At 34.7% G+C, this 53,649-nt stretch overlaps 2 protein-coding genes across 3 annotated transcripts; both read left to right on the top strand.

Moving 5' to 3' along the window:
* Positions 1–18,270: 18,270 nt before the first annotated feature.
* On the top strand, positions 18,271–29,519 carry LOC123523536 (uncharacterized). The gene is made up of 2 exons (XM_053538354.1): positions 18,271–18,650; positions 25,885–29,519. Exon 2 carries the CDS (start codon positions 26,174–26,176, stop codon positions 27,671–27,673), a length of 1,500 nt encoding a protein of 499 aa, XP_053394329.1. The 5' UTR covers positions 18,271–18,650; positions 25,885–26,173; the 3' UTR covers positions 27,674–29,519.
* Positions 29,520–40,043: 10,524 nt separating this feature from the next.
* Positions 40,044–43,514, top strand: LOC123524942 (glucose dehydrogenase [FAD, quinone]-like). Of its 2 annotated transcripts, none has more exons than XM_045303571.2 (2): positions 40,044–40,174; positions 40,419–43,514. In XM_045303571.2, exons 1-2 carry the CDS (start codon positions 40,149–40,151, stop codon positions 42,253–42,255), a joined length of 1,863 nt encoding a protein of 620 aa, XP_045159506.2. In that variant the 5' UTR covers positions 40,044–40,148; the 3' UTR covers positions 42,256–43,514. The 2 variants fall into 2 exon arrangements, with proteins under 2 accessions (XP_045159506.2, XP_045159508.2); XM_045303573.2 differs by having other exon boundaries at positions 40,058–40,210.
* The last annotated feature ends 10,135 nt before the right edge of the window (positions 43,515–53,649 follow it).

Raw genomic sequence — 53,649 nt, 5'->3', positions numbered from 1 at the left:
TGAAAACAAAGAAACCGTTGACATTGCATGAAAAACATAATTTCTACTATGATAGAATGTGTACTAGTGTTTCCATGATGGTCATGAGTATCTACACCGTTAGAAAAATCAACACCATTGCACTTGTTACCTATGAGCTTAGTAGGAAAAATGTAGCGTTTCAAATAGTTTATTTCATGGCCAACAAAATGACTTAAATAAGTAATTGAGACATTCACCTGACAAAAACTCGTGGTTTAGTTGTATTATAAACGAACGGTTTCGTGTGAAAAGATATCTTAAAAGTCATTTATTCCATACTTACTAGACCTTTTGTCATTATCTTCTGAACGGTTTTAGAATATCATCGTATTTGAATGTTAGCGTCGCCGTGTGAAAAGCACGTGCAAAATGTTAGGAGTATTAAAATTTTCACTTGTCATTGTCTAAATTTGATGTATTATACTTCAAACAATATAATTTTCAAACAAAATTTGTATGTTCATTGTCCGATACCATCATAAAAGCGTATATGTACCGCTTTTGTCCCTGCACTTCACAATTACTGATGCATTGCAACGCCAATGCTTTCATTCTTTAAGTACAAGATTACCTGAGGGGAAATGCTTATGACAGACTTTTCTTATATGACAAATAAAATATAAAAAAACCGTTTAATAAATATATATAATTTAAGATAGAAACAGGCGTATTTCAGAAAACAGATCAACTAGTTAAACACGAAAATCTGTTTTCTAAAAAAAATCGTTATCATTTCTCTGCATTAGGGTTTTGCGATGATAAGAAATGAGACAAATTGTCCAATAAAATGACTTAAGAATTGTCTGCTATAGTCTGTGAAAAATATGGAAAGCCACTTTGAAGCGATGATGACAGATAGTTACTAGTGCTTACATAAGCTCCATAATGAGGCGTACACCTTATGTAAGCTTTTTAATGCTGATTACAGAAGACGAAGACAAACTGGGTCAGACTCTGTTGCAAAGAGACAATATCGTTTATGAGTTTAATATGATTTAACACCAGCTGTTGTATTAATCGAAGTAACGGATAATATCTTAATTTGCTTACTCGTACTCAAAGAATCACTTGCGAAATAATTGCAGCGTGCATTGATGTTTTAAAGACGCTCGCTACAGTTTCGTAATTTTTTTCTCAATAATAGATTTTGATGAAATGTTTTGTATTCAAAGATCATGTTATGATGTATTGAAAAATGAAATAAAAATACTAGGTCACCAGCTTTGTTTCAATTTAATTTGCCCCTAGATATGGTGGTATTTTAAACATTTTTCAAAATTTCTGTAATCCTAAAATATATTTCAGTTAAGTACAATAATCAGCATAAATTTGATTATCTAAGCATTTTTATAACGGAAAACAATATATCTATTTGAAACATGCTCAGAGAAATCAAAAGAACATGATTTTGTAAAGAAAGGAATACTTGTTCAGCAGACCCAAGGGCTATTTTGCATATTTTTGTCAATTTTAAGTTGGTACTTCTGCTATTTTATCGAGTTTCACATAATAGAATTTAATCAAACTCTGCACATACCTTTGGTTATGTCTACCTAATCTAAAACAAAAAGAAAATTGATAGGTCACCGTATTAGATTTCGCTTAAATCAAATTACAACGAGGTGGGGTGTGACGGGCATTTATGCAACGCAGGTTGGTACGAAATACTCATTCAGTGTTTGAGCAAATGACTTAGAAATACATATATAAAATTATCAAACGGCAGATTTCTTAATAAGCGGATTTTAAGGTGTTTCTGAAGCATTTTGATGGCATAGAACGATGAAAGTTTCCGCCCTTTTTTTTAACAAAACCTATAGTTTACGAATGTACGGTACGGGTACGGTACGGGATTAGAAACAGCTGTGACTCAATGCAGAGTTTGAGCGCTGGTATAAATAACAGACTCCAGTATAGGTCGGACTGAAGCAATTTGAACTAAAAGTACTTGAAATGTATATATTTTGTAACCATGGTGATACTTACCCTTACCTTTAGTCAGTATATTATACATTTTGTACATTAAATGCATGCGAACATACAATTGCCGTACGCGACATTAGATAATCTCTTCCGGGCATGCGCAGAAGACCGCACCAAGTCTGCAGTGAGCTACATCGAAGCCAAATTGGCACGGTGTTGGGGTAAATATCGACCCGTCCGGAAAAACTGTAGCGAGTGCCTTTAAATGTCTGACTGACAGGAATACCAAGCTGACAAATTACTCATGTTACAATAATGTATGTAAAGTAATGAAAAAAAAAACAACACTTTTCTTTTCAAATGATAGCATTACTAAATGTTGCACTTGTAATTAATAATGATGTATTATATATTGTTTCACTTGTAATTAATAATGAGTATTAATAATTAATAAAAACACAATAATAAATGCAAACTAATATTAGTTGAGCCATGTTTTTTTTGGGTAAAATATTAAAGTGTTCTTGAAAAATACGAGTTCGAAATAGATTATTTCCTAATTCTGTGTAAGTGGTGTTAGATATATTAGTATACATAATATCCTGGTACTATCAAATGCTTAATTTGAACTTCGAATGTAGTATAAAAGTGATAAAAAAGGAAATGTAGATTCTGAGGTTTGGTGCACCATTAGCCAGTTTAAAAGCCCAGGTGGTGTTGTTGCCACCAATGCCCAACTACGTTCCTTTGCTTGTTCGTTTCGTCATCACTCATTGTCTATATGTTTTATTGTTTATATGTGTTTATCATGTACACACCTATACATATACTGCTGTTGGTTTGTGGGAGCTGCGTTCTAGGATAGTTATCCTTGTTTTGTTTTTGTCTGTCAAAACAGCAGACCCAATTAGACGGCTATGTCTGAAATACACTATTAAATCATTATCTGTAAAGACTTGCTAAAAATCAGACATTTAAATCTGAGAAAATGAAAAGTGCTCCGAAAATGGAAAAAAGATATATATAATCAGTGTGTAATATTGATATTGAAAAAATAAGATAATATAATAAAAGTCAAAATTAAATTTAGAATAGTATAAATGCTTATGGGTATATAAACACTTTAAATAAAATTTCATCAGAGTAATTACTAATGTACGTGCTTAAGATAATGCAAATACAAATGAAAAATATCATTTCTTTAATAAGCAATAGAAATTCAATATTTGTTTATGATTTCACCTTCCTTCAAAGACGTTGCAGCTATACCGTTTGTAATCCCGCCCGAAAATAATTGAGAAATATAGCCACATATACCAAATTATTTCTAAGACAAAATCAGTATAAATATATCTCTTCTTGCGGCCGCGACTGGATCCGTAAATGACGTCATCAATATGGCGTTTGATTTTGAAAGTAATACTGCTAAATAATGTCTGAATGATTCAGAAGAAAGGCTTATGATATCAGATATAATGCGACGAAACAAGCTAATTTGGTATTTTAAATATTCATATTTCCAATTATAAGAAAAAATATATTAAATCCCTTTTACCGGTTTTCTTTGTACCATATCGACTCAATTTACAATATATTTTTACATGTCGCTATTACCTCTTGATATTCATTATGTTCGAAAGTTCTTGCCGAGTTTAATTTGAAATACGATTATTTCCGAAAGTTACAAGAAATATAACATAAAATAAGCGAATACACATTACAGAAATCTGCTTTAAATCAGTACCTAGAATGAAAGAAAATTGTGAAAATTCTGTACAAATCAATGTAGGCACAAGGAACTTTTTTTATCTATTATAATTAGATTATATGCAATCTGCATGTATTGTTTCGCTAACATTATAAGTTGTTCAGATGTAAATATAATCAACAATTATGTCTGGAGAAGTTTTATAGAAACTAGATATTTGCATTTCAATGCAAATGATATATAAAGATACTTGCATTTCAATGCAAATGTTCGTAATAGTTTCTTAACTATTGGAAATTACTGATAAACTATTTTCATTCAAACTTGACTTCCAACACTCAGTCTACCTCAGCCCCGCAATAACACAGCTATTCACACAAGAGAGTATTTATAAATATATTCATTCATACTTGGCCCTAACACCAAGTGTGTTTTACCAAATTCGTCCTCAACCTAGCCAAACACAGCTATTTACACATAAAATCATGTATTACCCCCGCATATACAATATACTGAGTTTAACATGGATTTTCCTAATTACATTCAGCTATGATGCAGAAGGGCATCATGGGCAGGTGAAACAAAGCAGTCATATCATATCCTTTCTTCCATCTTTTTTCTGCAAATGAGGGCGAACCTCCACACATCCCATACGTTATTGTGATACTTTGCAATTTTCACGTTAATGCAACGTTTCAAGAACGATGACTCTCAACAATACAGCAACGTTTGTATAGTTTAGAGCATGGTAAAAACATGGACAGTTTAAATCATACAATCAACAAGCTCAAAACGTACAAATAAAGGAACATAGTGCAACAACGCCTACAAATACAACGTTGGTGTGTTTACAACAGTTTATTCAGCAAAAATTCTCAAATTCTTAATGCCTTCCGTGTTACAAGGTTATATAACAGCATTCATAAAAGTAACCTCGACAGCTGATTTAATACCTTATACACACATTGGTAACTAAAGACATGTTATAGTATGTCAAACACAAAACTGCTGGTGTATATACTTCTGATCCTTCAAGATTATGGAATCCATTCAATATGATCAATATAAAATTCCGCTCAAGCTTGTGCTAGGGGATGTGAAAATTGTTTCACATTTCTTTACCTGTCATGAACAAACACAGTCTAACCTAGTCCTATCAATTTGCTAAGTTACGTTCTTTACGTCCAAAATATCTTCTCAAAGTCTTTATTAACGAATCATTTACGAATATTTTATTATTTTACCAAATACATTAATAGGGAAAATTGTCATGGAAGCTGTTACGTAACTACTCATAATGGCCATGTTTTCCTATACCTTGTCACAGATGTGACTTTAAACTGCGTAATATGAATAACGATAGTGACATTTGGTAGAATATTCCCGCTGTTGATTATAACGGTAGTCCTGCTAATGCATTATGTAATTCATATGGAAGCGTCCTGGTGCCAGCAGAGAGATTTAAATTTGTTTTACGTACGACTTGCTATCTCCTACGTAGGAGTTAGTATCTCCTACGTAGGACTTAGTATCTCCTACGTAGGACATAGTATCTCCTACGTAGTACTTAATATCTCCTACGTAGGACATAGTATCTCCTACGTAGGACTTAGTATCTCCTACGTAGGACATAGTATCTCCTACGTAGGAGATATTAAGTACTACGTAGGAGTTAGTATCTCCTACGTAGGACTTAGTATCTCCTACGTAGTACTTAATATCTCCTACGTAGGACATAGTATCTCCTACGTAGGACTTAGTATCTCCTACGTAGGAGTTAGTATCTCCTACGTAGGACATAATATCTCCTACGTAGGACTTAGTATCTCCTACGTAGGAGTTAGTATCTCCTACGTAGGACACAGAATCTCCTACGTAGGACTTAGTAACTCATACGTATGGGTTCCCATTTTGCGGCGCTGCAACGTTCTGTGGTCCTACTTGCGTTTCCGGTACATGTGCTAATTGAACATTGCTGGTTGACTTTTTAATTGCGTGCTGATAAAAGGCATTTATTGCAATATTTCATTTATTTTCTAAACTATTTATATTCTTGTATTTTATGTGTTGTCTCGAGAAGGGGCTTAAATGAATAACTTTTCATTGAATTCCGTGAAATAATCTCTTAACCACTGTTTCTAACCAATAACAAAGAACGAATTTATATAGACCTGATTGCATTATACGATTATCAATGTTCTATAAGATTTAGTAAGTTTCAACTAGTCAATTATTCTTTTATCTAGTCACTCTGATCAAACAAAATTGTAAAGGTTATTTCTCATGAAATTAGCTCTAATAAAAAAATAGCCCCTACCGTGAAGAGCGATAAAGGGGAAAAAATCATGTTTACCAAGTTACTCGTCATTAATTTCTTCTCTCTAGGCATAAACTTAACAAAACAAAGGATAACCAGATTTAATGACTGGAATCTACAAATTCGCCGTGATATTCGTTAATTAAAAGATGTTACTGTCAAAAAAAATGCTTCACTTTATTTAAATACTATTCTATTCTTCCTCTTTTTCACAACATATACAAGATATAGAAGAAGCAAAACCGTCGGACCACAAGTTGATATGACATTAGTTTTTCGGAACACTATTATTGAGTGTATTCTCGGGAATAGATCACAAAATTCAGTAGGAAAAAATATATAAAGTGGGCTAAATATAGTACTGTAATTAAGAGAAAATATACAGTAATTAAGACTCTGAGAGAGAGAGAGAGAGAGAGAGAGAGACGAATATTTGAATTTTATATGAATAATGAGACATGTGCAAGATTCACATCCCTAGCTGAAAGGTCAAGGTCACTTTCGGCCGAGACGGAACTATTTTTGTTTGTTCTAGATCGGTATTTAACCAGTCGGGCGTTCAATTCATACGCATCTGAACTCTGTCAGGGTTCCCACGGTCAGGGAAAGTCGGTGAATTTTGTAATTAGTCAGGGAAATTTGGACTTTGGGCAAAAGTCAGGGAAAAGTCAGGGAAATTTTGAGTTGTACATGCGCGAATCCAGCTTATTTTCTCAGAGGGGGTCCGACCCCCTCCCCCACCCGGAAAATTTTGAAATTTAGCGCTTTCAGCATTCTGGGCATTTTAGGAGCATTTAAGAACACTTTCCCACTGCAAGTTTATATATAATATACCCCTTATTTTCACAGTTTTATGTGCTAACTTGTTAAATTCGGGGAAAATGATAAAATCAAGTTTTCTTCAAGGTAGAATTCTTAGTTTCTTTTAGATAATTGATATAAATATGAATTATGTCGGGATCGTATGAAGCAGCAGCCGCATATACTTTTGAATGCGGTCCTAATATTGCCTTTTTCGAAAAAACAAACATTTTTTTTCCTTCTTCTCTTCTTTCCTTTTTCATGGATTTTCCAGAGGGGGTCCGGACCCCCGGTCCCCCACCCCCTCTGGAACCGCGCATGTTGTAGGTCGAAGGTTTTAGGAATCAGTTTTAACATTAGCTAAAAAGATAACATTAGCTTAAAAGATCTAGCAGTGTTTTAAAGCTACCTCTATAGGCAAAATTATTAAGGCACCTTATTTGAAAGATTTAGCTTGTAAACCTTAACCCTAAGACTGCACTGCCTGGTGACCACTTTTGTGGCCCGACTTATTAGTGTACTAAAATTGACAGAGGTCCACTTTTCGAAACCTGCTCATTTTAAGACCGATGTCAAATGTTTTACTCATTATTTAATTGCTCAAAAGAGTTTTGATGAAATTGAAATAGTTGTTATTTTGTGCACATATAGACGTCAGTTCCACCATGACTTCGTCTACGTGATATTTCGCGCCATACATTTTAAATGTACAAAGTAACTCTGACTTTCTTTTTTTTTTCAAGGAAAGTTAAGCATTTGTTTTTCATAAGAATAAAGGATGAATAGCTCAGTAAAATATAATTTCTAAAACACTCGCCTTTAAATATAATTACAGACTCCCAATTACTACTCAGTCATTCAGTTTTTCATATTTTATTGTACATATATACGGAAACATAAACAACAATCACATACATCATATATGTCATATATACAAATGGGTTGGGCTAAAAGTTATTGAAACGTTATGTCGTGCTAATATTAGAAACATCAACGTTCGTAAAGCGACGGTTGTATTTGGATGTCGTCGTGAACGTCGTTAGCAATTTTGAATTTATAGTGTGGCAGCTTTTTTCGCAAGATAGACAAGAAATAAAGAAATGTTTAAGAAAAACCAACTTTTTGACCAACCTAAAAACGCTCAATGTAATTGCTTACAACAGTAAGCTAAGAGCTCTTTTGGTTTAAAGGCAAGCAGCAAGCATTTTCGTGAAACAAGATATATCATAAATTTTATTTGATTTCTCTTAGAGAGAGAGAGAGAGAGAGAGAGAGAGAGAGAGAGAGAGTATACTTTTGTTGATAATTGTATCTTAATTAAAGAGTTATCTGTATAATTAATTTCCTTACCTTAAAAGATATTTCAAAAGAAGACATCTCTCTTGGAGAAGATCTTTCAGTCACAGACAAGAGACAGGTTTAAATATAGCTTTCTCTCAATTAAACTTCTATCCCATCATAATGCAGATATTGAATTGAAACTTCACATGTGTCTTTGTGGTTATAAAACAAGTTGACAGCATCAAGTCCCATAACTCTGACCTGCATTTTAGCCAAATCATGCCCCCTTTGGACTTAGAAAATCCTGGTTAAAGTTTTGCGTGCAAGTACATACAGTACATGGTGCATCTTTGATGAGTATAGGTCACTTCTCAGCCAACTTGGGACGGGGGCCCATCTGCCCGTCCCTGGATCCGGGCATGTTCAGAGATGATTTTAATAAACCTTTCAAAAGGAGAAACAGTTATATGCGAAGAAACAGTTCTATCATATTTGAATGAAATTTTACAATAGACATATTAGAATTAAAATAGTTCATAGCAAAGCTGTGTTTGAACACTATACACTCCGCAGATTATACGTCGTATGAAATATTTTCTCGGTATACGCCCTCGTAAAATTATTACGCTCGGCGTATATAAATAGTGTTGAAACACGGTTTTGCTATAAATCATTTCTTAAATATAACCCGCGACGGCTACATCGACGCCAGGATTATAGTCTAGTTAAAATGTTTATATTGGCGTCTGTTAATATTAAATATATAACTAATATCCATGAACTTTTGGATCAATTCTCGCACATGAACAAAGGGTTACAATAGATGCGTTTACTGGTTCTTTAAATTGTTAAACATTGAAATTGTTCCTGCTTTGCTAATACTGAGATTAACAATGAATTGATTTAAGGACACTATTTAATATGTTTACAAAAATCAGTTAACAGTTATACGTCATTTTCATGTTTTACAAATGAACATGGTCAACTTGTTTAAAATAACTTGTAAATAATGGAGTAGCCTGTGCGTCGACAGACTTCGCCTTATATTGGTTGGTCTTGCATTTAGGCTTAGTACTGGTGAAGTTCATTTAATATTTCCCGTCGGAGAAATTGGTAAAGCAGTGCAGCATCGTCTGCTGTTTTGGCAGGCATCATATTATGGTCCGACATGATGATGGTACACAGTTCAAACACCGTTTCGTCACATGTAACATTTCCCTTTTGAAGATTTTCCTCAAGACACAAGTTCACCTGTGCTTCAGATGTACGACAAAGATAATCCTGACAGCCGAACATTCCAGGACAATGATACATCAAAAATGGTCTTCCGTATGGCTGGTTTGGATTGCTTGATGGTCTTATACGATGGTTATTCCACAGTTTAACTACAGAGTTAAGTTCTTCCTGAAAAAATGTATAGATAAAAGTATAATGGCGAAAGAAAGTAATTACGATGCACGCTATATATAGGCCTGTATTTACACTTTTTAAGACATCGCACACACTTTTAAATGTATTTGTTAACACTCCTTTTAAAACTCTATTAAATTTCAATGGAATCTGAAATGTTATTTTTTTATGTTCAAATTTCATACCGGGTGTGTGACGTCAGTTTCAGGTATATCGTCACGTTTAAAAGTTCTTCAGCGACGATAATTTCAACTTCACTCACGCTTCATAAAAAGATGTGTACCATTTATATAATAATTAAAAGTGAGGTATGCGTAAGTTATAAAAAGAGTACTGTATTAGATTTACATTGGAAAATATGAATTCGTTCTTTTGCGCTCCAAAAGTCGACCAATATTTCCGTTGCAGAACTCGTGCATTGAGAACTTTTTATTTCATACATACCGGTATCTACACGTATAATGTATGTATGCAAAGATAATAACCTTTTTATCACATGCATATCTGCATGTATAAACGAAATGTGAATATTATAAATTTGTTTAATAGTCTGATTAAGACTAACGATACTGAAATAAATAAAATAATTAATGCAACGACAAGCAGTAAATTACGTTACGCACCCGATATGAAATTCAGGCGTCCGTGTATTGAAAAATATTGACGTTTCTGGTACCATTGTAACTTACCACAGGCACGAGTATCGGTCCTGGGACAAAACATATGGCCTTGTTTACATCCTGAATGAGTCCAAAATGAAAACTATGTAGTGAAATATTGGCCCCTTCAAAAGTTACATATATCTACTGAAGGCCAGAATCTCGAGAATCGAGCCTGCGAGCGATGGGTTCACTTCCCGAGCCGTTGTGAAATAAAGTCTCTAGACAATTGAACAAACTACCTATCACAATTTCGCATGTACAATTAGCTACAAATTGAGACCAACCCCAAGTTTCTAGCCCTCCCCGTTCATGAAATATCTATCAGAATGCTGCAAGTTCCAGGTAGATAGAAGTGTGGCACAACGGAACGGTACGAAATTACGGACTAAAAGATGTCTGTCAGCCTAGAACGGGTCAAATTCATTTGCCATGAATAACAAGTATTACTAAATATGTAAATTATGGCCACTCACCACCGTCAGTAGCATCTGCTACACGCGATATTTACTTTTTTATTTTTCCGTCGGTCTTTCGATTGTATTGTCCGCCACTGAAACAGAAATGATAATATCCGAGTAATTTTGTACGAAACGTTGCGGTTCTGTCGGAGGTCTGTCGCTATTGGCCAATCAGAAATTGATAAAAATACTTAATGAATTCTGTTCAATGGCGTAGCATGTGGAAAAAATTTGAAACGCAAATATCGCGTGTTTTGAGTGGCCCTAGTTTATGTATTTAGTTATACTTTTTAGTAATTTTTTTATTGAATTTGAGCCGTAATCGGCAGACAGCTATACTTTAGTCTATGTTTACGTACCGATTCTTTGTGCCGCATCTTTATCTACCAGGGACTTTCAGACGGAAGGCATTCGTTTCCTGATAGATATTTCATGAACGGGAAGGGCTAGAGACTTGGGGTCGGTCTCATTTTGTAGCTAAATGTATACGGGAAACAGTGATAGGTTGTTTGTCTAGAGAATTTATTTCACAACGGCCCGGAACACATTGCTCGCAGGCTCGATTCTCGAGATTCTGGCCTTCAGTAGATATATGTATCTTTTGAAGGGGGCTCATATTTCACTACATATTTTTCATTTTGAACACATTTAGGATGAAAATAAGGCCATATTTTTGTCCCAGGTCCGATACTGGTGCCTGTGCCTGGTCACTAAATTATATATTTTAACACGACCAGCAAATAATTAACCTACATACATGTAGAGCAAAATCTGTTTCTATATAAAGTAACATCATTATACGATGAACGATATAATCGAAAATCCGTGTAGAAAGGTCAGAAATCTGTCATATGTTTTATAAAAAAAAATATAGACGTACCTGAATTAAGTCCATGAAACAAAACTGCAGAACAGCCTTATCAAGGAAGCTTCCGTTGAAATCACCAGTACTTTTCAGCATTGTGAAAAAATCTATCCAGTACTGAACATTTTCATTTCGAAGTATACCCCACCAACGCTCAATTATTTGATTATGGTTACTTGATCCTTGTAAAAAACAGCTGTTTGTTAACTGTTCGTCTCTCTGACCCCTAAGGAAAATGACCATCTGTCGAATGTAAACATTCTCGGTGCCATAATCTGACCTAGCACGCGTTGGACAGCCTTGCAAATGTTTCACAGCATTCATAAAATAACCAGCAATTATCTTAGGATCGCTGTTTGTTTTGTGCACCTCAAGCCATATTATGAAACGAGAAAATCCTTCGATAGCTCCGTTGATACACAGCCCGTACGGTTTCAATTTATCATACCCGTCGATATGCCATAAATAATTAGGTCCAAGATTCAGGTACATCCGACGTTGAAGACGAGTTCTCCTTCTCTGTTCAATACCTTCTTTGTCACAAATATGCATCATCAGGCGAACTGTTTCTTGTGTAACAACATATCTCTCTTGAAGGAGTTTCTGATGCATCATCTTGTATCCAAGTTGTTTGCTGGATTTCATTACATTTTCCATGACATAGAGACCAACACTAAGCTCATCACTTTTATTTATGCGTCTAAATAACTTCATACGTGACAATATCCGTTTAAGGCTTCGTAAAGAAACTTTAAACCCATTTATTTTTTCAAGACAAAGTAATATTTCACGGTATTTCATACCAGATGCAAAATATGTTTTTATAAAGTCATCCATGCCGTGTAGTTTTAAATTACACACGTTTCATTACTAAATAATAGTACACACGAGTATATTGTTCCACTACGCATGCTGGAGAGTTTTTTAGTCAGTGACATACGTACGAGTTACTAAGTCCTACGTAGGAGATACTAACTCCTACGTAGGAGATACTATGTCCTACGTAGGAGATACTAAGTCCTACGTAGGAGATACTATCTCCTACATAGGAGATACAAACTCCTACGTAGTACTTAATATGTCCTACGTAGGAGATAGTAAGTCCTACGTAGGAGATATTATGTCCTACGTAGGAGATACTATGTCCTGCGTAGGAGATACTCTGTCCTACGTAGGAGATACTAAGTCCTACGTAGGAGATAGTAAGTCCTACGTAGGAGATATTATGTCCTACGTAGGAGATACTATGTCCTGCGTAGGAGATACTATGTCCTACGTAGGAGATACTATGTCCTACGTAGGAGATACTAAGTCCTACGTAGGAGATACTAACTCCTACGTAGGAGATAGTAAGTCGTACGTAAGACAAATTTAAATCTCTCTGCTGGCACCAGGACGCTTCCATAATTTCATTAGATTGCATTGAGGACATTTCCATCTAGATACTGAAAGTTTTCAAACTGAAGTAAATCTGTTTACTTCAATCAGTCTTAAATACGGAGATATGTCATTCCAAAGCGATTTAGAAGCGTCCGAATTATAAGTTTTATTTAACTGCATCTCCCAGCATAAAAATCATCAAATATTCGAGCAACAACTGATTATTGAGATTGCATGAATCATTCTAGATTTAGTAACCACATCTGACTGTGTAAATAGTTTAAGCCTTTCTTAACCATAAAAATACTCTGCGACAAGTTAGGTACAAATAGTTCCCACCGAAATACAAATTACCTGTCAGGAAAATTTCACGTCATATCTGGACATAAATGATGTCCAAACGAAAGGAGAGGGTTCTACAAACTGTGTCAAAGGTTAACATGGTAAAATGTTTAACAATGTTGCAAGCAGAAAATCTGTATTAAATTTAAATTCCCGAAATGTAATATTTTTTTCCAGGCAAAATGTGCCTTTAATTAAATCGGCCAGTTTGACATTTATTACATAATGCGGTAAAGTGATATATAGACTATAGAAATCTTATGTATTGACTGTATTTTTATAGGATTTCGCCAGATTCTTTAAAGGTATTTTTTTTCAGAGTTTGGAAATACATTATCGCAGTATCTTTTCAAGTTGTGTTTAATAGCCAATAAGTAGTGGCATAGGATGTTAAATTAGCAATGTAACTTTTTATACAATTTAGGAATTCAATACATATCGGAAAATCGAATATTGCTGAACATAAAACTTTGAAAGAGCAAACTTCAGCGATGTGATTAGAGACCGAATTCTGTTCAGTGTAAGAACAAAAGGTGAAGGTTTTAATAATTTGATGTTCCTTACGTAAAGCATAAATACAGCGCAGGCGTCAATCGATGATGACATTTATTGACCATCTAGTCTGCTGGTACAAAAACATATGTAGAGAATAATTCTTGCGGTTCCTTCTTCAGTTGTCTTAAAGTAAACTCAGGTCTTTACGGAAATATGTATTCTTTGGAATATTTGAATTTAATTGATTCTAATAGGAGAATCGACATTATGTAAATATATTTTTCGTTTCCAAGCTGTTTATGTTTCAGAAACAGCATTCTCTCGGCTTTAATATTTTAAGTGTTTTTTTCTCGATGGATTTCGCATATGGACCACAGTGTCGCCACGTTAGCCTGAACTAACACAAGGTATATAAATATACATGAATATGTTATTTGACGATAGAAGTGATAGATAATCAAACTATTTCTATCTTAATGAAACATGCTGCACCATGAAATAAAAATTTGTTGACTTATTTTCGTTATTTGGTCATTTTGTGACAATTATTTATATTTTTTTCATTGTAAACATAATCAATTGCATCTATCTTTTTTTTTTCTCAAAAAGTGCTTTTATCTGCTAGATCCATTGCTAATATTTTAAGCCAAAAATGACAAAGTTCAGCAAATGTTCCCGACGGCGTGCCTGTCGGGGAAGAACATTGTTTTTAATATTCGGTTAGGCAATACTACTTATTAAAAGAAATTTCACTTTGATACCTTACTTTTAACGCTTTTAATAATAAAATAAAATTGATGAATTGTTCGAAAAAATGCGACCAAGATTAGCCGGTATTTATTAAAATGAACTCCGGTCGATGCATGACAATGCGATACGACATTATGAAAATGTCACTTTGTATTGTCGAGTGTCACTTGCGTGTCGTGTATCGTTTGGAATTGTCGCGCGTCGACCCTCACCCAAACCCGCGACACGCGACATACGATACGACATTTGGAAAATGTCGCTTCGCGTTGTCGAGCGTCGTTTGTGATTATCGCATGTCGTTTGATAATGTCGCCGTCGCGTTTGCAGGGTCGAAACACGACAACGCGAAGTGACATCGCGACATTACGAAGTGACATAGCGACAATGCGATACGACGCTCGACAACGCGAAGTGACATCGCGATACATCGTGCTTTTGAAAGCCGACATTTCAAAGTGGATATCGCGACATTGTCGTTTGGGATTGTCGCCGTCGTTTGCGATTGTCGGGTGTCACTTCGTAATGTCGCTATATCACTTCGCGTTGTCGTGTGTCGATCCCACAAACGCGACGGCGACATTATAAATGGCCCCAACAGGATTCCGTAAAATGAGCAGCCAGCTGTCTGCTCGTGCATACAGTGTACATGTATATAACTATGAGTCATTAATCTTAAACCGACATTGTAATATTATTGCCGGTAATTATTTCTGAATTTGATCTTAGTTCTGTCTGAAACGGCAATCAGTGAGCAAGAAATACGTTTCCGTTTCGTATCAACATACATGTATAAATACATTGTTTTACATGTATAACAAAGGGGTTGAGTATTCAACATGTTAGACACCGGTTTCGATCACCCTAATTGGCTTCGTTGTGTGATACAGCGTGCCTGATTTTGTACAAATGATTCTAACCTTCTCATTTTCAGCTTTTTCAAAGCTCGCCATGCCAATAAAATGAAATCAATATCTATTTACCGAATAGCGTTGAAATGAAATGTTTCTTTTTATTTACAGATGAATATTGATTGCGAAAATGCATTCCTGTACACGCGATTCCTAGCGTTAGGCGTAATTAAGTCTAGAGTCAAAAACAGACGGACAGCGGCAAATTTCTCAATGAAAATTTATACCTTCTGTATAAATTATATAATTCCTGTCCAATTTATAGCTCAATTTCTAAAATAATTCACGGTTTGTCATACATCCGTCTAGAGTACTTAAAGGCACTGACCTCCAGATTTGGCTAAAAGTAATCTTTCTCTCAAATTGAAGTTTGGTCATATTATGAACATTAGAATATGAATCTAAAATATTGTAAAAATTCCAAATCAAGAAAAAAAAAAATGACCGCGTCGGGAATCGAACCCCGGACCACCGCGGCAATAAAGACTTTTACGTCGTCGTAACCAATAGCGCTATAGCGGAATTAGTGAATTATGACTTCAAAATATAGATATTTAAAATCGAACCTTCTTAAGAAATAGAGCATTTATTTTCAGATATTTAAAAAAAAAATTTTTTTGTTGTCGAACGATCTGGAGGCTAGTCCCTTTAAGTGGCAGTTCTTTAATATATTTTGGTTTCACACAAAACTTCAAGTGAATCAAAAATGTCTGCAACTGAAAGATACGGTAGAGTATTGATAGACTGTTGAATCTTTAGCTCTAACAGATTTTGCACATTAACATATATCCTTTTTGTTGTTTTTTGTTCAGTTAAATGTCTTACCGACTTAGTCATAGGTCATATTACGACCTCAAGCTTTTTATGGTGAAGAAAGACCACAGGTGCCACTCCGGGAATTTTTGGCGGGTACCTGGGTAGAACCATTGACCTTCCGTAGGTCAGCTGATCATCAATAAAATGTCAGTTTAATTAGCGAATAAATTACCTTTAATAGAGAGGATTTGCTCTACAGAGATGCCGTTAACAGAGATAAGACTGTGATAAATAATTCTCAGCTAATCAACGACTTCATTTTTTTTTCAAACGCAAAATTTCCGCTAACGCTAATAATAAAGGAATTCTATTATTACTCTTATGTTAAATATGACACCGATGATTGAGACTTTCTTATGACGACAGCATTACTGAGTCATCAATAAAATTGTCGTGAGTGATCACGCCACTCAATATTGTATTCGTTCACCTTTGTAAAGCTTTGTAAATAATTTCCCTTGTTAATAATCCAATAAACGTTTATTGTTTGATTAAAAACATACATGATAAGGATGTCAAATGTTTCTTTTTGCAACTTATACGCGCTTTACACAAATGAAAAGTATTTTAAATTGTTTATTTACTAACCTGCTTCAAAGTCAGTATGAATTACATGTATATTCATTTCAGTACTCGTGTATGCAAAGATTGCATTTTGGCAAATTTGCCATGGCAAAACGCATTGCCTACGTAGGAGATACTAAGTCCTACGTAGGAAATAGTATGTCCTACGTAGGAGATAGTATGTCCTACGTAGGAGATACTAAGTATACGTAGGAGATAGTTTGTACTACGTAGGACATACTATGTCCTACGTAGAAGGTACTATGTCCTGCGTTAGAGATACTATATCCTACGTAGGAAGTACTAAGTCCTACGTAGGAGATAGTATGTCCTACGTAGGAGATAATATGCCCTACGTAGGAGATACTAAGTCCTACGTAGGAGATACTTAGTCCTACGTGGGAGGAACTAAGTCCTACGTAGGAGATAGTAAATCGTACGGAAGACAAATTTAAATCTCTCTGCTGGCACCTGGATGCAGCAATATTTATCAGATTACTGAATCATTTAGATACCTTTGTTGTTAAATACATGATAAAAATTCAACGAAAAGGCATTGTCTTATTCATTTAGCGATTCTACTTATTTTGAAATACAGAGAAATATTTGTTCTTATGCAAGGAGCATACATCATCTATAAGTTTACAAAAGTATAGACATTAAATGTTGAAATACACATAATTAATTATACGCACCAAAATTTATTCAAGAGCAAATCATTGTTTGAGATATATTATTTTAATTCTAACACGTCACCAGGAATTATTATGCACATCCTTGACGACATCCACCAAAGTTTTGCATGTTTTTTTGTGGGTTTCTTTTCCAGCGCGCCGCTATGATGTGTGGCACTACGGCGTAATAATTGTGACGTACGAACAGTGAATTATTGCATAATAACACACAATTTTCAGTCTTCTATGTTTAATAGGAAAACTAATCGGATCGTGTTTGAATGTTCCTTTTTAAATAAATAAATAAATAAATAAATAAATAAATAAAATAAAGTTGAATATAGAGTGGTGCCATCAAAACGTGTAAGTAATTCTGACGTAAAAAATTTAGTTAGACAATAGCTTTAAACGAACATACAGAATATAAACTGTTAGGCTGGATCTTTTCAATCTCTCGCGTCAATGGTGTCATGGGATTGATGTAAAAATAGTCGAGCCGCGCGCGTAGTTAAACAATTTCAATTCCCACAACAATTACACAAAAAGCATTGTTGTTAGATATCAACGGCAAAACAAAAGCGGTCTTATATAAACACTAAGCAATTATGTGTTTTTATTTTATCCAAGAAGAGAAGAACAATTTTGAATACTTTTTATTTCAGATTACAATATCTATAATATTTGTCTGTAAATGATTCACATTAAAAGGACACGTTCATATAAACATAAATCGTGGGTTGTTTCAATTACTGTTGGTCTGATGATTTATAGAAATATCTAGAATTTGTATGGATAAACATTATTCATAATTTGAAGGTCTATATCATCAATATGTTTTCGATGTAATAATTGTTTTGATATTCTGAATATTGAAGATTATTGATAGCATACCTTAAGAGGTCATAAGTCGTCAACGTGCCGATCACGCCATGAACCACTTATTCTATTCATGATTCCACGATACCGTGCTGTAATTGCTGTGGCTTCCGTTCATCTATATATATTTAGTCTCCTGTATCTACTGAGTGCTGCCGCATGAAAATCAATAAAAGTGTATTGTTAAAGAATGACAATATATTTTACATCTTGCGGAAAACACAAATTAAGCACGCGAGTGTAAAGTCATGACGGATACTTGTTTTTTAAATAATTTATTGCAAACTGTAAACATGTATATTTTTGTCGACTTCTTATGTGTTAACATTGAGACGGATGGAAAACATGTCTTTGGTTAGGACTGAAGACTATTTTGCGAGTGATAGGAATATTTATCAGGTATGTAAATCAGTCTGTAAGATCTCTTGGAAGCATAGCACGCTGACGGGCAAAATAAACTATTTCGATACTGTTTCAATTAAAATACTATATTTATTTATTTATTATTATTATTATTATTATTATAATATAAATATATATAAGTTTATAATAATATATTTTAATGATACGAAATAGTGCATGCATTTAATTTTCTGGTGTAAATTGGTGTTCAAAAGTTGTTTGAGTTGAGTTTGAGTTGTTGAGTACATTGGTGTAATTATACCTTAGATTTACCATAATTGTATGCTTTACTTAATATGATCTGGTATTTTTTCACTAATGTTAGAGCCTTTCCCAGTGGGGAATGATTTTATTTACATTGTGTTGTCTAACTTTTTGGAAATAGGGTAAGTGCGAGGTTGGCATGCCCTAAACGCGTTTAAACTCCCACTTTCCCCTATAGGTTACTGACCGTTCCAAGGCGGTGCCCCTATTTTCAACTTGTTTTCTGCCTGTCTTGTACTTTGTGTTGCGTATGTTGTCTTGTTTGTTGTTAGCGTTTCTTTCCTCTTTCTCCTCACTCCCCCTGTCGTCTCCCATCCTTTCCCCTTGCATTTGCGCTCCCTTACTTTGGCATCCCCTCCCCTTTTACTATGAGTAAGTTATCGTGCCCACCTTAATTTTGGCTAACGGAGTCCTAAGGCGTTGTCCGATTATTGTTTTTTCCTGCTTATGTGTGTGCGTTTGTGTGCGTTTGTGTGCTTGTATGTCTGTATGTCTTGGGCGGTGCCCTACAGTGTTTTTATATCTTACTTGTCTGTTTATCTATGTAAGTTAGTTATGTATGTGTGTTTGTCTTTTGTACATGAGTGTCTGCGCTGCTGTGGTTTACGTTGTAGGGTAACTGTGATTAAGGAACGTAGCATTCCCTTTTGAATATTCATCCTTGTTCCACTTTCCCCTTCACCCCCCCCCCCCCCTACCCCTTCCTTCCCCCTTTTTCTATATTTTGCATAAAATTAATATGTACTTGTTGGATTTAAAAGCAACCCGTCTATAATGTTTTCCGTTAAAGATTCTTTTTGTTGTGGGCCTACTTAGCAAATGCATGGCTCTGAGGCTGTGTTTATGGTGCTCTGTGCTTCCGAGAAATCTACCCTTACCTATTATCTTTTGTCCCTACATAAGAGCTGCTTATTGTCTCAGCTATGTTACCACTGGCGGCGTTTCAGTCCCGTTTCGCTTAAAATATCGCACAAAAAATAATTTTTAATAATTTTAGAGAAATAAAGCACTGGGGATGTAGTCTATAAAACATCAGGAACTAAGACCGAAGTACTCCAGTATTTGAAATTAATGAAAGGCAAGTGGTCTACTACATAATTCATTCAAGGGCCATTGGTGTTTTGCATGTAGAATTACATATGGTTACCTGTAACAAAGTATTCTATAAAAGTGTAAAACAAGACAGTAGCCAGTGTTTTCATACCAGGCACAGATTTCCTTCAGAATAATGTAAATAATTTTCATATTGGCCAGTGATCCGCCTCTGACTTTCTCAAGCTAGTTACCTAGGATTTCCTGGTTAGACAGGAGTCAGAGCTACTTAAAAATACATCCTGTCAAATAGTGCAAGGCTTACACATACATTTTACAAGTGGCAATAGTAAGTGGTGCACTACCAAGTTTGTTCAGATCAAATTTAGTATCACAACAGCAGTCATTGTTTTATAACGAGCTATGTATATTTTTTTTCATTTTTCGCCAGATGTATATTCACCAAACTTAGAGAGAAACATCCTTGCTTAAACCGATTTGAATGTTTTTATTTCTTAAAGGGTTATCTTGACAACCAGAGCTAAAATATATGAAAAACTTCTTGCCGCTTTGATTGATACTGCCAAACATGATTTGAAAGAGCACCACAAATGCACCTTTCTCGTGTCTGAAAGGTCATGTTAACGCTCGAGTGAGGGCCATCAAGGTCCTTGGTTTATGGTCGATTCTTGATGCAAAATGTATGACTGTTGGGCCTTTCATTTGACATTACAAACGATTCCGTACACGAACAAATACGGACAAGTGTTGGATTTAATTCTTTAATATAAGCGTTTAAGGGGACCAATTTCAGCAAATATTATTTTAATACAGTTAACATATCCATGTTCCAGATACATTTAAACTAATGTCTGAAAATTTAATCATATCAAAGAACACAATTAGATTCGGACAACTTTTAGCAGATGTTATTACTCTGTATAACAGTTTCCTACACGTGTCCTGAATCTCAGCCGCTCTAATGTCTTCATTGAAACATATCCTCAATAGAATAAAAAAACTAAAGATCAATATGGTTAAGTATCTTACATAATTATCTATCAATAATTAAACTGCTGGTATTCTTCGCACAAAGTGTGAGATCAATAGAACATAATTTACAAGCAGTAAATCATCTTTTAGAAATATTTTTTATATTCATTGCTGGAAAGAAGGAAACTAATGCTAGCTCACGTCAAAATTTTACATAAGAAAAGCTCCGAACATTTCCAATAACAAACAAACAAACAAACAAAAACACAAAACAAGAGGGTCATGATGACCTTATATCGCTCACCTGTTAAACTTGGCCTTGGAATCATCAAGATAAACATTAATCAAGTTTCTTGAAGATAGGGGCATAAACATGGCCACAAGTGTGATAGCAAGCTTTTACTTTGATTTGACCAGGTGACCTCACATAACCTAGTTTCAAACTTGGCATAGGAATCATCAAGATAAACATTCTGATCAAGTTTCATGAAGATAGGGTCATAAAAAAAGGCAGCAAGAGTGTTTACAAACATTTCTTTTGATTTGAGTGGTGACCTAGTTTTTAATCCCACATGGCCCAGTTTCAAACTTGGCCTATGAATCATCAAGATAAATATTCTTACCAAGTTTCATGAAGATAGGGTCATAAATATGACCTCTAGAGTGTTAACAAGCTTTTCCTTGATTTGAACAGGTGACCTAGCTTTTGACCCCACATGACCCAGTTTCAAACCTGGCCTAGGAATCATCAAGATAAACATTCTGACTAAGTTTCATGAAGATACAGTCATAAATGTGACCTATAGGATGTTAACAAGCGTTTCCTTTCATTTGACCTGGTGACCTAGTTGTTGACCCCATATGACCCAGTTGCAAACTTGACCTAGAGATCATCAAGATAAACATTCTGTGCAAGTTTGTGTCAAATCAAAGCATAAATGAAACCTCTATATTGCTGAAAGGGCCAAAATAGAAAAGTGTGCCCCTTTCAGGGGCAGTAACTCTAGAACTCATGATGGAATCTAGCCGGTTTTCGAAAGGAACCGAGATCCTATTGTGACTTAAGTTGTGTGTAATTGTGGGTAAAATCAAATATAAAATGTCACTTCTATCGTGTTCACAAGGTAAACATTAACAAATTTTGGCTCTTTCAGGGGTCAATCAGGGGTCGTAAGTCCGGAACCTATGATTGGATCTGACAGATTCATCATAGAATCCAAGATTGCCAATGCAAAATGTGGTCTCTATCGTGTTCACAAGCCAAAAATAGCAAACTTTGGCCCTTTAAGGGGCCATAACTCTGGAACCCATGACGGAATCTGGCCAGTTTTCGAAAGGAATCGAGATAGTATACCAATACAAGTTGTGTGCAAGTTTGATAAAAATTGTTTGCAAAATGTGGTCTCTATCGTGTTCACAAGAAATTATGGACGGACGACGGACGGACGGACGACGGGCGATCACAAAAGCTCACCCTGTCACTACGTGACAGGTGAGCTAAAAACAACAGCAACAACAACAAAAACCAGGAAGTTCATTGCTTCCAGCTTTTCCTTTCAGTATCAGTATGTAGCCGGCTATCGACAATGAAGCATAAAAGACGACTGACTTATCAAAAAGTGACCAATAGAAGCGGGAAAGACTTAGATATAGCACAAAATGTGCACCCCTGCACAAGTGAGTCCATTTGTAACCTACTATATACATTTGATTACTGGGGTTACTTACTCTATTGCTTTGTTTACTCTGTTTTTTAAAGGTGCAGTAATACACAAAGCCAATGACTATAATAAGTTTTGTTGAGGAAAAGTTGTCTCTATTTCTGGTTACATTGTTAGCCTTCTTTTCTTTGGTTACTCAGGGTTACTTTTGGTTACTAGAGCAAATACCTATGAAACATGCATTGCAAATAATTTGAGAATAAAAAACATGTCTCTTTTTCTGGTAACTAGGTTACCCTTCTTTTCTTTGGCTACTCCTGGTTAGTTACTTTTGGTTTCTTTAGCATATACATGTACCGAAGATATTTTGAGGAAAAAAACATGTCTCTTTTTCTGGTTACTGGGTTACCCTTCTTTTCGTTTGTGTTTCCTGGTTACTTTTGGTTACAGTACTTTAGCATATACCTATAAAACATGTATTGAAAATAATTTGAGAAAAAAAAAAACATGTCCCTTTTCCTGGTAACTGGGTTACCATTCTTTTCTTTGGTTACTCCTGGTTACTTTTGGTTATTTTAGCATATACCTATGAAATATATGTTGAAAATAATTGGAGAAAAAGTGTCTCTTTTTCTGGTTACTGGGGTACCCTTCTTTTCTTTGGTTTCTCCTGGTTACTTTTGGTAACTAGAGCATATATCTTTGAAACATGTATTAAAATAATTTGAGAACAAATATGTCTCTTTTTCTGGTTACTGTTTTACCCTACTTTTCTTTGGTTGCTCTTGGTTACTTTTGGTTACTTTAGCATATACCTATGAAACGTGTATTGAAAATAATTTGAGAAAAAAGCATGTCACTTTTTCTGGTTACTGGGTTACCCATCTTTTTTTGTTGCTCCTGGTTACTTTTGGTTATTTTAGCATATACCTATAAAACACGTATTGAAAATAATTTGAGAAATAAATGTCTCTTTTTCTGGTTATTGGGTTACCCTTCTTTTGGTTCCGATTGGTTGACCAATTTACTTTTGTTAATAACCGTTCGCATTTATAGTTGCAAGCACTGTAAATGAGCCTTTATAATATTTGTTTAATCCATATGATCGTCGATGTTAATATAACGGTACATTGGTGAAGAAGGGATTATATGACCGCAAATAATGGAGTAGACCGAAAACTGCCGAACAGTCTCGACGGCCGATTAACCTGGCCAGATTTTATTATCATCGCAATAGGGGTAAAATGACCTCAAGGGGAGGGGTGCAGTCATGACTGTTTGTTACAATAAGGCTGTTATTATTATTATTGTCATTATTAATATTGTTATAATAATTATTATTATTATTGTGTACAACGCCATTGAATATATCATTGTATAAAAATAGGCGTTTAATCAAATTATTCAGTTTCAGTTTCATTTATTATCGGCTTTTGCGATGACTTTCACGATGGGTCTAATGTACCCATATGATACACGCAACATAATTTGTAAGCTCTTTATGCGTACTTGTGATTTAATCAAGGAACATGACTCTTTAGCCCGAACAAAACCCAAGGAACACAGCTTCACATGCTCAGCTGAATAATATTCCTTTTATGATTCATGATCCTAGGTAAAAAAAAGTTTTAAGATACGTGCGATACAAACTTTGATGCTCCGTAATGCATATTTTTGACCAAGTTGAGGGCCATAACTCTGGTCTTGCTGAACCAATTTCTAACGAAACCCAATATGCTGAATAATATTCGATAATCCTAGATAAAATACTTTTTACGATACATGTGACATAAAGTTATAGGCCCTTTTATGGATATTTTTGACTAAGTCAAGGGCCATAGCTCTGATATATCTGTGTGAGATCCCATTTAAAACACCTTGTGCACAACTTTACATACTCAATAACAATCCTGTGAGGTTTGATGTCTATCGATCAAATATTTTTTTATGATATACACGACAAAAACTCGGACGGACAAGGGCAACTGTACCCCCTTTGTTGGCGGGTGGGGGTTGGGGTGGGTACAAATACATTGAAACAACGTGTTCTTATGAACCAAATGAGGAATCTTTACCAGACGTGATCCCTAGCATCATTTTCAGCATTTCAAAGAGTTCGGCTTATTACAGCTAGAAATAAAAAATCTTCTTATGAAATATTATGCTGACCTTTATTGCATGGAGTCATAGACCTTTCTAAATAAACTTTAATGATTCGACTTTACTGTGGGATGACGTTGTCAGAGCTGAACAGTTTTTAAACAACTTCTCATTATATGGACTATACCCTTTCATTGTGCTATTAATTAGTAACATGGTAGGAAAAAGCTTTATATAACTTATAATAATCTACTTTATTGATGTTGACCACTCGACAAAAACTAAAAAGGTCCTCCTCAGGTGAAACATTGAGGCTAAGTCGGTCCTTTTGTTGTTACTGCATTCCTTTCTGTCCATGCCATGTTGAACGAAATCTTAGCAGTGAATCCTCCCTACAAATGGTTATTCATTATTTATATTGAAAAGAGCATTCCAGTATCATTGCACTAACACTTTCTGCAATGTATAACGAAACAAAACAAAACAAAACCGGGTGACAAGGATTGATACATAAAATCAAATGTACGATTTATTCATTAAATTGTCTAAAAGAAATATCTTTAAAAAAATATTATTTCATCTCATGTCATTGAAAAACATACATGCCCTTTAAAATATCAACCAACATTACTCCTATAATGATATCTATTAAAACATGTATGGACATTTTATGGAAAACATTTGAAACCGTTTTCTCAGTCATCGTTTCCTAAATCATATAATTTGCTCTTTTTTGATTACCCATATATATTTATGATGCATGATTAATAATATTTTTCTATGTTAAAGCATCTCAGCACTTCTGAAAAAGAATCTAGTACTATCATAATACATGTATTTCACTGACTACTCTAAGAAACAGCAGTTATAAAAGTGCCATTGCATATTACAGTTATTCACTACAATCCCGATTTTACCTGCGATTTAAAACAAATAGCCAAGAATGCATACATTCTATGAAATATGTAAGAGCTGGGGCATATTCCTTGCCGTTGACTGATGAATATCTGTATTTTAGCATTTTAAGAAATTTTAAAGTAAATTATAACTGAGAGAAATGATAGATTTCTAATGTCTTTCTACATTAGCACATATACAAATGAATAGAATAATTTTATGCAAATGTAAATATCTCTGTATGGAGTTCAATTAACATGTTTTATTTTATTTCTGTTTTTCAGACTCACGTTATGGGTTAAGAATTTTGTTTCTTCATATATATGCCTGAAGAATTTTGACGTATTTAGGCATGAGAAGGTGATAAATCAACACTTCGGCTATGTGAGACAAGATTGTAATCATTTACAAATCGACGGCTTGTCAGGAATAAAACTGTTACAAAGAAGCTGATACACTGATATTACATAATGAAATTAACAACTAAAAAGAATATGCCTTTGGTTATTTTGTGTATGTTCAATATTAACAGCATTTATAGTCTGTTTTGTATTCATCGTGCCAGATCATCACATGGTACAAATTATTTCTCAAAGGGATCATGTTGAAATAGTGGTAACTAGAAACCATAGTAGCTTAGAAACGAGAAAACAAAGCAGTAGTTCAGATTCTCTATTCGAGAATCCTTCAAATCATTTACAATCGTACAGATTTGATTTAATGTTCAAAATGGTTTATGCATATTTCTATGTTTACAAGAAACGAGTTCCAAGCGTAGTACAAGATGCATATACAGAACATATTCGAGTGTGGAACCATTTCAAAGAATACTGTAGCAGCAATAAAAAGTCCTGGTTCGATGGAAAAATACCATGCAGAAATAAGAACAATCAGTCCGATTTCATTTTATCATTTCATAAAACAATAGAAGCGATAAAAACGAGTGGATTTAATTCTAGCAGATCGAGGATTCCGTTGGACAAAATAGGATTTCTTCTTAATGGTGCACATAGAATATCGGCTTCAATAATATTATCAAAGAATGCATCTTTTGAACATCACAGTTATAAACAGCGTTCCTTTAGTTGGGGATATAAGTTCTTTAAAGGCAGAGGACTTTTGGAGAAGACGTCGGATATGGTCATGTTGGAATGGATGAAAATCCAGTCGAAGCTTCCGTCCTTGAACACATTGGTTTTTATTGTTTCCGTATTTTCAAATAATCGCGGCAAAGATGACGCTATGCGTAAAATTGTGAAAGAACGATGCTCAAAAGATAATGGTATTTTATATGAAAGAAAAATCAACTTCACTAAAAGTGGAATGCGGCAATTAATCACTCATATGTATGGGCAACAAGCTTGGCTGCAGACAAAAATTCAACATATGCTTTCAAAATTCAATTCAACATACAGTGCCATATTTTTATTTGTCTATGCAAAAAGCAACAGAGATTTAGTTCAGTGTAAAAATAAAGTAAGAAAGCTTTACAATGATAATATCTTTAAATCCACTGTTCACATTCCAGATACTGCAGAAGAGAATTTAATTCTAGCAGAAATGATACTTAATCCAAATTCCATACAATTCATGAACTACGCTAAGAATGCGTCTGATTGCAAAGTAATTGCAAAAGAAGTTGCCAGTCGTTCATCTATTGCATCGATAAAGACACTGCCAGGTATCTGCATGGGAAGAGATGACGTCATGATTGACTCGGGAACAGTGCTTGGATTTTTTGGCCTGCGCAAACGAACAGATGTTGACCTTTTATTTTTACACGAAGTTGATAAAGCTTTACTTGGAAATGGTCATGGAATTTCTATTCAAGCTCATGCTTTTAAAAACAATTCCATTTCAAAGGGACGCGCATGGGGAGAAGACCATTTTACTGACAATGGGGCAACGGACAAATGGGATTTGTTTTATAATCCAAAAAATTATGGTTATTGTTATGGTATCAAATTCGTATCATTGAAACAATTGGTTAGATACAAAATGAAGCGAAATGAGCCGAAAAAAGATTCATTCGATGTAGAGCTCATTAACAAATTTCTTGAGACCATTACTTAAAATCTATCTATCTATCTACTACCTACCTACCTACCTATCGGTCTGTCCGTCCGTCTGCCTGTTTATCTGTCTTTCCTATATACAGACTTTCCTACGTACTACCTACTAACTGCTTCAGATCTGTTTAAAATTTATTTTTGAAAGCTGGTTGCGTAATCTATTGTACTTTTTGATACAGGTATCATTGGAATATCAGACTAATTCTTAAAAGTTTTGTCATACAATTACATTAAATTTGAAAATTTCATGTACATAAAATCTAAAAGAAGATCATTTGGAAGCAAAGAAAGCCATCACGCAAAATAATGGCAGACCATACTTGATTGGTTCTGTCCTTCGGACTGTAAACGTTCAAAAGTACCGGAACCAAATTACCAGAAGATATAATTACAGTCCAAGAGTCCAAGTACTTAGTGATAGTTTACGTTTATCAGACGGTACTTTAATATTGCTGTTGTGATAGTGAATAATCTATAAGAATGTTCTTTAGAAGCACGGAATACGATTTAGCAACATAAAAACAAAATCGTTTTGATTCACTCTGTGCTTGAAAGGTGATGAGTTATCATGTAACCTGCCTTACGCGAATTACCATCGGCCTGTGCGGAACTAATTTATACACATACAGTCAGTGAATGTACTTAGGCTAGAAAAAATCACAGAACTGAGTTAAAATACTTGACGGCATTCACGATTAATACAACAATTAAATTATAATAAAAGTTCGTATAAATTATTACATCTGTTTTGTCTGACTGGGTGGCAAACAAAATAGATTAAATTTTAAGTGGTGAAATAGTTTTAAAAATTCTTTTGAAATATACCAGTTATTTTTAATTACATCAGCTTGGTACATTTTATTTAGTCTATTTGACAATTTTATGATATGTATATAATTAATATTAATGTATGTGTAAATATGTATATAATACAAATATGATTAGCTTTGCATCGGGAGATATGCACTCGTTGTTCAGCGGAATTATATTGTACTCCTAAAATCGCGCATTATTTTCGCTAAAGAACTCGAATATATTTCCCGAATGTTAATGCGAGAGGTCATTTTTATTTGAATTATATGTACAGCCAGAATATCAAACAATAAGAATATGGTGACGATTACCATTGACTGAGTGCAGCAATTCCTTTTCCTGTGTATGCTCTTATTTCATGAGTCATTTAGAAAATGTCAACCCATTTGATTGTTACGGTTTGTTTAACAGAAAAGTTAATTAAGCTGAAAATGTAAAATATTGAAAATCAATATTTGGTACTTACAAACGCAGCAAGGAATGTTTATGGACGCTCGCTACAGTTTCGTAATTTTTTTCTCAATATTAGGTTTTGATGAAATGTTTTGTATTAAAAGATCATGTTATGATGTATTGAAAAATGAAATAAAAATACTAGGTCACCAGCTTTGTTTAAATTTAATTTGCCCCTAGATATGGTGCTATTTTAAACATTTTTCAAAATTTTTGAAATCCTAAAATATATTTCAGTTAAGTACAATAATCAGCATAAATTTGATTATCTAAGCATTTTTATAACGGAAAACAATATACTTTGTATGTATTTGAAACATGCTCAGAGAAACCAAAAGAACATGATTTTGTAAAGAAAGGAATTCTTGTTCATCAGACCCAAGGGCTATTTTTGCATATTTTTGTCAGTTTTAAGTTGGTACTTCTGCTATTTTGTCGAGTTTCACATAACAGAATTTAATCAAACTCTGCACATACCTTTGGTTCTGTCTACCTAATCTAAAACAAAAAGAAAATTGATAGGTCATCATATAAGATTTCGCTTAAATCAAATTACAACGAGGTAGGGTGTGGCGGGCATTTATACAACGCAGGCTGGTACTAAATACTCTTTCAGTGTTTGAGCAAATGACTTAGAAATATATATATAAAATTATCAAACGGCAGATTTCTTAATAAGCGGATTTTAAGGTGTTTCTGAAGCATTTTGATGGCATAAAAAGATGAAAGTTTCCGCCTTTTTTTTAACAAAACCTATAGTTTACGAATGTACGGTACGGGTGTAGAAACAGCTGTGACTCAATACAGAGTTTAAGCGCTGGTATAAATAACAGACTCCAGTATATGTCGGATTGAAGCAATTTGAACTGAAAGTACTTTAAATGTATATATTTTGTAACCATGGTGATACTTACCCTAACCTTTAGTCAGTATATTATACATTTTGTACATTAAATGCATGCGAACATACAATAATTTGTGAATTTTTGCCGTACGCGACATTAGATAATCACTTCCGGGCATGCGCAGAAGACCGCACCAACTCTGCAGTGAGCTACATCGATTAGAAACACAACCAAATTGGCACGGTGTTGGGGTAAATATCGACCCGTACGGAAGAACTGTAGCGAGTGCCTTTAAACAGCATCATCTCATTCAAATATATATAACATTATTTCAGGTGGATAAGTTGACATGAAAACCACTTTTATTATTAATGTTTGTAAAAGTTCATTCTATGTTCTCGTGGTAAATTTATTATTCATTTTCTTTGTGAAGTTTTGTGAAGCCGTTATACATGAGGAGTAATAACTCGGTTTTATGTATATTTGTTATCTGATTTCATGCAGTAGCTATTAAAATCTTATAATTCTGATTACAGTTTTCTCGTATTGTTTATTCTGTTGACAATGCCGCTTTATGACTACTACCAGCTTTGAAATTGCATATGAGCAGCGGTTAGAAATATTATACAGGACACTAATATGGAATACATCTATCGTAAACAACGATCTTATGGAGTCTACTGTGGTACACATTTATCGTAAACAGCGATCTAAAGTATTATACATTTATCGTCGGAAACAACGATCTTCAGGAGACTAATGTGGTATACATTTATCGTAAACAAAGATTTTTGTAATAATTCTACTTTTAATTGTCAAACATGTATTTAAGATCTTATTTTTTATGCATTTTGCTGGGTATTTATTGCTGTTTTTATTTCATTTAAATTTTTATTATTGCTAAAGAAAATGATTACCATTTGTTGCTTCCGCTTTACTTCCTGTATTGAATATTCTTACGACGTACCGTTTAGGTCAAAAGTCTGAAAATTGCTCGAGCGGTACCATAAATTAACACGTTGCGCGTGTAATTTACACGCTGATCTTATAATTTACAAGCTAAGCATGCATTATTGTGCCGCTCAAGCGTTTCTCAGACTTTCGATCCAAACAGTACGTCATACATTCGAACTTTACCGTGCCGAACCATTCGACGCCGCCAACATCTGTATGACAGGCACCCGTAACGTAGACGATAGGTATGAAATTTGGGACATGTGTGATCTACATATGCATGATGACATCTTAAGTAATGTTTATCATATCTTAATCGGTTTATACACGGTTACTTAAATATTTCATTTTCATAAACGTGCAAAAATCCTTTATACTATAAGGTTAATCATATGTCTTTCATGATCGTTTAGTAGTCAATGTTTAATCTGCTTCTTACGCAGCTTCTATTATTGTCATAAAATGTAAAAGAAATTACAATAAACGTATTCTGTTTCCAGCTTGTAACGGCAATAAGTGTAGATGGTGCTAATGTTTTTTCTCTCTCATTTCCGATTAAAAGTGCGGTTTGTATCTTCTTTCATTATACAGTAAAACTCACTTATAGCGGACTCGGTTATAAGGAAATATCAGTTATAAGAGACTTGTTTTTCTGGCTCGATTTTCCCCTATGTACTTTATATGAAAACAACATGGATATAACGAACTCGGATATAGTAAAAACCCGGTTTTAAATAGGACATTTCTATGTCTGAACACGATACTTTACTCGTTTATAACAAATATCTTTCATTATACATGCATTTAGAGTGTATATAAACCTGTACATCGTAGCAAAGGTTTTTGAATCTCTAAATAGATAAAACAATCTGATCATAGAAATTTTGACTACAAATATGTAGGCCACTAAATGTTTTGTTTTTTTCACATCCGTGCAGTCTGATCATAATTTGCACTGTTCGCTATTCAGTCAATATCGTTTTGGTAAGCACCCCTTTTAACAGTTAATGGTACTGTCCAAATTGAAAGATGGACAAGGTCATTATAGAACATTAGCAGGGTAAGGGTTAAACACCTATTTCTATACAATGGCATATTCAATGGCGTTGTACATAAACAAACCATAAAATATTAATGGTCAAATATAGAAACTCACATAAAATTAAAAACTAAATTACACATAACACCTGTTGTTATCACATATAAAACAATTATCAATAAACAGTGCCACGAAGTATCTAATATATAGTATCTTAAGATTTTTTTCAAATGTATCTGCAGAAAATGCTATGCACTTTTTGTATGGAACAACATGACGACATTCAGACTTTTTTCTGGAACAATCTCAAACCTTCAGAAGATTTCTGACAATCTCAAACCTTGCTTGCTAGGAACATACTTTGTAAGCAGTTCTGTTAAATACAAAGGTGATCTGCCAATGTGACAGGAAAGTATCTTAAACTCAGTCCTTGCTTTCACCGGCAACAATAATTGTAAGCCACACAATGCTTGTTTGGAACAATCAAATTTCCTCTTGTTAAGGACGTCGCATCTTACTCCCTTCACTCTCAGCTATTATTATACCAAACAATATGTCATTGCAGTAATAACTAGAAACAAAACTCAAATTTCAGTGGCTGCTTTGGTAAAATATTTTCGAATGTTCTTGATTCATTGGTAATTCAACATGGCTGTAGGACTTTTTGTTCAAAGTTCAAAGTTTCAATAAATGCACCAAGATATCTAATCGTGCATTCACGTTTGATGTTATCTACAGCAATTTGTAAAACATATGTTCAATTGGGGTCTGCTATGTAATATATTAAATTCATTTTTAGAAGTGTTCATTTTCAGTTTGTTAATATTTATCCAGTCATTGATTGAACCTGACGATTTTAAAATTCAATTTTGATGCATGTCTTCAAATTCAGTGTATACCCGAAATTGTGCAATAAAAGAGGGACAATAATCTCCTAAGCAATACAACAAAGCTGATAAAAAGACATATATTTGTAAAAATCAATGACACTCTTCCCTAAAGTAGGGAATAGTGCATAAAATGCTGTAAATTTTTAGTCTGAAGGCAGAAATTCAATGCGCAGCTGTAAAGCAGATTTTGTTTCAAGCGAATAATTTAATACAGGTCGAAATCCTCTTGTATAATATTTGCATTGGCGGTATAAAAGCATATCTGGAAAGGATTTGACAAGAACAGATTATTTAAAATTGTTTTTCAATACAATAATGTTATTGATGAGTACCCTAAATGTTTTCATGGGAATTGTATCTTTTCCACAGTTTTCTATGTACAATTTAAAGAAAATTGATACAGATGGACACGAATCCAATTGTTATCTTGGCACGGATTTAAGCAAAATTCTATCATACAGAACACATTAAATGGATTCTGTAATCCCAAAAGACCTAAAACATAACAACACTGAGTCGAGTACGGGGAGATTTTTAACGACCGCCAAGCGACACTTAAAGACTTTAGTTTGACAGTTGATACAAGTTTTCAGAATATACTTCATAAGCATAGAACGCTACGAAGCGAAATAATAGTAGTCTAGGCTCGCTTTATCGGGTACGTTACTTTACTTTACTTTCGTTGTTAATTGCTAAACACAGTTGTTTTTTTTTTAAATATAGTAAGACTAAAATTTAATCACAAAATACGGCGCTGACTTGATGTTTCCATATTTAATTACCCTAGAATATTGATCGTTAATTTAGTAAACCATTTGAAAAGAAATGCATGCATTCCTGAGTAAATTGAACGCGATTCTAGCATCAAAGGTAAACATCTATAATTCAAAGCAGGTCGATAGTAGTCAAATCCTGTGAGAGTATTAATTTGTTCAGCATAGAATATCAATTATTTCTTCTTTTAAAGTTTTAAAAATAAAGCATGATTCGTCATACAGCGCAGTATTTTGTAAATCTGTAGATTTTGGTTTCGCACTCGAAACTTCCATGATATACAAAGAGTAACGTACGAAGTGATTGTCATGGTAATGCACTGATGAACTGTTGAATTTTTAGTTCTTCGAACATATTTTGCGTGTTTGCATATTTTTTTATATTTTGCACATCATGACAATCATGGGTCAAATGGCGACTTCTTAGATTTCAAAGGTGTCCCTCCGGACATTATTGCAGATAGGTCGGAGCACTTGAATAGAATGATTGGCCTTCTGTAAGTCAGCTAGATAACTGCATATTTCATAAAACATGAATAAGATAATATAATCTTGTGTTGTTGTTTTTTTTGTAAAGAGAATAATTAATGTCATAATAATATGAGGTTATTTAACAGTGTTGAGTACAAAACTGAATTTTGTTGGACAATTACACAGCGGTAATAATCCATCTTTTGACGAGGCGAATATTACTGTACGCCCAAAGTCGTTAATGACGAACAATCGAGTGGTCCTTACCGTGGTCGTTTAAACATAGGCATTAGGAGCAAATTAAAAAACAACAACAGAATTTCAACGAACACGTGTTTATACTTGTTACCTTATATCAATTGGATTTATCTGATCCATAATCCTAAAAATGATACATACGATACATACGTTACTGACGCCATGCGCAAGTTTTATACAAAAATTAACAACGCTCGATCGCTTTTAGAGTTAATGACGTATTGTTTAGTAAATGCAAAGAATACATATTCACTAATTACTAATAACTGCTTCATAATGTATATGTTTGTGTTATTACGATTCCTAAACAATAAAACTGATATGACGCCGATGAAGGGATACTTACGTTATGCATCTATTCTACTACGAATATATAAGCTTGACATACAAAGAATAGCGTTTTTATGTCTTTAAAGGTTATTTTTGTTTTGTTACAACTACACGTTATAACATTTGATACAAGATATACTTAGTAGTGATATATTTTTCACTTAAATTTTCCTTATGTAAAGATTCCACTTTTCATGATACAAACGTTACCTTTATTCTAAGACATTAAAAATCACAGCAATTCATGTTGAACTAAGTGTAGTTTTTTCACGCCTAAACAGAGCATGCATTTTCAATAAATCTATTATGAAGCAGAGGTCCTTCTTAATTTAAATGGCATAAGAAATGGCAAAATGATACAAACGTGATCGATACAAACGTGACCAGCCAAATTTAAAATAACATAAACATGAAAGTGACACTCAGTTTTAATTAATTATGCCATCAGTTTGTATCGTCTACGTCATAAGGTGCATATTTCACACATGTAAAGTCGCACATTTGTCCTCGAAGACGTGTTTTCTTTTTCTGAAAATATTCAACGGGCTCCGCTGATAACGTACGGTATAAATTGTAAGTAAATTTGATATGTCTTAAAGTAAAACCTATTTGTGATAACAAGACAATTATATGATTTGTTTGAATTTAATTTGTGTTGTTATACATATTGAGTACGCCATAAACACTGTACAAACTATTGATATATACGTTACGTATGGTAACGTATGTTTCTTTTCATACTTGATATTTTATTGACTCTCCATTCTGTACAACATGAGGCTTCTTCTATTTTTTGAAGTTAAGGTTCCAAGATAAAACACTCGGGCGTTTTAATTTGCTGAAAAGTTTTGTTTTTAACACTTTTTTTGTTCGTGCAAATTCTATATATTTCTTATTATAAGGTTTTGTTTACAAAATTGGTCGTATGTCATAGAATTTTCATTATAAAGATACATGTTTGACATTTTATTGAAAACAAAATGAATGGAAACAGCATACCCGTGCCACCAGTAGAACAGTGATCGGTAACGTATGTATCAATAGATATGTTATTGGTGTATGTGTGCGTATATCAGTAATAATCACTCATTGTTGACTTGTGGTGAGTTGCACACCAGGTTAACATTATTGTAACATCGAGGGCTGAATTTCAAAAGGTGTGTCGTGAACGTGAGAACACTAAAGTCAGTGCGCTCCTTGAAAAGGAGAGAATCAGACAGTGAAAATATTACCGCTATGCTAAATTCTTGGGCAAACAGAAACGGGAGGCGAGAAAATAAGAAAAACAAACTAAGAAACAGACTCTCCAGACTCCGAAAGAAACCCATTACTTTTTCACAAAGAATGTATAATGTCATAATATGACATTATACATTTCTTGTGAAAATGTACCAGGTTTTTTACGGAGTCTGGAGATTCTGTTTCTTAGTTTGTTGATTAGGCTTTGGTTATTCCAGCACGGGTTTAACCGAAAAGATAGTGTCTGTAGTGCTGACTAATTATGTATGCCACCTTTTATTACTTTATTTTCGATTTCTATTAAAATCGATACCTTAAAACGAATCGCTGCCTTAGAACTGGTAGCTTACAAATAAAATAGCTACCTTACTGTTAAAGTAAAGATCTTCCAGTAAAAGGGCATACAATTTTGTTCAAGCATGATACATCTTTAAGTATTTTTTCAAGAATGAAAATAGATTTTGAAAAAGTTTTTACAGTAAATACAGTCTTAATAGAACTGTTAATTCTGAATGAAATTTTATATGCAGAATTGTCGGACTGTGGTGATGTTTGGTGCATGAATGTGGTTGTGCTCAACTTAAATAAAACATCTGTTCTTCTCTTTTAGGAATCGTTCGGACACGGTGACTTGTGGTAACATTTAATTTTGAATAATTGAATAAGCACTTTTTCTGCGTGCATTTCATTTTATACAGCTTGATGTGTGATTCATGGATACAGTGCCAAAAGCACTTGTTATAAGGGCTGCCACCTTACAAATATACAAGAGGACGAGATTATCAACGCCGCCTTTGAAAACACGAATCATTAATTTGACATTCGTAGGAAATAATTAATTTGAATAAATTAATTGAATAAATAAGTATTTGTGCTTTTGATTTACAATGGTCGGCTTTAATTTGATGGCAATCTTGAACACGAAATTTGGTGCCCGCAAATGAATTGATTCGTTATACTTAAGTTGTGATACATACGTTACCATCAGCATATTTCTAATCGGATGGTAAACCAAGATTTTATTGTCATTTTGTGCATAAGGTTATGCTGATTATATGTCAACGGTTTTACTGCAAAAGTATAACCACAACAAAAACGTTTGTTGTTAAGAAGTATTCTTGTAAATTTGTATGTTTTATGTCTTTATCTAATTGTTCAAATGAGCTCTAGTGTGACTTTTGGTAAGGATTTACTTGTTTAACGCAAATGTTCATTTTTGTTCTGTTTGCAGGACAACCGTCCTTCAGTGTTTTCAGCGCTTTGATTTGTACATTGGAATGCTGTCAAATACTTAGACCTGTATCCGATTGGAATGCTGTAAATACTAAAACCTGTATCATACATTTCTTGTTTGTTGTTTTTGTAGTTAGAAACATGGAATTAGTGAATAATTGATTAACTCACGAATTAAAATTCAGGTATAATAATAATAAAAATAATGTCCGATTTTTTGAGTTTTTGTCCCCTTTTTAATATAACTGTATTTACAACGACATCATTATCAGAGACCATTTTGTACCTTGTGTGCTCAATTCCTACAGCCTTCACTTGATAAACATCATTAGCATCAAGTTGACATGCGCATATCGTGTGGATTTTTATATCCGATTACCTTTTTAGTTATGCCTCGTTTTTTTTTTGTTTACTTAACAATAATACATGTACAACTAATATAGTACCTCGAGCACTGAACTCCATCTGCAGTTTTCAATCATTTCAAAAATAACTTGTTATATGTCGTTATCTTGAAGCGGACATGTGCATATTTTCCTGCCTTTATTTCACGTTATGTAGTATTCAAGCATTATCAGTGCGATGTTGACATCGTTCTTGTTTAAATATTCAAAATCATGATAAATGATAATTTAGTTTAGGGTACCTAACCCTTTCCCCTAAACTGTGTCGTCTGTTGTAATAATCATGTAGGTGAATGCTCGCTAGTGATTTACTGGGTCAGGGTCATGTTATAATCAGTCTGCAGGGGCGTACGTAGCCGAGCTTGTTAACATTGATAATCCATTAAGAAAATGCAAAGAAACTCTTTAACTGGTGCTGGAGATTGCCAGAGCAACATTGTCACGATTTTGCGGCACAAAATATTTTAAACAGATTTAAGAACATGACACCGACAATTATTTGACGGGAAAAATCGGCAATAAAGAGAGTGTTGTCACAGTCATGAAATTACTGTCTTTGTCTCAACATTTCTTGTACACACTTTTAAATGGCTCATTCACGGAAATATTGAAACTCTAGGCGTTTGGATCTGATTTATAATGTATATGTCTCAATGAAAGGTTGCTTGGCAGCGTTTTTTTATACGCCTGTCTCTGAAAGAGCGGGGCGTACTATGTGAACACCCTTGGCGGGCGGTCGACGTCTAAAAGCATGTCCGCTCTCTAAGTCAGTTTTCATCCGATCTTCACCAAACTTGGTGACAATGTTTTTGAGCATAAATCTCGGCCAAGTTCGATAACCAGCAAAATTGCACCAGGCACTCTTGGGTTATGGCCCTTAAATAACTCGAAATCTGCAAATTTAGCCTTGTCCGCCCTCTAAGTCAAACAGTTTTCATTCGATCTTCACCAAACTTGGTGACAATGCTTGTGGGTATCTCGGCCAAGTTCGATAACCAGCCAGATCGCCTCTGGCACTCTTGGATTATGGCCCTTGAATTACTCGAAAAACTGCAAATTTAGCTTGTCCGCTCTCTGAATGGAACAGTTTTCATCTGATCTTTCACAAACTTGCAGATAATGTTTGTGGGCATAATATCTCAGCCAAGTTCGATAACCATCCTAATCGCCCTAGGCACTCTTGGATTATGACCCTTGAATTACTCGAAATCTGCGAATTTAGCCTTGTCCGCTCTCTAAGTCGAACAGTTTTTATCCGATCTTCACCAAACTTGCTGACAATGTTTGTGGGCATAATATCTCGGCCAAGTTTGATAACCAGCAAATTCGCCCCAGGCACTCTTGGATTATGGCTCTTGAATTAGGCCAAGTTCGATGACGGGCGTATTTTGTGACAGTCTGTCACTCTTGTTTCTATATTCCTGCATAATACACCAAATATTTCGTAAAAGGCTTTTGCACACTTTCGCATGAAAGCTAAAATTATAATTTTACAGTATTTTCCAGCTGTTATAGCGGATACAGAAGACCTGGCATTTCAGCACGAACTAGCGCCGTGATAGATTCTCGAATAGTTTGAACGAACAGCCGTGGGCAGCATTCAGCTCTTGCCTGGTTCCTACAAACAAGTGTCTAGTGTCTACCGACATATATATATATATATATATATATATATATATATATATATATATATATATATATATATATATATATATATATATATAACTGCATTAACCGTGGTAACTAAAATTCATTCAACAATTGAGTCTTATCTTGGGTCATGGTAATTTTCCAAATGTATTTGGTAAAATTATAAAACGTTTTATTAAAAGAGGTTGCGACCCAACTGTTTTGAGACATACCGCTTACAGTTGGACACTACGCTTCCCTCTTTGATTGTGTCTGACGGAAGAGGGGGAGGATTCTATGATAAGCAGTTTTTTAATCCTACCAGGACTGAACTGTTTTGATATCTTCTTCTGGCGTGTTTCGTTGGGCCCTTAAGGGTGTTTCTCCTGTTGCTCTGTCTTCTGAAAAGGCATTGAGTACATACGTTTTTGGTTCTAAAGGTTTGCTTTTTATATATTTATACACGAGCATTTTTGTGTTTTACATGCCATGCCTTTTTGTTTCCATTACGTGTGTTAGAGATTCACCTGGAGGGGATTACTTTGATTTACACTGTCCCGTGTCTTTGGAACATGGTGGTGGTAAGAGTGAGGTTGGGTGCGCACCATAAACAGGTTTAAGCTCCCCTGTGGGATTTTTGCAACTGACCGTTCCAAGGCGGTGCCCCACGGTGCTCCTTTGTTTGTTCGTTTTGTCCTCATGTGTTGGCTTTGGGTGTGTACGCGTGTATGTACGTGTGTGTGTTTGTGGTGTGCACGTCTGCGTGCTGTGAGTTTCGTTTTGGGGAGGCTGCGTTTTTGGTACGTGGCATTCCCTGTTTGATATTTGTCTTTGTTTTTTACTTTAAAATATTAAGTTTTGTATCGGATTACTGCATGATCTCACTTGCATTTGAAAATAGTTTTTGTGAAAACAAATCTTCATAGCTCTAATCTATATCGTGTTGTATTTTCAGTAATTTCTGAGACGGCCCTCCATTATTCTTTAATTCAGCTCCAGCAGAGCCACCCTGCACAGCTCCGCCAGAGCAATGTTCTTAACCGACGTGCGCGTTGTTTATATCCTCTAGCTTAAAACATTGAGTTCATGGAATTGTGACGTTTTTATCGTTCTTTTTTATCTGTAGCAATGGATAAACAAATTATATGTATAATCAAAAGGGAGGACGGAGGTTTATTTTAATTCATAGCCTCTATCCGTCTAAATAGTATGCTATTTAATTGTGAAGAGGATTGAAATTTATTTACCTTTTTTATAGGAAAGATACTGGAAAATTTTGTCTTGCATGTGAGCTGTTGAAAATGTAGGATAGAGATTTAAGTGTGTACCAAACATCCTTATAACTATCTTAATGTTTTACTTACAAATGTTAGCTGATTTTGTTTTAATTTTCATACTTTCTATCTTTATTTCAGAAAAAGAGTGACAATGTCGTTCGCCACGCAGGGTATCACAGTGTTATGCATTGCTCTTGTGTATTACTATTTTTTCGTTCGAGACTTCGCCTACAAACAACACAGGGAGATTTTGTCGGACAAGGTTGATGACGAATACGATTATGTTATTGTTGGTGGCGGATCGGCTGGTTCCGTACTGGCTTCGAGACTTTCCGAGGACAAGAATTCTAGAGTTCTATTATTAGAAGCAGGAGGTTTTTACGATGAAAATCCACTGTTCCATATTCCGATACACTGGCTTGAACTTGAAAATACCAGACACGACTGGGAATATTACACGGTGCCTCAGAAGGTTTCATGCTTAGGCTTGAACAAAAACAGAGCTTTTTGGCCTCGAGGACGCGTGCTTGGGGGATCAAGCGTATACAATGCTATGCAGTACACCCGTGGCAGTAGTTACGAGTACAATGAATGGGCTGCGAACGGTTGTACAGGGTGGAGTTACAAAGACGTATTACCTTATTTCTTGAAGTCTGAGGACATTCAGATAGATGAACTGAAGTCATCCAAATATCATCACTCCGGTGGTCCCCTGGCTGTTTCCGGTGGGCGTGTTACTCATCTGTCCGACCTGTACATGAAAGCTGGACAAGAACTTGGGTTCAACATCACGGACTACAATGGCGCAGACCAAGAGGGCTTCAACCGGATTCAAGTTACTGTCAGGAAAGGTGTTCGGGACGCAACCGGATTAGCGTTTCTTGGACGTATGGGAAAAAGACAGAATCTTGACATCGCTATTGAAACTTTTGTTACCAAAGTTGACATAAAGAACAAAGCTGCAAGAGGAGTGTTTTTTATTCACAATGGTAGGAAGGAATACGTCGTAGCCCGAAAAGAAGTTATTCTGTCAGCTGGTGCAATAAATTCGCCTCAGATCCTTATGCTTTCTGGTGTTGGACCAAAAGACCATCTGCAGTCTTTAAACATCTCTGTTTTAGCTGACGTCCCTGTCGGAAATAATATGCATGACCACCAGATGGCGTTCATGTTTAGTAAGATAAATAAACCAATCAGCTTGTCCGATGATCTTGTGAACGGTTTCTGGACTCGGTTGAGATATACCTTATTCGGCACTGGACCTTTAACAATAGCAGGATCTGATGGCTCGGCGTTCTTTTACAATGATGAATCAAAACGTGGCAAAACTAGTGCAGATATTCAAATTATAATATTCAGTAAGTTCCTTCCCCAGAATTTGAACTATTTCAACTTTAAAGACACTGTTGCAAAGGAATACTTGGCAGAGAACGGTAATGTCGAAGGATTCAACTTTATTGTAAGTGTAACGCATCCAAAGAGTAGAGGTACTTTACGCCTGAAAAGCTCGGACCCCTTTGACTACCCGCTCCTTGATCCCCAGTACCTCACAGACGAGAAAGACGTTGAAGATTTCATTGGAGGAATTCGAATGTGGGAAAAGTTTATACAAACGAAAACTATGAAAGAACTCGGTGCAGATATTAATCAAATGAAGATGTCGTTTTGTTCTCAGCATGAATTCCGATCAGACGCATACTGGGAATGTTTCGTGCGCCACCTAGCTGTGACTGTCTATCATCATTCATGCACGTGCAAAATGGGCGCAGATAATGACCCGACTGCGGTTGTGGACTCAAAGCTTAAGGTTAAAGGTATCAGAGGATTGCGGGTCGTTGATGCGTCCATCTTTCCAACAGTTACCTCGGGAAACATAAACGCTCCAGTAATTATGGTGGCGGAAAAAGCTGCTGATATAATCCGTGGAATAGATTCTGTGAAAAGTATCAGAAAAAATTTACCTGAACAAATTTAAGACATAACTTATTAACCCGTAGTTAGCGAAACTAATATGTTTCTTCATGAAGTATGACTAAGGACATGTCACTGAACGATTGCATTATATTTGTGCATTTCTTATGTAACACCTATAGTAATCTGCCTACATTTATAAAGTAGTCGATGTAGACATTTGCTAATGATATAACGTTGGTAAGTATAAGTATGGTGGCTTGTTTGTGCCTTTTCTGTATTTCGGTTTGCATCGATGTTTGATGTGACCTTTTCGCTAATCAGTGTTTCCGAAATGGCACAAATAAATTAGAATCGTGGTATACTAGTATAACAGCTGCTATATAACAACAAGACAGGTGGACAATTTAAGGCCCTACCTGAGGTATTGTGTTTTCATAACTTATCTGCTGACTCGTTTTACCTCTTTTATTCAGTCAATCTTTTATTCAGTATATTTCATATTATACAGCTGCATTATTATCTTACACTGTGGAAACAAATTGTGGTTTAAACTTAATCAGATACACAAAGTACTGTGCAATCAATAAAACGTTTAGATAGCAAGCTTAAATTGGAAGTAAATAATGTCATTTCTCAATGTTTTGTAGTAGCACAATAGGTGTCAGGTCCTTAAACATTATTTGATAAACACATATTCGTATAACATTACATGAATGTAACAATCTATCTATAAATAGCCATTGTTTATGTTGTTGATGTCGTTTTTGGTTGTTTGAAGGGTTTATCACTGTCTTAGATATAATATAAATGGCAGTTTGTTTAACTAAATTCCACATGTATTTGAAGCTACTAGCTCACAGTTTTGGTAAAGTTTTTCATCATGTTCGAATTCATTTCCACCAGGTTTGGCATAGAAAATATATCTGACACTGAAAAATGATAAAGTTTGAAAATAAAAGTTAGATATGGATAAAAATGCAAGAAGAATGTAAATATTTTGCATGATTTCAAAGCGTTGCAACGGTTTACTACCTTCTGCACAATATTTTTAGTTATTTCTAAGAATATCATGCAAACATCCTATGTCAACAAGTTTGTACGAAAAAAGTTTGTGACGCGCCTAGTTCATAAAGTATTTTTTATAAGTTGATGAAACCTTGCATAAGTCTTTATAATGATATAAACTTGCGCACCTTCTATTTGTCGTCTGACTATGCTCCCTACTTCCCCAGTTATGTCCCCTGAAAAAGTCACATATGCATTTTTACCCTGTGAAGCGCCTAGCTCAAGAAGTATTTCATATAAATTGGTGAAACCTTGCATGAGTCTTTGTCCTGATATGAACTTGCGTACTTCCTATATTTTGTCTGGCTCCACTAGTGTAGGCTATAAGCCGAAAGATTGTGCACTTCTTAGAAGAGTTTTTGTTTTGTATGATTCTTGCGTATCATATCATAATATTACGATTCTGATGTAGAACCCATCGCTGCATGAAGTATTAAAGAAAATATAGGCCGATTTTTATGAAACGTTACCAGTAGAGATTTCAGTTTTAACTTTTTTATTTTTGTTTAATTCTAAAAATATTTTATGAAAATATTCGTCTTTTAAATTGCGACTCCATACATATATTTGTTAGGTGTTTGTTGCAAAATAACCGGAGCGTGTCGAACTTTATTGATTTAAGCAATTCTGCATGTAAAACATGTACACATTGACCTATTTTGTAAAAACACATGTAAAGAACAATGTTGGAGCCGTGCCAACTAGAATTGACATAAAAAATGATAAAATATCAATGTAGACATAAGTAGATTGATCTGAAACATTTTTAGATGACAATTTCATTGCAATTTTCTCACACAATGTTTAGAAGCTTCATGAAAAAAAACACAAATTGTATTCATTGATAGTACTGTATGTATGTATTCGTTTGTAAATACTAAAAAAACTTAAAAACATGCAGATGATAGCCAATAAGACGTTCATATGAAATAAGGTAAAGTGTCAAAGCGAGCTTGACGACTTTGTTACAAGAAAGCTATTTATTACTCAAAAGAAAGCGGAGATTCTTGGGAAAGTATTCAAGGAACGAAGGTAGTAATTCGCCGATTTTGCCTCTGTGGTCACACCGAAAGTAGTCCATGTCAGTTTATAGTGCTATTTTTCCACCTAGTAAATGTAATTTTCATGCCAGATATAAGCTGTATTGATATTTTATAGTAAAGAAGAGTGTGTGTGCATGATTTAAAGCTACGTAACGTTATATTGTTCCATGTTTGTGTAGAACCTGCTGAGTAGAACGAAAGTGAATGTAGGTACCTGCTGATGTCTTCCTACGCAATATTATCGTTTTATCATGTATCTCAGTCACGTGACCATGGTTTCACTGCATTATGGAAAACCCAATATTTTTTGTTATTTATTGATAGACAGACCTTCAAGACAAGGGCTATCTCGCAAGAAATGAAAGGCTGGACATGCTGACAAGAAAATGCTATGCATTGTTATTTATACCCCCGCCAAAGGCGAAGGGGATATTAGAAATGCTCTCCGTCCGTGCGTGCGTCCGTCCGCAACGATCTTTGTCCGGAGCATAACTCCAAAGTACTTGAGGGATTTTCTTCAAACTTCATACACTGATAGAACACATTAGAAGGAAGTGCAGTGTGCAAGAACAATAACTATACCTTGCCTACTTTTTGAGTTATTCCCCTTTATCTTATTTTCTTAAAAACATTTGTCTGCAGCATATCTTTTTCATGCATGGAGGGATTTTGATATATCTTGGCACAAATGTTCACCACCACAAGACAGAGTGTCAAGCGCAAGATCCAGGTCCCTAGGTCTAAGGTCAAGGTCACACTTAGAGGCCAAAGGTCAGATACAAGAATGACTTTGTCCGAAGCATTTCTTCTTCATGCATGGAGGGATTTTGATGTAACTTGGCACAATTATACACCATCATGAGACGAAGTTCCCTTCTTCAGAATTACTTCCCTTTGTTGTTACTTTAAATAGCTTTTATTGTAACTTTTTCATTACTAGTCGTAGGGAAAATGGAGACCACTTTTCAGTAGTATAACATGCATGCTACATCCAATTTTGAGGTGTATTTTGACCAATCTCTACCTAGTAAAGATTTTTGTGTGGACTTACAATTTTTTTTTGGATTTTTTTTTTTTTTTAAAGATTAACTTCCATTAGTTGTTACTATAAATAACTTATGTTGTAACATTTTTATAATTGACCACAGGGAAAAAACAAGACCACTTTTCTGTGGTACAACCTGGATGTTACTTTTCAATTTTAGGTGTATTTTAAGACATCTCTACCTGGTAAAGAGTTTTTTTGTGGACTTAGAAAAACAAAAGACTTACAATGATTACTAAACAACCACAAAATTAAAATTCCATTTGCAAATACAGCTGCTAGAGTAAAGAAATTTGCTGTGACGGGCATATATTGTGACATTCTGGCACTCTTGTTCCCTGTTAGCTTTCCATTCCTTCTTTTTACAGTAGCCATATAGAAAAAACATCATACAGCTATTCTGTTCATGAAAATTAATGAAATTTAGCAGTAAACTATCTCACCACTGAATAATTCTTTCTTCCACATCTTTAAAACCCCTGATGTGGACCACAACTAAATGGTTTTTCAAAGCTTCTCCCAAAATGAATACTTTCAGACACTAACTTGCCAGGAACTTTAGCCTTCAATTATAATATGCCCGGCGGGGGGATTGGCCATGTCTAACATGGCTCTTGTTTTACATTGAAAATAGTAGCGGGGACATTCAGTACTTTCTAACCTATAAAGAAAAATTAAACCTTTGCCATTTCTTACAGGTACGAAGGTAGTAAATGGCTAGATATGCCCCTGGAGAGCCGATTGCACCGTATCGTTATTTGCCATTATTCGCGTTTGTGGCATTCTTTTCCAATTTCATTATAGAATATTTCTTTAAAAATGTTATCATTTTTTTCCATCTAGCTAGAATTTTGATAAGTAATTGATAAGAAACTTTGAGCAACTGGATTATGTTATATCTTATATAGTGACCTTTTCATGATAAACTTCTTCAAAGACGCTTTACATAGCACAAACGCAGCCTAGCAGGGCGCGAAATGCATCGTCTGTACTCTCTACTAGTACACAAAGTCCCCAGAACAGAGTGAGAGAAACCCCTTTTAGACACAGGCTTGTCCGGCTAACTTAGCTTAGCTCTTTGTGAATAGACAGTCTGGTTCTTTAAACGTGTCCGGTATATAGCACCGATACACGCAAAGCCGTCTTACCTTGGAAGAACCAGTACAGGCCTCTTACCGGACGTTATCTCTCCATTGCAAAGAAAACACTTTCTCACCAACAGCTGCCCCTTATTATCTTCCAGTGAAAGTTTTAGAATCCATAAAATGTATGAAAGTTTTTCCGTTACTCGACCTCTCTGTTAAATACGAAATTAAATGTATCTTTTTGTCGCGTTCTATGTATCTTTATCAGTTTTGTTCTGTCTCGTTTGCGCAAATACCAAAACAACACACACACTTTCAAAATTTTGTTATGGTGTGTTGGCACGTGTGCCGGGACGACACAAAGAAGCGTGTTGCATAAACCGCGCGCAAGCCAATGCAACATCACGAAACATTCTAAATAAGCCACAATAGATAAACCAACGACAGCAATTACACCTGACGACATATTGAAATTTCCACGTATATATCGCAGAATATTTTAAGACGAGTTTCAACGACGAATTGAAATTGTTTAACGGGCTGAATACAAAAAGACAAGTTTTCAATAAAAAAGTATACATCAGTTGACATTTTCACTGCAACGTTTTTCGCATTTTTTAAATTAAAATCATGTTGTTTTTTTAAAATTAGAGTAAAGGTCTTGTTTATTTAGTGTCATCCCTTTTGAAAGGGCCAGCCAATTTGGTTTATGAGACACCTTTATTGTGCGTACAAATTTCCTCCCAACTCCTACAACTTTGCCAGGCGCCAGGCAAAAAGAAGTCGGTAACCATTCGTCAAGGTCCTTCTGAGGTAGAACACTGAGGCCAAATCGGTCCTTATGTTGTTACTGCATTCCTTTTTGTCCATGCCATGTTGAATGGAATCTCAGCAGTGAATCCTCCCTACAAATGGTTATTCATTATTTATATTGAAAAGAGCACACCAGTACAATTGCGCTTACACTTTCTGCAATGAACAACGAAACAAAACACAACAAAAGCGGGTGACAAGGTTTTGATACATAAAATCAAATGAACGATTTATTCATTAAACTGTCTAAAAGAAATATCATTTTAAAAACAATTATTCCATCTTCTGTCGTCGAAAAACATACATGCCCTTTAAAATATCAACCAACTTTACTCCTATAATGATGTCTATTAAAACAATTATGGACATTTTATGAAAAACATTTATAACCGTTTTCTCAGTCATCGTTTCCTAAATCGTATCATTTGCCCTTATTGATTATCCATATATACATTGTATTTATGAAGCATGACTAATAATATTGTTCTTTGTTAATCTATCTTTTTGTTGCTGGCAAATGCGTGGCTCTTGGGCTGTGTTTTTGGTGCTCTGTGCTTCCGAGAAATCTACCCTTACCTATTACCTTTAGCACTATTAACAAGAAATATCTTTAAAAATGATGGTCGGCGAATTGTAATAAGGAAAAAAGTTTATGAATTTTTCATCTAACATTCATCTTTCATTTAACATTTTGCAAAACTAAACACCGCACTTTAACAATTTAAATGGTTCTCTTTTATTTTTTCGCAAAGGTTTCGTAGGGTTGCAATTTTGTTTCGTTTACCCTTAGACGAATAATTACAGCAGTAGTTTGATGAAGATTCATGAAGCGGTTTATGAGAATAGGTCATTAAACGTGTTTATATTTTTAGCTAAATTGGTCCCTACCCCCATTTGTAACAAAATAACAAGAGACCTTACGATATTGTTACACATCGAGTTTGATAAAAATCCATTACATTTTAGTGGTTAATGTGAAGAAAGGCATATCTACTTTTAGCTATTATAGTGGTCCCTAATAGGGCCCAAGTTCCTGTATAAATTAATTTGGAAGACGACCTTATAATGATGCTCCAGACCAAGTATGACGAGATCCATCAAGCTGTTCATGAGACGCTGTATAAAGGCATTTCAAGTTTTAGCTCTAGCAGCCCCTAAAAGGGGTTAAATGTTCCAGCTGAAAAAAGTTGGCTGCGGGCCTAATAAAGATGCTACAAATCAAGTTTGATTAGAATACATGAGAAAAAATCAATTAAAGGATTTTTTTTATTTATTATTTTTATTTATTTCTAAAATAGGCCAACTGATCCCGCTTTAACAAATGCATATTCGCTATTCATGAATCTTTAGACAATGACATTACACCTATAAAAAAGTGAAGGTCAAGCAAAACATACAATTGTAATTATTTCAATATTTCTGTTTCATAAGCAAAGTTTGACCGTAGTTATATCACATAGATAAACTGTATGCAGCGTACCTTCATTTCAGTGTAATGAGATTCAATCATTATATAGCATATATATATAATAAAACAGATTTCAACTGAGTTCAATATTTGCATACCATACTAAAGAAAGATATTCATATATAATAAATCAGTTAAATAATTTATAACAAATATATCAAAGCAAACAAGTACTTATTTTAATATGCAAATTGAATAAGTCACAAAAGCAAGAAACTTTTTCATATACAGACGACAATTGTAACAAGGAAAATCTTTTAAAAAGCACTTCTCTACATAAAAGACTCTTATCACACCCTTATTCATGTGATACGCAGACCGTATTCAGCTCTTTCTTTAATTTGATATATGTTGGTATTTGAACAGGTTTTTATCACATTTATTAAACTTACTTATGATTTTGAGATATATCAATATTCTTGCTAAATATACTGAGCCAAAGTTAGCTTTAAAACTGTGAACAGCGTCGTTTAGGATAAACTGTCTACATTTCACTCAGCGTAGCACAATCAACAGAGTGAAAGAAATTGACACTCTCGTCCAATCAGGCAGAGCCATGCATAAATCTTCCATTTTGATAAATTATCTATAATGCGTTATCAAGTAGTTGGATTTGCTAACTGAAGTCACGTGGCATAGGTAACGAAAACGAATTTAGACGGCGTCGCCGAAAAAAAATCTAATTAAATCATGATACAGGTATTTCACTGACTACTCTAAAAAAACAGCAGTTATAAAAGCACCCTTGCATGTTACAGTTATGTCACTACAATCCCGATTTTACCTGCGATTTAAAACAATTACCTTCTATCTGTATTTTTATTTTTTATGAAATTTTGAAGTAAACTATAATTGACAGAAATGAAAGATTTCTAATGTCTTTCTACATTAGCACATATACAAATGAATGAAATAATTTTATGCAAATGTAAACATCTCTGTATGGAGTTTAATTAACATGTTTTATTTCATTTCTGCTTTTCTTTTTCGGACTCATTTCATGGGTTAAGGAATGTGTTTTTCATATATATGTCTGATTTAGAAATGAGGAGGTGATAAATCAACAATTCGGCTAAGTGAGACAAGATTGTAATCATTTACAAATCGACAAAATCTGTCACATAGAACTAAAAAAATATGCCTTTGCAAAACACGAAACGTTTCAAAAGAACGGAAACAGTACTAAACAAACGACTGAAATGGTTATTTTGTGTATGTTCAATATTAACAGCATTTATAGTCTGTTTTGTATTCGTCGTGCCAGATCATCACATGATACAAATTATTTCTCAAAGGAATCATGTTGAAATAGTGTTAACTAGAAACCATAGTAGCTTAAAAACGAGTAAACAAAACTGTAGTTCAGAATCCTTCAAATCATTTACAATCGTACAGATTTGATTTAATAGTCAAAATGGTTTATGTATATTTCTATGTATATAAGAAGCGAGTTCCAAACGTAATACAAGATACATATACTGAACATATTCGAGTGTGGAACCATTTCAAAGAATACTGTAGCAGCAATAAACGTTCTGGATCGATGGGAATCTACCATGCAAAAATAAGAACAATCAGTCTGATTTCATTTTATCATTTCATAAAACGATAGAAGCCATAAAACGAGTGGATTTGATTCTAGCAGATCGAGAATCCCGTTGGACAAAATAGGATTTCTTCTTAATGGTGCACATAGAATATCGACTTCAATAATATTATCAAAGAATGCATCTTTTGAATATCACAGTTATAAACAGCGTTCCTTCAGTTGGGGATATAAGTTTTTTAAAGGCAGAGGATTGTCCGAGAAGACGTCGAATATGGTCATGTTGGAATGGATGAAAATCCAGTTGAAGCTTCCATCCTTGAACACATTGGTTTTTATTGTTTCCGTATTTTCAAATAAGCGCGGCAAAGATGACGCTATGCGAATAATTGTGAAATGATCTATCTATCTATCTATTCGTCCGTCCGTCCGTCTATCTGTCTGTCTTTCACATATACATACCTTCCTACGTTCTATTTACTAATTGCTTAAGATCTGTTCAAAATTTAATTTGAAGTAATTAGTAGGTAGAACGTAGAAAGGTATGCATATATGAAAGACAGACAGACGGACGGACGGACGGACGGACGAATAGATAGATAGATAGATAGATAGATAGAGATCTGTTCAAAATTTGATTTGTCCGCCCGCTTAGCTCAGTAGGGAGAGCGTCGATCTACAAATCGCGGGGTCGTGAGATAGACCCTCGGGCGGGGCGTAAGTTCTCCGTGACGATTTGATAAAAGACATTGTGTCTGAAATCATGCATCCTCCACCTCTGATTCATGTGGGTAAGTGGGCAGTTACTTGCGGAGAACAGGTTTTTACTGGTACCGAATCCAGAAAACACTGGTTAGTTTAACTGCCCGCCGTTACATGACTGAAATACTGTTGAAAACGGCTTTAAACCCAAAACAAACAAACAAATTTTATTTTTTAAAATTTAATTTTGAAACCTGGGCCAAGTTGTTCGAAACTTTAACAGGCTGTTAAACTATCCACTTGTTAAATTTTGATTAAAAATACTAGTCTGATGTTTTAATTTACTGTAAAGCCGATTTAGTGTTCGTAATCCTTAAGCCATACATTTGTTTTTCTAAGTTTTCTAAAGTGCCGAAACATTACCGACTGCTAGCTTAATCAACTGTTAAAGGTTCGAACAACTGTCTCCCGATTGCGTAATGTATTGTACTTTTTGATACAAGTATCATTGGAATATCTGACTAATTCTTAAAAGTTTAGTGATACAATTACATTAAATTTGACAACTGCATGTACATAAAATCTAAAAGAAGATGATTTTGGAAGCAAAGAAAACCATCACGCAAAACAATGGCAGACCATACTTGATTGGTTCTGTCAGTCGGACTGTAAACGTTCAAATGTACTGGAACCGAATTACCAGAAAATATAATTACATTCCAAGAGTCCAAGTACTTAGTGATAGTTTACGTTTATCAGACGGTACTTCGATATTGTGGTGATAGTGAATAATCTATAAGAATGTTCTTTAGAAGCACGGAATACGATTAAGCAACATGAAAGCAAAATCGTTTTGAATCACTCTGTGCTTGAAAGGTAATGAGTTATCATGTAACCTGCCTTACGCGAATTACCATCGGCCTGTGCGGAACTACTTTAAACACATACATTGAATGTACTAAGGCCAGGAAATATCACAACACTGAGTTAAAGTACTTGACGAGGCCACGATAAATATAACAATTAAATTATAATAGAAGTTTGTATAAATTATTTCATCTGTTTTGTTTGACTGGGTTTCAAACAAAAATAGATTGAATTTAAGTGGTGAAATAGTTTTAAACATTCTTTTAAAATACACCAGTTATTTTTGTTTACATCAACTTTGTACATTTTATTTAAGCTATTTCTCAAATTCACGATATGTATATAAATAATATTAATATGTATAGATAAGTATATAAAAAATATAAGCTTTGCACTCGTTCTTCAACGAAATTATGTTGTGCTCGTAAAGTCGCGCAGTATTTTCTGCAGAACTTAAACAAATTTGTCGATACAAAGCAAATAACCCATGAATGCTAATGCGAGAGGTCATTTCTACTGGAATTATATATACAGCCAAAATATTAAACAGTAGGAATATGGTTACCATTACCATAATTCTTTTTCCTGTGTGTGCTATAATTTGAGGCGTCATTCAGAAAATATCAACGATTTAGATTGTTACGGTTTGTTTAACAGAAAAAGTTAATTAAGCTGAAAGTGTAAAATATTGAAAATCAATATTTGAGCCGTGCCATGAGAAAACCAACATAGTGGGTGTGCGACCAGCATGGATCCAGACCAGCCTGCGCATCCGCGCAGTCTGGTCAGGATCCATGCTGTTCGCTAACAGTTTCTCCAATTCCAATAGGCTTTAAAAGCGAACAGCATGGAGCCTGACCAGACTGCGCGGATGCGCAGGCTGGTCTGGATCCATGCTGGTCGCAAACCCACTATGTTGGTTTTCCCATGGCACGGCTCATTTGGTTCTTACAAACGCAGCAATGAATATTTAAACAGCATAAACTCATTAGAATAATTACATTATTTCAGGTAGACAACTGAAATGAAAACAGATTTTATTGTTACTGTTTGTAAAGGTTCATTCTCTGTCCTAGTGATGAGTTTATTATTCGTTTTCTATGTGTGATTTTTTGAAGCAATAAACATGAGAATGAATGACTCGGTTTTATGTATATTTGTTATCTGTTTTCAGTTGACAGCTATTAATATCAGGTTATTTGAGATTGTTCTGTACAATACGGAGATATATTTGGACTCGTACCCAGCTGAGAAAACCATATTGGACGAGCCGCTAGGCGAGTCCAATATGGTTTTCTCAGCTGGGTACGAGTCCATAACTCATTACCTTTCAAGCACAGAGTGATTCAAAACGATTTTGCTTTCATGTTGCTTAATCGTATTCCGTGCTTCTAAAGAACATTCTTATAGATTATTCACTATCACAACAGCAATATTTAAGTACCGTCTGATAAACGTAAACTATCACTTGGACTCTTGGAATGTAACTCGTACCCAGCTGAGAAAACCATATTGGACGAGCCGCTAGGCGAGTCCAATATGGTTTTCTCAGCTGGGTACGAGTCCAGATATATATCGTATTTTACAGTACAATGTTAAATAACATTTTTATTCTATATCTATTTTATCTTAGTTTTAATTAAAAATGTTTCACTGAATATTGTATTCCTGCCTTTTCTGTATTTTCCCAGCTTGGTATGAGTGCAATTATATATTTTACAGAACAATGTTAGCCCTTACCCTGCTAAATTTCTATAATGAACTTGTCCATCTTCCAATTTGGACAATACCATTAACTGTTAAAAGGGGTGCTTACCAAAA

Source organism: Mercenaria mercenaria, chromosome 3 (genome assembly GCF_021730395.1).
Source record: "Mercenaria mercenaria strain notata chromosome 3, MADL_Memer_1, whole genome shotgun sequence".
Lineage (NCBI taxonomy): Eukaryota > Metazoa > Mollusca > Bivalvia > Venerida > Veneridae > Mercenaria > Mercenaria mercenaria.
The sequence above is the reverse complement of the archived record's forward strand: the minus strand, read 5'-3'. Positions and strand labels throughout refer to the sequence as shown.

Excerpts from the sequence above, each read along its gene's own strand:
- LOC123523536 (XM_053538354.1), top strand. The coding sequence starts at position 26,174 with ATGGTACAAATTATTTCTCAAAGGGATCATGTTGAAATAGTGGTAACT.
- LOC123524942 (XM_045303571.2), top strand. The coding sequence starts at position 40,149 with ATGTATAATCAAAAGGGAGGACGGAG. Across the intron at positions 40,175-40,418 it reads AATCAAAAGGGAGGACGGAG|AAAAAGAGTGACAATGTCGT; the intron begins GTTTATTTTAAT and ends TCTTTATTTCAG.